Source organism: Coloeus monedula (assembly GCF_965178545.1).
Source record: "Coloeus monedula genome assembly, chromosome: 3".
NCBI lineage: Eukaryota > Metazoa > Chordata > Aves > Passeriformes > Corvidae > Coloeus > Coloeus monedula.
In genome coordinates, this window is record NC_138783.1 from 10,859,499 (window position 1) to 10,931,587 (window position 72,089).

Below are 72,089 nucleotides of genomic sequence, written 5' to 3' on the forward strand. Positions count from 1 at the left end.
TTGTGTCACAAAATTTCCTCATTCTTTTTCTCAGAACAGTGTGAGAGAGAGGAAGTGTCTCAGTTTAAGATCTAATCTGCTCTGCCTTTGCAGGAAGTTACAAAAGTCTCAAACAAGCTTTCAGTTGATATATTTTTCTAAATAAGAAGCCCTGTGGACAAAGCCCTACTGATTAGAGACTGGAGGTGTTACAGCTCATGCCCTTCATTCCCAACTACTTAACTTTACATCAGTCCCATAGGCAGAGTTTAATTCCTGTAAAACAAAGCACCTGTTGGGTATTTTGCTCAGCTTTGCCTGTCTCACTGCAACTAGCTAGGGAGGCCTATTTTCATTTGCAAACCTCTGCAAATTAACATTTCTCAGAGTATTTATATCATGGTACGGCTCTGGTCTCTGTGGTTGTTAGTCCTTGACCCAGCTGATTTAGCTGCTTCTTGACAGTCACAATTATATTTAAGCTCACCTCAACATACTTTTACAGGTTCAACCATTTTGTAGATGTCTAGGTAGAACCTGAAGACTAAGTGCCTCTGCCACAAAGGCCAAAAGATAAGGCCCTCTCAGAGGAATTCAGGCTGCATTTAGTCCTTCTCTTGAATGAGGAGATGATAGAAGCCAGTCCAAATCCATTACTTCAGAAGTCATATTAAGTAATGTCAGTACTGCATGTCATGACACACTACTGGCTGGAAAAGCATTATGAAACAAATATAGCTGCTTGAAACAAGTTCTCACATCCTTCATCCCGCCAAGTGTTCTGCATCCCCACCACGCCTGGCAGTATGGGGTCATTGCTGCTATATGATGACATTTGTTGCTGGTATGAAAAGTACATTAAAACCAGAAACAAATCATAGTAGCTCCCTTTCTGGTTTATTTTTCTAAACACCGTTTATTTACTCCAAATCTTTGAAACCTTACTAATGCAATTTTCTAAAATTGCAATGTTTATACTACAGCCTTCAAAGCAGATCTGTGTATTAAGAGTCTGACAGCAGTAGTCATTTGAGAAGTCATGAAAAGTACAGAAAACACACTGGGGAAAAGAAAAAGAAAACCAAAGGGAGAAAAGCTTTCCATTTGTTTATAGCTTCTTCAGAAATACTCTTTTCAGGGTGGAACTTTCTGTGTTTCATCTCTTCTGAAGGTGATTTTCTTTCAAGCTGTCAGCAATATGTGGAAACTTTTTAACATAAATGGAAAATGCCTTAAATTATGAAAATTGTGTGGCTAATGAGTGAGCAAAAAGTCTCTCTATTGATTTGATACACAGATTATTATGCATGCTAAAAATGCTCAGTGGAGTTGCCATTTACTGTGTTAGTCTTAGAAGAGAGCAGGCTTTGAAATGTAATGACCACATTAAAAATCAAGTAGTTTTTAAACGGCTTAAACACATGATTTTGTTTATTATTGAAGGAAGTACTCTAAAAGAAGATAGGCAGTTAAAATGTGTATTCCAGTGTGAAATATAATGGGAAAAGACAATAAAATCTGATATGAAAGACAATCATGCACAATAACCATGTTAGCTTCCAAGTTTTTGTATACAAACAAATACTCTATTAACAAACTTCACACCACACACAAAAGGCAACATCTTCACAAAAAGTTATCATAAAAGCATATCACTGATCCTGATTTTTTTTTTCTCTGAGCTTGCATTCTCTGTATAATGCTTGGGACAAATGAGAATAGGTGTGAAAAGAACCATTAAAAAAAATTGCCACTGCATAGGCCATTCGGATGGCTCTGTTCATCCACAAGATAAGGAACACAGAGAGCTGAATTCAGATTCACCCTGCAGTTCTCTCATGCTTCCAGGCAAAAGTACAGGAAATGACAGTCTACTTTGGAGCTTGTTTTGGAGAAAAGTGGTGTGAAACAGCTTCAATATTATAGAGAACTGGCTTGGTACTTTTCAAAGTCGGGTGTGACTGTATCCACCTTTTTGTTATGATGATATAGCAGTGAAAATACATTCTGTATATAAATCAGCAAAACAGCTGAAAATAGAGACAGTGTGATTAATCCATATATTTTTAAAATAAATATGTACAATATTTACATTTTGGACAGTTCCAGAAATAACATCTCCAGATTATGAACACTACCTAAAAAAATTCTTTATTATTATAGAAAATGCATTTGCTGTACAAATATTTATAAATACTTTTGTATAAACTTTTTCAGGGAAATACCTGTGGATTCATTGAAAAGAAAAACATGAAAAATTCTTATTATCAGTTAACATTGAGCTATCAAGTCTCCACATATTAAACAGTTTAGAGCATCATGAATCAGACAAAAGTAGATTTTCAGTGTTGAGAATATTTTGTGTCCTGCTTCTGTGCCGCCATACTGACAAATGTGATTGTTTTTTCCGAAAATCTGCAGAAAAGCAGCAGGACCAAATCAGTTTGACTCACTGATTGTTACTGACTGCACCATGTCAGACAGGGCTTCTGGGTCTGCTTCTTCTTTACCATTATCTGAATTTTCTGATGAGATGTAACAGCCGGAATCTCTTGGACAGTCATTTAACTGTGATTTGTCAAAGCTCTCGTGAGGGCTTAAGTTCTGTGTCTCCTCACCACCCTCACTTATCTGCTGCTGGTCAACTAGAAAGAACAGAAAAAGAAAGAAAAAATTGCCAAAATAAGTACCTTGGGAAAGAGTTGAGATAGCAGCATGACTAATCTTGAAGAACTTTGGAAACAGAGCTGGTAATCTACACATGACTACATCAATATCTTTTGTCCATCAGAAACAGAAACCTCAGCATGAGAGAACTAAAAATATGATTACACGAGTGTAACATCTGAGTTGACATTGAGGTTGGTCTTCTTCCTTCTAGGTGTTTCTCAGAGATGAATGCTGGAGGCTTTGGCCTGATCCTTTATGCTGAGGTCCTTCAGGCTGCGCACAGGTGCAACAGTCACCGTGCGTGGTCACCGTGCCCACAGCAGAGACAGAACCTTTCCGCCTCCCACGCTCATATATCCCAGAGCCTGCTGTCTGAATTAATCATGGAGCCCACTGTGCCTTGTTTATAACACACTGCACTATAGATCTGTGTCTTTTGAATGCAACCCCCAACAGCTCATGTGCTCTCTGCAGGGAGAGAGAATGCGCTGGCCTTCAGAAGTGCTTGGCACCAAGATGTGGTAACGAGCTTTTCTAAAGCACTGAGCTTTTCAGCAGGAGTGGGTGGCTGATGGAAACTTCCTAAGCTTAGCTTGATATCCAGAAGGTTATTTTCCAAAACACAGAGACCTCAGAGGAACCTAAGATGCCTAATTTCTGCTATACAGTTTCTGAACTCTGTTCCAAAACTAAGTAGAAGCAAATTATCTTGCACATAATTTGTCCTTGTTTAGCCATGGTACGACTAATCTGTTCAAATTCAAAAATCTGCAACTCAGTGACAGTATCAACAGACCTCTCAAGAAAAGCTCAGCAAGACAGGACATACCTGTATATCATGACTAATATGTACTGGTTTAAAATTTCCTCTTCCTGTTTTCTGGCTGTGAAGTACATGTTTACTCACAGTAAATTTCTTAAGAAAATGAACTTTAAAATACAAATCTTTCCCTTTCCAACTTCTTTTCTTGTGCTGTTATCAACCTCCTGTAGTTGTAGTTTTACTTCAAACTGTGTCTGGCTTTCCAAACAAAGTATAGGGAACACATCTCAGAGGAAACAGATGGTTTTGCTCCAGATTTTCAGCCCTTCAGAAAAATGGTACCTTTTTGCTTTTGCAAAGAAAGTTCCCTTCTTTCACTTGATTTGTTACTCCATGGTTAAACAGTCAGCTTTGGATCTTTAGTCATATTTAAACTGTCTCAATTCAAGTTCAGGCAGAATGGAAGTCCTAAGATATTAAGGATTTAGTGCTGTGTCAAAATCTAAATCTATTTTAGTTCCTAGAGTTTTAAGATTTCCACAAAGAACATTCATGCCAACTTTTGTTTCAGTTTTTGAAAATTATAACATCTGGTAAAATGGGAAAGATTTTAAATTTGATTTTTTAATCTTGTACTGAATAAGAAAGAATAAATTAGAAATGAAAACCTGAAATATTTCACTCTTTTAGAGCAAAATGGAACAGCTGGAGAGTTTCTTCTAGACTTCTTTCATTGTGTGAGATATCAACAAACTTATTTCACAAAGCATTCTGATACACTGAGAAACAGTTTGAGGTCTTGAGGGAAGTCTTGTACATTTGTTTGGCCTGATTAAATCTGCTTAATATTTTCTAACTTCCAATTGCCTAAATAAATTGAAAAACTAAGGCGATATTTGAAGAAAAGAATCCAAAGCCTCAACTTCATTATTTTTTAATAAAGTCTGAGGGTATAGGCATAACCAGATGTATTTAGAAGAATAATAAAAAAATATTACTTTAAGTATTTTCCAAGGAATAGCAGTTCCACCTTGTTCCCAAATAAATTAATGGTTAATTGCACTTGTGTGGAAGAGTACACGTTGGAGCAAATTTAATTGATATCTCTAACTGTTTGATCTTCTTCTCACTTTACAGAACACAGTTTGTCATGTCAAGTGTTATCTCTCTCTTTGCAGGGAAAATATTTGATCATGTAGGGTCCAATTGATTTCTGATTGAAGTCAGGAAGGAATTACAAAGGCATCACACTGGTGAAGGTATTCCCGCTGCTACTGGCAGCACAGAAGTAGTTCAGCACAAATAACAGTGATGCCCCAGTAAAGCCTTGTCCTGAGTGTGTCTTTAGCAACACCGTCCCACCAGGGCAAAGGGAACCAGGTCTTGTGCAGCACTGGGAGCCCTCCTGCTCTGCCGCCTCCCCCTAATCCCCTCAGCCGCCTAATGCCGCTTGCTGCCTTTTCATCTGCTGCTCCAGCATCATCTGCTGCCCTGGCAAGCACTGACCTAAAAAGTGCTAATCCTGTTTACATTTTCAAGGTCAGAGAGGAGCCTCCATCCACTTTGTTTGTTTTACAATGGAAAGAAGACCAAGTAACCAGTGGATTAAAAGGAAAATGCAGTCTCAGTCACTGTATTAGTGCCTTGTAACTGGTTGTCTAGATAATCTGAGAAGTTCCTACATGAACAACAGATCCTAAATTTTCTTTTAATCAGTGTCTCCCTAGTGTGTTTCAGGGAAAAATGCACAGACAAGACTAGAACTGAGATTTCTTTTTTTTTAATCTGAATTTAGGTCAGTTAGGAAAACAAGAAATTTCTATTTAGAAAACATACATATATGTAAAACTTCCTGTAAAACTAGTTGAATTTTCTTACATGAAAAACTGAAAACTGAAACTATTCAGGTGTTTGAGACAGTAAAAATGTTGTATTTTCTATTTTTCATTCTAAGCAGAAAAAGTTGGAAGAACACCCCTCCCCCTCCATTTTTATGAAGAAAAGACTGAAAGCAAATTTTGGTGCCTTTTTTTCTCTTTAAAGCAGCCTGAAATATTATGCAGTAACTACTAAACCACTTGAACAGGATGCTGAGTATTATAAATATACATAGCATGCAATTTTAGATATCGCTTCATGAGAAAAGCAAAGCAACTTTTGCTCTTTTTCTTTTTTTTTTTTTTTAAGCTTTTGGCTCTTCTATTCTACTTAAGTCCTTTCTCTAACACATACATGCTCAAGTTCCACATTAGGAAAGGTAGGTTTGCTGCCTTAATCTTTGGACATCAGAAGAAAGCTACGCTGCACAGAAACCAGGAATTGATAAAATTGAACTGCCGTTAGATGTTGCGGAATCATCAGAAATAACTATCTTATCAACAAATGGAAGTCCTATCATTTTTCTACTGTAAAGCAGTTTCACATAAGATAAATGGCTCTCAGTCACTGTTGTCTATGATATGACCAGAAGAGCCCAAGATATGCATCATTTTGACACATATATTCCAGTACTCCTTTAGATGGTAGGATTATATTCAGACTTCTGAAAAAAATGTGAGGCCTTTCGCCTTGGTAAGAGGTGTGTGATGCATCTCTTATCTTCCTCACTATTTGGACCTTTAAAATGAGTTTTTGTTATTCAGTGACTTAGATATGCGCAACATGTGCAAGGATAGGTTTCTTTTTTCCTTCACCAGCACCTTTCCCCTTTCTAATGAGGTTAAAGTCCTGATTAGGGAAGCACTTTAAGCTTGGGTTTAAGGGAATTCAACTCAAGAATGCACAGAGGTCACACTGACTCCTGTGCGGTTATGTCAGTTTAAACCAGATGAATGGCAGGAGGCTTACATCTTGTCTTGGACAAAAAGAAGGTCACCCAAGAGCAAACCAAACTTCACGAGTGTGCCCTCTGAGAGTTTGCCTTTGTGAGTTTTGTCCAGAAGAACTGGGCTAGGAGCACTGTGCTTTAGGCTGAGTCACTTGTCTGCCCTCCTGGGAGGTGCAGCGGTGCTGTACTGAGCAGAACCTCTCAATAACTAAAGAGAATCACAAAATCACAGAACCACAGGATAGTTGGAACAGACCTCTGGAGGTCATCTGGTCCAACTCCCCTGCCAAGGTAGAGTCACCTGAATCAGGTGATGCAGGAATGTGTCCAGATGGCTTTGGAACGAGAGAGGGAGACTCCATGCCCTCCCTGGGCAGCTGCTCCACTGCTCTGCCACCCTCAGTGTAAAGAAGTTCTTCCAAGTTGAGCTGAAACTTCTGTTTTAGTTTATGGCCACTGCTCCTTGCCTGGTCGCTGGGCCCCACTAAACAAAGTGAGTCTTGAAGGATGAAGCCAGACCTCCTTTGTATGTACACAGGCCATGTATCACCTGTACCAGTTAGACCATCTAAGTGTGAAACTGAGATGAGAACTCACAAAGCATCAAACTCAGAAAAGAACATTTTGAACTAGTTAAGGGCGATAATTCTTGAAAAAGACACAGAGAAACCTGAAGTGGTTTGTGCAATGCTTTGGGCATTGAAAAGACTAAATATTTGTGGATATTTACAGACATGCAACTTAAAATGCTGCATTCACTGAAATCAGTGGCATAGCTTTTGTGGGAGGGAAAAGTTACTGAACTGATGTGAGAACTTGTGGTGAAAACAGAAATGAGAAGCTTCTTTTTTAATCTAAAATCTGGAAACAAACAGATGTGCCTGAAAAAAAGGTGAAAAATACTAATATTCATGCAAGGATGAGCTTCCTTGGGAAATCTGGCAGTATTATGTCCAGGCCAATGAGTTGTACCACAGTACAGAAAGGGAGACTGTCTTTGAGCACTGTTTGACCTTGACACAACACTGTGTGATCCCATGTATTGAAAGGGACTGTCCAGTGTAAAATGACACTCTTCATGCCTGATTCTCACATAAGGAATGTGACTGAGAACTGAAAGTCGAGTCCTTATCTATCTCCTATCTTGCTGTCCACGTACGATAAATAAAGAACAAACCTTATCTGGTATTAGTAGTGGAATTTAGAGTATGATCTGCACTTAAATATGAAAAGTAAGCTAAGGAAATGGATTAGGGGAAACAAGTGTAAAATAGTATCCCCCAAATTGCACATATTCACCTTTTGGGTTTTTTTCCATAAAATGAACTGTATGCACATATCCAATGAAGTCTCATTTTTCTTTAGTTCTGAATAGCTTCGAACTAGTGTCACCCACTGGACTTCAGGGATGAACCTCTTGATTTAAATCATCTATGTGAGAAGGAATCAAGCCTATTTTGCACACACAAAAACATGTGTCCTGGGAAGCGGTCAAGAAAAGAAGTTCCAAACTTCTTTTATTACTTTATTCATTAACTATCCAGCAACTGCTTCACTTTAAAAATAGCATCCTACAAAAGCACAGACATCCATCTCCTGTCTGGAAGCCATCTGGGAGAAGAATGGAAAGTTATTAAGAAATACTTTATGAAAAAGCCTTTTTTCTTTTTTTTTCTCACAGACATGAATTAATGGAAACCAAGAATTTTGCCCCAAATATATAGGTCTGACCAACTTCTAGAAAATCTAAAAAGATACCTGAGAAGGGGGGAAAGGTCATGAGGAGCTTACAAGTCCTTGTAGTTCTAGGGTAGCCTTGCTGCATGAAGTACTTGAAGATGATGAATTTGGGCCTGGACTCCCAGGAAAGTTAGAAAGAAGATAGAGCAATACTAGGAAGGAAAATTCTGCTTAAAAAACACTATGTGGTAGCATTTGCTAGATAAAAATTACTTTTTAAAATTCATGGTATAAGATGGGTAAAATTTTTTCTTTCAAATTCATTCACTCTAAATCACATGTAAGATTAAAAAAATGGCACTGCCAGAAATCCTGTATTTTGCATGGTTGTAGGTAGCACATAATGTGGAAACTACTGCTGAAGGTCTTTTGGTTTGAAAACTCAATAAATGTTTATTCTGCAAAATGAATTATACACCACAAGTATGTGTTATGAAGAAATTACTTAGTATAACATACAATAAATATCAAGAAAAAGCCAAGAAATGAAAAATAAATTTAAAGCCCTGTAAAAACCTCTGGACATCTCACAAGATCAGATTTCATATGAAAGAAATATGAAATCTTGTTTTACTACATTTATAGGAGGATCTAGTAAAATGAGGCTGTGTTCCAGCACACTTGGCTGTTCTGAATAATAGCAGAGTCACAAAAACTCAGAAACCCTTGTATTTCAACTCTGGGCCATACTTGACACTCCATCCATTAATCGAACACGTGCTTCATGGAAGCATGAATGGATTGCAGAGACATGGAACTCTTCCAAGCTCTGTGAGAAAGACGGGCTTAGAACAGTAAACACAGTCTATGGCCTTAGCTTATTTTTTCATAAAGCAAGAAAGTGAACTTTTTGCCCAGAAAGTGCTGAAATTCTATCTAGAATGCTCTTGGCCAGTAAACAGATTACTTTGTAGCTGTGGGTAATTATGCAGCTCACTTCTAAGCAGTGCACAAAATCAATTTTAATTAAAAAATCATTTATGCTGGGCTGAGCCATGCCCATTTAGGAAAAAAAAAATATATATTGACCCAGGAAAGTTCAGTCCAGATGCAGAATTCACTTTCACAGTAGCACCCAGCTCTTTCAACCCAATTTTCCAATCTGATTGACAGAAGGACAAAGAGGTCAAATGATTCGTACGACGCATGTGGAGCTTATCCCCAAGATCATCTTGACGCTCTGTCTTTCTTTATAACAACTTAACAGATAGCTTCTATCCATTTTGGTCTTTAGTATCCTCCTTTCTAGAACAGGTTGTTCAATTCTGCCCTTACCAGTCATGCGACAAATGCTCTGATCCTTTTGCAACCAGACAAGGCAAGGATTCAAGAATCAAACTAGGACAGTATTTACTCATGGCTTACCTTAAAGTATACACGAGTCTTACAAAACTCAGCTAGACTTAAATGAATGCTTATAGCTGGTATGACACAAAAAGATGTTGTGGTTCTGGTCACTGTGAGCATTCATAAATTCTGGGAAAGTTATTTGATTGAATTTGAGTACTGGAAAGATTTGCTATACCTATCTAAAGTGCATGTGAAACAAATATTCATTTCATCTCTTGAAATAAGGCTACAGTGCCATCACTGATTTTGAAGCATGGACCACTTTATAAGATTTAATGTTATTATTCCCAGAACTGTTACAAGATTTTGAACTATTAGACTACCATGCAGATAACATCAGGGACACTGTTTTGCCTGGAGAAGTGACTTAATCGTATGCTGCCAATGTAAGAAGAACCTGATTTGGATAATAAAGGTAAATTTATTCATTTTCAGTGTATGGGACATGTAAGGACCTTGTTAGGTTTGGTCCTTGCACAGATGTATGTAGAATATTAAGTGTTAAGACACTTTCAGAAGAAAGGTTCAGTACTGAAAGCTGCTTGCTCTGCTTTTTGTTACCCAGCAAATATAAACAGCAAACCATATTCTCACCACTACAGAATAGTTTGGCTCTCGTGTGGTCTGTTAGAAACCACGGTGTTCCAGTCTGGCTTTCACACTCGTGCACAAGTGCAATCTTGCGTTTTTATTTTCTATATTTCTGGTTTTAAATATTTCAACATTCACAATAAAAGGTGCAGAAAGCACAGCAAGGCTGGTTTCCACAAAAAACACACTATACTCAGTATATACATTTTCAGAAGACTTCCAGGTTGATCGCTGCAATAAAACTCCTGCAAAATGTAACCCTTTTTTTTCTGGATTCACTCTTTCAATCATTGCTTCTACGTAGACAGCCCTTCAAGAGTTCTTTTCAAACCTGTCATCTCACAAAGCTATAGACCAGAAAGAACTTCTGAACCTGGAGGGCCAAGAAAACCTTTCTGATGCCACTCCAACATGTTTGCAAGAGCCCTACCTTCCCCTGGAAGCTGAATAAGAACAGGAACAACTGAATGTACAAATGGGGCCCAAAAAAGGCCCAAACATTCAGCAAAAAACCTGAAAGCTGGCTACATACTGAGGAGATAATAAGTGGATGCCTGACAAAAATTGCTATTAAAATATCTGAGGAAGGCATTGTTTTTGCTTCTCTCTCTTTCCTATCCTTCTCAACAGGAAGCACACATCTGATGACATGACTGCTCGGCATAGGGGGAGTATGCACAAATGTTAACGAAGACAAAACACCTCCTGTTTTAGCCGAGTGTCTAATTAAGTAGATGCCTAGCTGTAGTTTCTACAGAATTGACATCAATTATTTAAAATTCGAAGTCAGACTGGAAATACCATTAAAATATCATGAGAAAATGTTTTTTTCTGTTCTGTATCCTAGCTTTTCCACTCCCCACGAAAGGAACGAGTAAAGAAAACAAAATGGTGATCAATATACGTGCATATACACATCCTGTATGTTCAGCTTTTGGAAGTTCACCAGAAACACAAGTTAGATTAATTTTGAGAGAAGAATGCAAACCAGCTACAAGTGTGTATATATATATTTTTTTTTTATTATTTTTTTTTTTTTTTTACAACACTTTCCTACCAAAAAAGCTAATTTGGATAAGGATTTAAGTGTGGGATGAAGTGAGGGGAGAAAAAAATTTGTAATTATCTGCAGAATGTTGTGTAAAAAATTAAAGAAAATTCTTTACTGGAGCTGTTTGAAATAAGCTCTGTTTTGGTTGAAATACTAGTGCATATGACTTTTAACAAAGCTTAAACACTTACTGTCACAGTCCTGGAGATTTTCAATTGCTGATAACAATCTTGCCCTGTCATCTGGGTTCGAAATATTTAATTCAATCAGGTGGCTTTCCTGTAGATCCTTTAAGTCCTCTAGAGTTTCATAGCCATTTAGCAAGAGGGTTGATGCATACTCCTACAAAAAGAAACAAGCAAATTCTCTCATGGAAACAAGCACTATGTTTACTGGAGGAAAAGGCGCAATTTCACTTTTACTTTCTGGCCAGGATGAAATGGGCTCCGTTCTCCAGTCCAATTGACTCACCTTTGGCAGAGATGGAGAACAAGAGGGGACAGAGGCAGACACGCCTGGGAGTCCTCCTGGCCATGCCAGCATCTGTGCCTGAACTCCATAGCACAGTCCAGCAGCAAACAGGACCAGGGCAGTGCTCTATCAGAAATTATTTAATCTGCTGAGTGTCTGGACTTTTGTGGGTCACTCCATGAGTGTCTCCCACACTGAACCCAGGAGGGCCTCTGAGGAAAGGAGTGCTCTGCCCTTTGCACAGGAGGAGCCCCTTGATACAAGCAAGGGGAGAAGCTGAGGGAGCCCTTAGCCCTGCTGTGTCACACATGGTCCCCTTGAGCTGTGTGTCGACTCAGTACAAAGCTCTGTGCATGCTCCAGGGAAAGGAATGTTTGCATCAGCAGCAAAGCAATTACCCTTATTAAAAATGTTACTTGTAAATCATGACCTCATTACACTTTGACACTCAGTCAAGATCTAGGGTTGCAGAGAGGGAGAAAGGCACAACCTGAGCACAGTGCAAAAACATTATTGCTCCCTAAAGATCACAAGAAATTAAGAGCACAAATTCTCAATTTTGACACTGGAGTCAGACTTCAGCCTTGTCCCTGAAGTGTCCACAGCCACACATCTCCTATGCTTAGGGACACGAATGCAGTCAGGCTGACGTGACAAGTCACCAGTGTCCCTCTGAGTGGAGTCTCCTAGCTCAGCCACATGATAAGGAAAAATGCAGTTCTATAAGCCACTCACATCAGATAAAAGACAGACACGAGGTTGCTTTGCTTTGCTGACATCAAAACTGCTGAAACCTTCCTTTCTCCTCCTGCCTGTAAATGACATTCAAACCCGAGCGCACAGAAAGGGAATGTTTCAAGTAGAGCTGGGAAATGCGTTGGCTGACCTGCAGGTGGACACATTCCAGGAGCTCTTGCAATGTTTTAGGCTTGGTCCTTTTGCTTCTTCTGTGTGGGTTTATCTTTCTGGGTGCAGCTTCTTCTTCCAAGATAATATCCACGTAAATGAACTTGAAATTTCCTACTTTGTTGTTCAGCATGCCTGTCCATATGCCCATGGGAGTTTTGCAGATGATATCTATGATGTCTCCTTTCTAGAACAATAAAAAAAGCACACCACTTCTTGTAAGTCTGGTTTGTCATATGTAGCTTTTCCTCTATGGACCAAAACCAGCACTAATCAGTGAGAAGTAACTTCTTTTACTTACCTAGATTTAGTGCCTCTACTTTTATAAAATCCCAGGAAATACTTACAGAAAATGGAGCTATTTCTTATCTCTAAACCTTTGCAAAGGAGAGGTGAGCATAAGCAGCCCCTCTCACTATTTTTGTGCTCCACTTGGTCCCTGAAAAGGGATATGGTTTCACCAGCAATTAACTTCTGTCATGGCCAGTGGGCATAGATTTGGCAAAAAGCAAGGGATTACTGTAAGGTTATTTTCAAAATACGTGCCAAAGCATTTACAGAATAATCTTATTATCTAGCCTCTCAAGGGTTGTCAAAAACAGATAGCTGATCTATGTGAAAGGTGGACTCTTACCCATTTTACAGTAAAAAGCACTGGCTACATTTCTCAAAGGTAATAATGAACATTAACTCCCTTAACAAATATGAGTGCTAAAAAGGGTGACAACACAGCTGCTTCAAGAGGGTTTTTTGGTAAAAGTGTTCACAGCCACGCTGTGGGAACCAAGGTCTCAGCTCAGCAAAACGATCATTCTGAGTAATTCTCATAGTAAAAAGGCTCTTACAAAGTCATACACCCTACACAACTTGCTCCCAGGACCTCAAAAATGAGCCCTCTCTTCTTGGCACATACACAGAAAGATGTTGAAAGCCTTTAAAGAGTTATCCAACAAATGCCTACTTAATTTGGGATTCTGTTACAGTTAGAAATCAAACTCAGTTTGTTAAGATGTGTTCACAGCTCCAAGACTTAGATCTTTTCTGGCCTGGTCAAGGAACAGCAAGTCAAGTAGTCACCCTAGTTTTGGTACAAACCCAAGTACAAAATTGACTGTGAGCTGGTGACCCGTTTTAGTCAGAATATGGGGCTCAGAGCTGTGAGCACATTTGAAATGGAAACTAAAAAACATTTGTTTAAAGCTCTGTAAGCGCATGTTATTCTACAAACTCATTCAGGCTCAGGAGCTTCAGATGTGGATGCAGATCAGGATTAGGCAGTGGCTTTAAGCCAAGCTGAAGATACACTTTGAATTCAGACTCAGGGTACTGAAATTTTGTGTGATAAACATGGGGGATTTCAACCCTAAGTACTAGTTTATAATTCCGAAATACACTACCCTAGGGACTAAAACAGAAACCTACATGAGCCAGCAGATATTTGCCATTTCATGACCAGTTAAATAGTTGAAACAGTTAAACTGTATTAAAAGAAATGCCCTAGATGTGGGTGGAAGTGGAGGGCAAGTGTTGAAGACTGCAAGTACCAGCAGAACAACAGCTCTCATGTAGGCCAGAGAGGAGGGGAGCAAGTCTGTGTGAGATACAGGTGAGGATTTGGCAAAAAGAAGAAGCTGGGAAGAAGAAAGGAGTCTGAAGTGCAAATATAATCTGGATATGAAGGTACTTAAAAAGAGGGAAAAGAAGTCCAGATTACAGACATGAGTAGTCTGAAGGGCTGGGCTTTTTTTAGTAATGTTTAGCTGGGCCCCTGTTTGTTGCTCGTCTTCCTCACTCACACAGCCCAGACACCCCTGCCATGTCTGGGCTGAAGAAAGTTCACAGTTCAAAGGGAGGCTTAAAGAAAAGTTTAATGGAAAAGCAAGCTGTTTATATTAAATGCAATGGGTGCCACTGAGCTTTGGATATATCCTAACTGTGACTTAGAAAGCTGGGGAGACAACTTCACATCCCATGAGACTTTACTCTTTCTTGCTACAGACCTTGTATGTGGGAAGCAACATACAAGGTTGCTTCTGAGGAAAGCTGGGGTATGTAGATAGATACTATGAAGAGGTTCCTACCTGGAATCTTTGCCTTAAAAAGCCTTTAGCAAGCACTTGGCTTTGCAGTCTTGTGTGAACTAAGTCCTTACAGAAGCATTGTGAAACCAGATCGGCCTTACTTTTAGAGTGTTCCACATGCTTAAGCAGTTAAAAATTCATTATTAAATGTATTATTTACATGTTAAAAATGGTCCCTCTGGCATTGTTAGTGGGAAAGAAGGAATTCTGGTGGTTGTCTTACCTTGATTTTCAGTGAGTCAGTGTCATAAGGACTCGGTGTGAAGTCGGTGTGGACTTTGGCTCTGCCGCAGAAGGGCCCATTGTAGGGGACCTCATCGTCAAAGCGGAGGCTGTCCCTGTTGCTCGTGCCATCGGAGCAGCTGGTCACCCCACCTGGGAGAGAGGCAGCTTGAGAGACCCCTGCACCAAATGCCCAGACATGCAACTCTGCACAGCAGCCAAGAGGAAAGTGTTCAAAACCACAGAATCAGAGACAGAGCATATTCTGTGTGGGTTTGACACGTCCCAGGATAACTACATTCAATAAAAATCATGCTATAAGAGACAGAAGAAAATGGATAGGACATCTTTCATTAATATCTTCCCTACAGTAATCTTTTTCTGTTGATGATGCTAATAGACTACACATTTTACTTACAGACTTTTTGAAATATTACCTCTGCAGATTAATAAAATGTACCCTAAAAGTGCAATTTAGGGAATTAATTCTGCTGAACTTCTCCTGTTTATTCAGAGAAATGAAAACAAGTGTTGTAGAAGTTATTTTATTTCATTCCAGAGCTAGCTGAAACATCAAAGGAACCTGCATTGCAGAGGGAAATTTTAATCTTATCAACATTTCTGCCTGTCATTTTATCCAAGTTGAGCAATAAAATATCAGCAGAGTAATTCAAGCAAATTTGAGCAAGCTCTGCAATATCCCATCCAAATATGTTTTTAGATAAGAGCAGCAGTGTGTTGGAAGTAAACTCCCATATACGATTTTCACAAATCACGTCACAGAAAATGATCATAAAAATGGTTTTGTTTGAGGTGATTGCTTAAGTGCACAGTTCCATCTCAGGGCCAGATTAACTCTTAAGTGCAAATGGTCTGGACTGCAGCTCCAGTCTGCACTCAGGGCTCGGGTGGTGCCTGCAAGGTGGCACAGCAGTGTCACCAGGGATAGCTGTGGCCTGCCACCCAGCAGATGTCCACAGCAGAGCAACACAGAGAGAGGTGGAGGCACATTTCTCATCAGAGACTCCTCTGCCCTCCGGCCGAGACCACCCTGATGGGGGAGGGTTTTCAGTGGGTTTCTGGTGGGCTGTGTCTCTCTGCATCATGTCCCAAAGCTGCCAGGTCAGACCCACATCCTCCACCATCTCAGAGAGACTTTGTCTGCCTCACATCTCCAGGGCAAAGGATGAACTCACAGCCAGTCCACCAGGAGAGGATGCTTGAGTGGCTGCACACACTGATTGCAAACCCAGCACTATAGCAGTGATAACCCCACAAAAATTTATGGCATATATACCAGCAATATCCCCTATAATTTATGGGGTTTTTTTTTTTCAGTTAGTATTTCCACTCTTAAAAACACTCAAGTTATTTCTGGAGAGATGTATATCTACCTTAGCTGCTACCCATTTAACCAAATTACACTTTCGTCTGCCAGAACGAAGAGCTCTCTACCATCACATTTTTGATCACCAGCTCTGATTCCACAGACATAAGCAATAACTATATTGATCCAGTGACTCAATAAGAAGTATAGGTGTCTTGTACTTACTAGATGAGCTCTGGCCACTGTTCAGACTATAGAGACTTTCCAAAGAGTCACTGGTTTTCAGGGAGACCTTCTCAGTGTGCGTTCCACCACCAGGATCACTGTCATCTTTTCCCTCTTCATTCTTTAACACAAAAATAAAATGTTAACCCCCAAGAAACATATTTTAGAGAAATATTTTTTGTTTGTTTGTTTTAAAGCATCACTGGAGATTATCTCATCATTGCACTTCATTAAGAACTACTTCGTGAGAGAAAGCATTTTAAAAGTTGATGCCTGCTACTAACCATACCCAACAATCACCCCCAAGTATTTTATGATCTTGGAGAAATTCCCTGTCTTGTTTCTGTCCCACTCATTTCATCCCATCCTTGTTCAAACAGATAAGCTAGTAAGACTGCAACACACCATGGGAGCTGAAAGCTTATAACAGGAAATTAGTAGGCAGCCTGGTAAGATTTTGTCTGCTTGTCTCAGAGAAGGAAATATAAAGCTCATTTCTGAAAGCAGGTGGTGAAGAGCTGGCTGACACAGCTGTGTTTTACACTGAACTTCTGAAGATGGTGGTTACTTGGTGGCAGGCTGGGGACAGCATGCACACATGTAGGGCACTGGTACGTTCTAGCAGCGTGCTCACCACGCTACCCAACATACACCCTGGCCTCAAAATCCAGTGCATTTCAGAATTAACAGGTGCATGTTTCTCTCACAAAGTCTAATGGTGTATGAAATTGGCCCCTTGAGTTTATACCAATAAATCACACCTCAGGAATCACAGCCTATTCAAAGCAATAAGATCCATATTTCAGTCACATTTAAGTTAGAGATGATGTAACAGATAAATGAAATAGGGATGATCTTTTAAAGGGAGGGATTTTTCAACAGAATTCATCATATTGCCAGTGGGTGTGATATCCTGATGCAGCTGAAACTTCCTTCAGCACATTGTATTTGGGGAAAAATTAATTATTCACCAGTTAGATGATGAAGTGAAGCAAAGATAACAGTGCTTGCATGAAGCAGAGACCCACTTGGGTACACATCAGGCAGAGCACTGAAATGAAGAACTATACTGGTTTTCAACAAGAACTGTGCTTGTTACACCAGCCAGCAGCATAACCCACTGATTAATCAGGAGGCTGCTATTGATTGTCATCAACTCCTGCAGGAATGAAGATCATGCTATATGTGTGTCCAACCAGATAATCCATTGAATTTCTGTCATGGGGATTGTGGCTTTAAATGTGCAGAAAGTAAATATAAAAATATAACAAACATAAAGTTCATTGATTGCATTTTAGAGGAAAAAAAAAAGTAAACTAATGAAATAGGGATCCTTGTCTTGGACCTCCAAAAACTATTTAAGGGTATCCTGTGAAACATTATTTTCTACTTGTGAGGTTCCTCATTTATGTTCCTTACTTACTTGATATTGACACATGTGGGATAGGATGCAGACTAGCTAGATTTTTTTAGGATTGTTAAGTGTGGCAAGTTTTTTCCTTATGTTTTTAAAATTTGGAACTTACACAATGTACTGAGAAAACAGGGTTTTCAGTATGTGCAAGATTATGGTTTTTTATGTTTAATAAAGATGGTTTCACTAAGATTAGATAAGGTAGAAGGAGATAAGGCATATGAGTTGGAATTATCTAGGATGCTGGCTGACCTTTACAAAATGGACTTCAGAAATAATTCTTGTATTGGAAGATAAATTCTTCTAATGAAGCTTTTTGTAAACTGAGTATCAGATTGGTGATGAGGTTCAACCAATACTCCCTTGTGTCCACATGAGGAGGGTTTTTTTGTGCTCATACACACATGCTCATACAAATGTTCCTTGAGGAAAAAGCAAAATTAAATGATGTAAAACTCCTGTGACTCTCTTGGGCTCTTACTACGTGATTTGTGTGTACACTAAAATGCACATGAAGGAATAGGTACGTACCAAAAGCTGGCTTAATTCAGTATGTGTTGTTACCCTGGTTTTATGGTTTATCACAACTGAGGACAGTTGAAACATGAATAGAAAAAAATGCACATAACATGTTTACTTCACATGTGTTTTCAACAAACGCGAGGCTCTTAGGCTGTATTTACCATCTCCTCAGAGAGTGCCTTGATGTATTTTTTACCCATCTTTTTCTTCATGGTAAGTGAAATGGCTCTCATCTTCTTACTCAAACTTCCTCCATTGTTTGCTGCTTTGGTTGGTACTGCTTCCCCAATGTCACTTATTGTCTCCAGCTCAGATACCTGTTTTGAAAGCAAAAAGTAACCAATAACTTGCCACAAAAATAAAATGCAGGATATTGAAACAGGAATTACAGGGAAATATTAAGGACACTAACACAGTTAGCATGACAAAATTCAGTCACAGCCATTTGCCTTGGAAATTGTGTACCTAAACAGGTTGGCAGCACAATACTCTATGTGTGAATGACAGAAAGAAAATATATTTTATGGTAGGTAATGTTGTTACCCATTATTAATTGTCCCTAATGCAAATTAGAATTGAGGCAATTTTTGCAGAGGTCTTGAAAACAAAAGTGAGACATCTGTGGGTTACTTGTAAAGTGCTGGTTACTTGGGGCATGCACCAAATTGAAGTGCACTTCTTTGTGGTTTTTTTTTATAAATTGTTTCTAATTTTCACATCAAAGTGCCAAACTTTAGGTGTGAATCTCTTCTTCATTTTGGCAAGGCCTCAATCACTCAGACAGATCCAGGTACACAAGCAAAGTTCTCAGCATTGTAACATTTACACAATAGCTTCCCAGTGCTTTTGCATAACTGTCATGGGAAAGTGAACAGCAGAAATTTAAACTTTGTGTTCTACACACCTCAGCTGAATCATCTGTCTTTGATATCGAGTGATGCCTGAAACGGTCAAAGCTTCCAAAGCTGCTCGTGCGCTGTAAAAGAAGAGAAGACAAACCTTGACTCACTGGTGGTGTTTTGCTTTGTTCTGTTATTAAGAATTAAAACTGTCAAGCCACCTGTTGGTGTCAAAATCCCTCCCATATCAGTGGTCCACGAACTGTTACATCCAGCTAGAAACAAACTACGAGGTGACTGTAGGGGGAAAGAAATGGTGACTGCACAGCCAGAAGTAGAAAAATGAGTAAGAGAAACAATATTGCTTCAAATACTAATTAGGCAATGGATATGATTATGAGTTCTTCTACATCTGTTTCACATCACTTATGTAATAGGTATGTAAATAGCCATGCATTATTTGCAGGTAAGAAAGACTGTTGTTTATGAGTTTCGAGGAAAAGGTATTTTCATAAATATGATACAAGCGATAGACTTGGGTTTGGTGGTGTAAATTGTGGCAATTTGTACAATGTACTTTTTCAGCTGGGGAGGCAATTTATGGTTCTTTACCATCAGGAACCAGCAAGGACTGCTGAGGATTATGAATACATCTAGTCCAAAATGCACACAGAGGGAGTAAGTAACAGAATAATCAGGCAGGCCTCGTGCTTTTCTTCCCAATTTTCCAATTAGAAAGTCTGATTTTTAAACGTAAATGGGTACAATTTTCCGCTGTGCCATAGCTTTATTTTGCATAACAAAGCTGCATCACCTGAGCTGTGCATTAAGAGACAGCGAATGGATTGCTCTGACTTCCTTCTAGTTTTCACTCTTTCTGCATGTGGATAAATAACATGGGAAGCAGGGAAGTGGCACAGCAGATTTTGAGGAGTGAGGTCGTACAGAAATACCTGTCAGACATGCCCAGGCAGAGCTGCCTGACACTGCACTGCCCATGGTGGCAAAATGAATAAATTTGGCATTGATGACAAGTCAGGAGTCCCTTTAAGTGTGGCCCTAATAACAGCCAGAATTTGGACATCTATCCACTCTACAGCATCTTCAAGAGCTTATGTCTTCACCAATACTCACAGCTAAATCCAGAATGACTTGGGGTTTTTTAAGTACTTCCCTCTTCTATCCTAAATGAAAGCCTTTAATGCAGTATGAGAGTTCTTGAGCAGGGTTCACTATTTATATGAGGCAATATAATCTCAGACTATTTTTGAGTATTCAAAATCCCCTCTGGAGGAAAAAAGCACTGAACTAAAATAGCAAACCACAAAATAAATACATTCTGTCTGATTTAATAAGTAATTTCAGGCTATCTGGGCTACAGCTTTCCCTGTACTTATTCATCCTTTTACCTTGCCTATGTGATTTCAGCCAAACTAGTTCCTTGTTCCATTGATTTCTTCCCCCACCCCCAGCCACATGAGTCATCTTTTCATCTCCTCCAGGTTTCTAAAGCACCCACTGTGCACTCTTCACCTGGCATCTCCAGCTCCCTCCTTTTGCTGTCCATCCAGGAATTTCACAAGCCTCAAAAGGCTTGTGAGCTCCCAGCTTTCCAATCTTCTCCACCAGGCAAGAATTGTCAGAAGGAACAGAGGTAGATCATCCTTTGGGCAACAAAAGAGGAGCAAAGGACTGTTTTGGGAGCCAGTCCCTTTGCCTGCCTTCACACTGCAGGCACACTTAATGGACCTGCTTCCAGAGAAGTTAAGGAGAAATTCCTCTTTGATATATTTCCCTGTTTTCCCAAACTTATTTATTAAGCAACTCTGCCACCTCTCCCAAAAAATGAATGTGCACATAGCAGTGGGAGAGGCCTGAGGACAGTCAGATGAAAGAGGAAAGTGTACCGATATTTTTGCTCTCTATTCTAAGCAGTGTAGCTTAAAAGAAAAATAACATCCTTTTTCTTTTTCTTTTTTTTTTTCCCTCCTATATTTCTGGGCATATCTAACCTGAAAAATATTTCCAGCCAAAGGTTATTTGAAGAAACTGACCCAGATTTGTGAATATTTTTGGATAACTAGAGTGACATTTACTATTCACTGAGGGAAGAGGAAAAAAAAAGACAAAAATCACACAGCTTTCCTCTTAATTGTTTGTAAAATCTCTGTTGGCTAAATATTGTGGTTTATTGGTTTGTTTTTACATTGTGAAATTGAAAATTACAATCTGAACTGTACACTTAATTTTATCTAAAATCCCCATAAAGAACTTTGCTATTAAGTAGATGAAGAGCATCCTGTGACAAGGGGTTAGCTCAATAGTATGATATAAAAACACAGCCCTGAGGATTATGGTTCTATTAGACAGGATTAACACCTTTCACTAGCTTGTCAACCCAGCCAAATGTGCCCTGCAGCACAGAGCATGAGGGAGAAGGGAGCCTGGGATTCACAGCAATATTGGGAAAGTATAAGATTGTCTCAGCAATCTCTAAACATACACTGACCTTTCTGTTGCATTCCATCACTTCAATATGTCTAGTAGGAATAAGTGTATATTAAAGTGCATATGTGCTGGAAATAGTTTAAAAGGAACAAGAGGGAAAACATTGTTTAGTGTTGGTCTTACCTATAAACAGCTTGAGCACAGGGAAATCAGTTATTCTTTTTTGACCCTCGAAACAACCTTATATCCTACATGAGCAGGAGCCTTGGGCTATTTTGTAGTGTACTTCAATGTTGCTTCATCCGTATTAAATATTAATAAGGGTTACAGGATGATTTCCACTGTTCTAGATAATGGTCTTGCTGCACTGGAGAGCACTGAATAGGGCTGCTTCAGCAGTTCTCTACTAACTTTTTCCATTAAGTAATCAATAGGCACCACCTTTTAAAAATGTATCCAACCCCATTATACTGATAACGAAAAGCAGATTTAGGAGCTCCTGGCTGCAAAGGGAATGGGACTATTACTTCCTATAGTGTCAGTCACTGCATTAGTGTCAGGGAACACCTACTTTGTGAAGATATGGACAGGCCTTATTTCCAGGTGAAGGGAAGCTTTTAAAGTAAATGCAAAGCTACTATAGGAAAATTCACTGTTGACTTTTGATAACAGGATTCAGCATCCTATAAAGTTAGGTGGTTTTTCTGGCTCAATTCATGCAAGAGCTACTCAGGGATATGTTAAGCAAATACGAATTTGCTCAGTAAAATCTAATGGAGGCATGGGCAGAGAGAGAAACAACTGTGTTTTCTCAGACAGGGACTGATCAAATAATTTCTATAAATCAATGCATTGACTTCCATCTCTTCCCGTTCAGTATTCCAAACTAACATAATAGAAAATATCAAAGATACATTTAAGTATTTGAAAACCTTCTTCCATTTTCTCCTATATCATTTATTCCCTGAAATTTAGGAACTTTAAATAATCCTTTTAAAGGGATAAGTGCTATGTAATTGTTGTTTATTTTAATTTGGACAGTCTTCAGTTGATTGTCTGGTTTGTTGGTAAATAGCCTATAATTTTCCCTAGAAAATAATATGCTATGTATGCAAATAGTAAGACAACAACAACAGGTTCTGCAATCCATGTCTTTCTGTTACAAAACATCCTTCCCTTGTAGGACATATCATAGGAGAAGTAAGTTCTTGTCCGTGAAAAATTAGTCAGAGCTTCCCTGTGTCTAAAGACAACCCTTGAGCCAAAACTGACTGCAGTTATCCTGCTAAATAATCATTATGGGAGATATTCGTCCCATATTTTTCTTTGGACAATTCACACTGCTCAGCAATCTGGTTCCCTGCTGTCAGAAATTCCGGCCCATTATATTTTGCTTCAAGTCCTATTCAAAATATCTTTCAAGTCCTGCATGTTGCAAAGGCTTTGTACTGACCCTCTCACACAAGTAAATCTCTTCAAATTCCTCCATGCATTTTAATTTTTAGCTTCCATTCATCCTTAGACTACCCAGACCATGTAAGCTGTATAGGGGCAAACGTGGTCACTGGAAGTCATAAAAAGGGAACTCAGCATATTGCTCAATTTCCTTGACTGCCACAGACACTTGTCTTCTTCCCTGTTTTTTGAAAGCAGCCACAGCAGCTCTCAAGAGAACAGCCTGTTCTTGCTGCTCTGATTGATGGAGATAAGTGGAGATCAGGATTTGATTCATTTCTTCTATTCTCTGATGGTTCTACTCCCTTCAGAAGGAGGAGACCACTCTGAGAATGAAAGAGTTACCAAGTAGGGATGAGTATTTCCACTCTGCTATCTTATCTTCTTGCATAGATAATCAAAAGAATTGTCTCCTACTTTCCCAGATGGCAAGATAGCAATTTATAGCTTTTGGGATGTTCTGTGGAAAAGAAAAACCCTCAAACCAAACACCACCAAAAAAATCCTCACTTCTGTATGAAGAATGAGAATTTGCATAAAAGATTAAGCAGCTCTCTGAAGGGTAAAGGAAGCAATGAAAGAGAAGACATCATGACCTCTCTACTACAGGGAATTTTTCCTATTTACACATTAGTTACACATATAGAACTTCTGACCACTAACCAACACATTAATATAACTTTATAGCCCACATGAAACACGGCCTAAACCTTGCACTTCACCAGTCAAAAGCAATAAAAAAGATACAGCTTGTTCCTGCTAACTCAAATAGATCAATCTACTGAAATGGCATTTTTAACTGGCTTAAAAACGACTCTATAAAAGACTGGTTGTTATTGTGGCCTGGTGTTCAGTAGCTTCATGGAGGTGGGGAAAGAGGGGAGCAAAGTGGACTTTGAACAGAACTGCTGCCATGAACACCCTAATTTTAACAGTGAAAAAGGACTGGAAAAGAAAAGCTGAATTAAAAAATGAGTTAATCATAACTAACACTCCTCCAGGTGAACAAACCGTGCTCTCCAAAGTAAACACTGAGCAGCTGTTTTATCAGTTCCTCTATGTGGTACCAGCCTCGGTACCTACTGACACAAGGCACGTAGTTCCCAATAACCCAGTCATGCTTTCCAGGGGCACCTTGCACTGGGCAGGTGCTGGGGCAGCTGAGAGCAAGGGCAGAGCTGCTGCTCCTGCAGCTAAACGAGGGTGGGATCGTTTGCAAGGTCTGTAAGTATTCCTCTGGAAGGGGGCAGCCATGTAGGACATCTGAGCAATGAGGCAACTTCGTCTGGCAAAAAATGGGCTGTGTTGATTAAACAACTTTGTGAGGGACTAAATAAGGAAGCAATTTAGGAAACGCCAATCTTAACACTCGGAAAGTTTTGTGCAAGTGAGTGTTGCAAAATGTGCAAGGGGGGGAAGGGATCTGACTCCACTTTCTTTAAATGCACATTGACCCTGAATTTTGAGCACTGTCGTTCCTGCCCAGTTGCTGCAGAGCACTCTCAGTTCCCAGTGAGAAAAGTCACTCCAAGTGCTCTTCTGGCTGTCCAATTCTGGGAGTGTGCACACAGGTATTTGCAGTAATTATGTAATTAAGACTTTATTATTTATATGACATTTAATTAAAAGTGACTTTCAGTGGCACACAAAACCATGAAAAGAAAATGACTTTAAAAGAAGGTTAAGGATGTGTGACAAACTCAGAGGAGCTATGAAAATGACAGTTAAGGATTTGGCATGATGTGCACTTCCACCTCCCTGCTATCCTTTTTTTACCCTTCATTTACACATGGGCCGAAACACCGAGGGATGAGCCTTGAAATCCACCCTCCACAAAACCGTCTCTGCAGTAGAGGGGAGCGCTGCCTGAGTTAAACACTACGTAAGCATTGCAGGCTTTGATCTTTAATCTCTTAAATACCAACTTCTTTCCTCTCCTGAAACTTCCTCCTCTTCAAAACAGCTGAATTCACAGACGAATTCTCACATTTTGAAACCATATCACCTAGCAGCTTCAATTAAAGTCCTTTCCCTGCTTACTTATACAGCATGATTTTAATAATGCTGTGTGTTACTAGGTCCTGACCTTGCAGGGTTTGGCTGGATTTCCTGTATAAGAGAAATTACTCACAAGCATGTTTGTTTTAAGTGAAGACAAAAATACATATGCCCAAAGAGGAGCTGAGAAGAATTCAGCCCCAAGGGCTCCATTTTACCCCCACGCCTGTCCAGCACACCCACAGTGGGGCAACCAGCATGCTCCGGCAGAGGAGGTGGGAATGTGGCTGTTCACTGGAAGGTGTTCCTTCGAATGACCTTCCAGGTGAAAACAAGATTGAAAAAATAACCTCTAAGTCACAGTCAAGTCTGACCGTCCCAAAAGCTTGTTTGGTTTTTTTTCTGAAGAGTAAGCAAACTTCAGAAAGCCCTTACACGAGTTTTACTGCCCTACTGCAGTCTTACCCTTGATAACAGGTAATGACCAACAATAAGCTAATTCAAAGAAACTTGGGGGAGGGGGGCAGAAAGAGAGTTAGTTTTTATTACTTTTAAATGAGTGTTTGATACATCATCTTGGTTCCCCTGATTAATGTTCTCAGAAAACTCAGCCATTGGAGTTGTAATGTTTCTGCAAGCTTCCCTACAGCAAAGCCTAGCCATTAATCCAGTGGCATATGTCAGCTCAGCAGAGCAAGGTCACTCTTCTCTTTCAAGGGGAACCTTTTTAGAAATAATAAAACTGACAGAAAGTTCTTTTTTGCATGCTTTATGTCACCTGAGGTTGAGTGCTGCAGTTAATATCACAGAGCTTATAAACATTCCCATCTTCAGCAGCCTCCAAACCCACTGGGCTCTTAGAACCTCAACATTTTTTTTTTTTTTTTAAGTAATGTAGTGACAGCTTTATGTGGGGCAGATATACAGTATGTAATCCTAAATGAGTAAAAAGTAAGTAAAAAATGAACAAACCTTTTCTTGGGCATTTTAGAGGAGAAATTTTGGAAGACGCTAAGGACTGCTGATACTGCAGGATGTTAGTGCTTAGAGAAAAAGATGTAGGATTAGGGACTTTATCTCCATGGATGCTTGCATCTTTGGATAAAGGGAGGAAATTTTAAAATGCACCGGTCCACCTCGTTTCACTGCTAACTGATAGTGCAGGCTGGAAATCTGTATAGGCATGTGATGTAAAGAGAACACAAAGCTAATTGATCTATTTATGGAATGATTTTGAATTTGCAAGTAAGGATGTCCTAGTCATCTGTTATGATAACTAATTGCAACTGGAACTTATTTGTCGGGGTACAAGTACTATGGAGCATGATAAACAAAATAACTAGTTGAGGAATAAGATCCAAACAATAGGCCATTTTTCCCCCTCATTATCTCCCTTCAGACATCCTGACTACACTTGATTAATGAATCCATAGTGAGATTAGCTGAAATTGCCTTAATGGAGATGCACTACAGTAGAGAAGCAAAATTCACTGCAGTATCTATCATCAGTCACTGTGAATTTGAGTGCTTCATCAGATCTATATGTCCATTTATTTAAATTATTTTTATCTTGGAAAACAAAGCAAAAAAAACCAACAAAGAAAATACTATGCTCATTAGAGTGGGTTAACTTTTGGCTCCTTTGAAATGTAGATCAGGGTCACCATTTTTTATCTTTCTCATGTCCTCCCTTGTCAAACAGCTGTGTTCCAACGTTGCCTTATTGTCATCCACAGGCCAACATTATCCTTATTGTCCAGTTGAAGAAAGCACATGTGGCACTTCATTGCAGCTTCTCAGGCTTCAAAAACTGCACATGCTCGCACAATTTATGCCTGGGAATCCTAAATATGCTCCTTGTAATTTTGAACTCATGAAATAAGTTCAGCAAGCTTTTGGTTTTGTATGGAAGCTGAAGGAAGGTTGCCAGCTCAGGGTTTCCTCAGGAATTGGGACTGCATGAAAATCCTTCTTAGTTTACAAGGTATAATGTATTAAATTCTATGCTTGCTTTGCAGTGTAAGCCCTCTAATTGCAATCCTAGGAAAAAAAAATCTAGGAATACGAAGATATCATCCTGATTCTGTTCAGGTCACTCCAGAAAAGGAATTAATACAATCAATAGCTCACTGGGGTACCAGTAAGGGCACATCAATTCCTTTCTCTCCATTTGATTATCTCTGTGGCATGAGTTGTTGTGATCACAGCTCAGTGGAAAACTACAGCTTCATTTCATGAAAAACAAATGTACCAGGTGCATGAAGTGTGTTTTCATTCTGACACATGAGAAAAGTGAGACTGCGCTTTTCCCGCCTTCCCTGCTCTCCCAACCTCCATGAAACGCACATGTAGCTGAGAGACGCTCACCAGTGAGATGCTGCTACTGAGGCAGCGACAGCAGCAAGGGCTTTGAGGTGTTCTTTGAACCCCAGATTTAAGGACATTCTCCAAATCCTGCTGAAATCAGCCCTATCACTGCAAAGGGGGCTGTGCCAACTACAAGATTTTAAGCTTTCATGAAGGGGTAGGAAGATGTTGCCTCTTCCCATTCCTTCAGATACTGGCTAAAATCCCAAACACAAATACATTTTCAAACATTTTACTACAATTACCAGCATATATTAGTCAAGCAAATATAAACTCCGTTACAGAGACAGGAAGAAAATAATGTAAACATGCCAATAGCCAACATGAGAAGAGCCCTGCCATGTGCTTGTGCTAGAGCTGAATGCCTGCTCTACCATCATCAGTCATTTCATGCACTCTCTCCACAGCTTCTTGAGCTGCTCATCCATCAGTGAACGATGTCCCCTTTCCAGCTTTTTGAAGCGGTTTTTGAACCTAACATCTGATCTTGAAGAAGGAGGCAGGAAGACAGAAGAGTAAGAGAAAAACAGCACAACTGTGGCAAGTGAAACAGTTCAAGAGTGATAGAGCCAAGCATCCCCTTTGCACAGGTGGAGGCAGCAGAGAAGCCGCGTGAGCTCACTCAGCTGTCTCGGCCACTGTGTCGTCTCCTCTTCCCACATCTGCTTTTGGCTGTGCTGTCGCTAAGTGAAGCTGATTTCTTTATCTCATAGCTGCAGCCTGTCAGTGACACAGCTCCATCTCTGCCTCAAACATAATGGTAGAGGGAAGACATGACACTGCACCATGTTTTCTGGTTGAGCAGAACTCCTCTAGTGTTTATCTTCTCCCTGAAGAAGCCACAAGGAACACTGCAGAAAAACCTAAAGCCAAGTACTCAAATATTCAGGGACTCATATCCCACTTTGTCCTTCAACATACCTGGAAGAACAGCAAACCTACCACACCTTCTAATACGGTCAGCATAGACAAGTAGAGGAACTTTCACTTCTTACAGTTCTCAAGGAAGTGACCATTCAGCACATCATGGAAATCAAGTACAGCAGTGTTAGGTTACGTGGTTGTTCTTGAGAAGATGATAAAAGAGATGAAGACATAGAAGGGGAGGAAAAGGACTAAAACTCCACCCAGAAGACATAATGGTGTAAAACACCAGATCACTGGAGCTTCTTCCCAGAGAAAACTTGTCAGGTTCAGTGATGGGTGATGATTAGAGATAGAAGACCCTTTGCTCTTGACATTCAGCTTTCCAGAAAGGGGCCAGAAGATGTTATGACTGGCAATTAAGCAGTCTGAAGACTTCATACAGGTGAAGTCATTATCCAGCTTTCTGTGTATCCACAGAATAAACCAAAGAAAGTATGGAGAGGAAAAGTGGCAGTAAGGTGTATATTATAGTCAAAGAAGTAACTTCCCTGAAGCAGTTTCCAAACTTTTCCCTAGGCTGAAATTTCACCCTCAAGTTTAAGAAGAAGAAAAATAGTAAGAACATGGTCGTGGGTGAACTGTAAGTGGAAGAAGATTTTAAAAAGCTACAAGGGTAAGAGTAAGCACAAATACAGAAGAGATTTCCCTTGGGAAAAAGGTGGTCATTCATCTTCCTGTGGAATAACAACAGACATACAACACACCTCTATCTGATTCATAAAACAAAGCCATTAGGATGGTTTAAAGGATATATTATTTGCTGAATATTCAGAGCATATGTAATCTGTAGCCTGGTGCCAAGCAGCAAATGTTGAGCAAAACCACTGACACTGCCAATTTGTGGAAGAGAGTATAACTGTTTCTAACAACTGGAGTAACTCTGCTGTCTTTGTTGCAGCCTTTCAGAACAGAAAACTTAAGGCATACTGTGATTACAGAGACCCAGAAGACTTTTTTTCCCTTTTCAGGAGTGGGTATTCCCTGCAGGTTCTGCCCACACAGCAAGGGGCTGGTTCTTCTAGCTGAAGTGTTTGTAGCCACCCTGAAAGTGCTTATACAGCTGCCAAGGGACGACTTTGTAACAGCTTTTGTCTGAATTTATGCTGTGACACAGATTACTAGAAGAATATTGAAGTACGGGAAGGATGTAGGCCACATCCTCTGCCAGTCCTGCCCATACATAGTTACTGCTTTTTCCCAGCAGTGACAGATATCCTGACCAATGTTTACTTTGGGGTATTTTGGTTTTCCTAGAAACACAGTACTGAAGTAAGTCAACTGCTCTTAAACATCTCTTAAAGGATTAGGAGGCAACTAATGCTGATTTATGTCACCTTGGTAGTTGTGCTACGTTATTTATCAGAGAGCACAGTTATAAATACTGTAGCTGATAGTCTTGTTTCTAAAAATGGCTGGATAAGGTGGTTCAGGCATACTCCTTGAAATGCCCCTACTTGCTTAAGAAAACAAACAAAAACCTGGATTTGTTACTCTAAGCAAAATGAATATTGATGTGTAAATATTCCCTTCAGCAGATTGCTCTCACTTGTTTTAAAATATTCTGCTCTTAAGGAATTAAGCCTGGCTAGTGAAGGAAACCAAGACAGGGAAGAAACAAGAAATTAAATGAGTATTGTGCAAAGTTGATGAAAATGTAAAAGATGTTGTAATCAAGGGAACACACAAAATCCATCAGTACTGGAACAAGCCACAGATAAAATTTTTACTTTGAAACAAATGCTAGCCATGAGTTGTGTGAGCCCTCAATGAGACGGTGTCTTGATGTGAGCATCAAAATGGAGAGTCTGGTCATCCTGATCACCTCCTGCCAAGAGGCAGGTGAGAGATGGCTGTTATTTCCTCACAAACACTCTGAACCTTTACTTTCTCCTGAGAAAACAAAATTCCTCAAATTTCAAGACCATTCTGGAAGAGATATGTTAACATATATGTTAAGACACAACTTTCTGAAAGTGCTCTTGAAAAGAAAGAATAATTAGCTGATGATTGAGAAGCATGATGATAATGTAAATTAAGAAAACATAGCAGAAGTAAGAGGAGCAGTAATATGCTTGTAGAACCGCCCACTCACACAAGGAAAATAACCCAAGGTTCACTCTAACCTTGTTCCAGTATTTTATGAAGCCTAGGGGAGACAGGAAACACCTTCTGAAGTGTCACCTGCAATCCCTCCTATCCCCATCTACACACACATGTTTTTTACAAGTATCATTATTCCTTCCTCTGAACATTCCCCTCCTCCCCCACCCCCATAAAGGCCCACAGGTATTTACACCATAAACCAGGTTCTTAAAAATACTTCCCAGATGTTGTCATCTGTTCCTGCTTATTTACCAGAGTTCAAATGGATTTTGACAAACAGTCTTTCTTCAAGAGGCAATGCAGTAAAGACCTTTAATGACAGAACTGTGTGTCATCTTTGCCTATAAGCATAAATTTGCACAGCGGGCAGTACGGTGAAAACAGCTTATCATCAACTCATCACCTCTCATCATTGTTAGAATGAAATGCAAATGGAAACGAACATCACTTCAGTCATGGTCGTGAAAATTAGCATCTGTGACATTAGCAGTGGCTCATTTATTATGCACTTGAAATTTCAGGGGGAAAGAAAAGAATATAAAACTTCAAAACTCCACCAGTCTTTACCTTTGAAATAAAATTAAAACCTTCAGCTTTCCCCACTCAAGGATAAATCCTAGTTAATATTCATTAACACTGAGCAATCTCTTCACTGCAGATCTTGTCCTACAGAAGATCTAATTATGTCTCGAATTATTTTTGGTGTTTAGGTTTGCTGTGCCTATTTTCTATTTTCTTTTCTTTAATAAGTATTCCCCATTGGAGAGGCACGAGCCACCGTCTGAGAAAAGTGCAGCACCAAAAAACTTGCTTATAGCATCTGTCTGCATTACAGGCTCCAAACACTTAGGCAAGCGATAAACTTTACTCAGATAATCCCACTGAAATCGATGGGATCGCAGCTAATTTATTCATTTAAGTCAGAATCAGGATCAGGCCTTCTGTGAAGAGTATATAAAAAGGTGAAATTCTGGCCTCAAGTCTATGGCAAAAATGTGCATTGATTTCTGCAATGTCAGGGTTTCATTTTAAGCTTATAAAAAGTAAAATTACTGGTATGAAATTGTACTAGGGAATAAATTTGAATATTAAAATGTTTCTTCCCATTGGATTTGCCACTCTTTTCTCATAATCCTGAAAACAAATAATGGTTACCTAAGTAAGCGAATATTGATTTAATTAGAAGCTTGGACGTATTTTTGCCTAAACAAAATGCAGAGGCATTGACCCTGAATTGTCTTACACACCAGAAGTAAGCTGAGTTTAAAGCACCAAGTGCATTCGGAAGCAGAATAAGGAAACAAAAACGTCTCAAACCTTTAGCATAAACATAGATCAACTGTCATGTAGAATAATCACACAAGACTTTCTTCAGTCAAGCCAGAAAAAATGGCACAAAGTCGTCTTTGCTTCATGTTGAAGTAAAGCCAACAATCATCAGGGAGTTCTCAAGTTTGCTGTGTCCGGAGGAATGGGAGAGAGAGAGACAGGAGTAGGTTCTGCCCAGCACATTACATCGTGTGAAGTGGGCAAGACAATGCAGGGATGTTTTACAGATTATTTGCACCTGGACAAATGTGTAAAACAGTGCAAAGTGGAACGCAGAATAGCTGTGAAGTGTTTGAATGGGATTTTATCTGTATGGTGCTGCCTGAAGAGTGTACCCAAGAGAAGACTAGAATCTGTATAATTTCTTAGAGTGTTTTCTCTTACCATTATTCTAAGTTGCTTCATTCCACTCCCCAGATGCAGTGACATCTCTAACATCATAAGGCTCAAAGAGGCTAAAATGCAGGTGATTTCAGGGCTCTTTCCTTCATCCTCCAAGTCAACTGCTCTCCTGCTCCCCAGCTTTCTGAGGGGTGGTGGGACAGACAGCACAAACCCATAGCTGAAACACATCTAGGACAAGCATCCTTTCCCCACTTGCTTTCCTGCTCTGCAGTGCTGCAGGAATGCAGGAGCCACACGCTGTCCCTGCAGTGAGCCACTCCAGCCATCAGCGTGACCATGGACCTCAGGGCTTTGTGCAAGACCTACTTTGTCTGACCTCACCTGCCCACAAATAATTCCTCAGCCCTGAACAGCTACACCATGTGAACCAAGCCATGTCTCATCTGGCAGAAATGAAAGGAGGGCAGGTAAGGACTCCCTAAAGGAAGGGTTGGGAGATGCACATGTTCTGCTGTGATAGAAAGTCATTTAAGGTCATGGATGGACAGATAGGTTAGATTAGATAGGCTTGAAATAGAGAGCTTAGCCCTTCAATGTGTTGAATTTCTTCAGCATTAAGCAGGGTATTTTTAACCTTTAGGAGTTTTCCTTTATAATTCAGCTACCTGAGCTCCTCAGATGATATACAAAGTATAAAAGTACACTAGTATGTACAGCTACAATGATAAAGATTTATAAAGGATCAGAATCCTTCCAGTATCTCTTTTGAATGCATTTCTCTCTCATTTCTCTCCCAGTTTTCTCTGGGATGACACTGGGTTTAGATGTCTTTTTGCCTAACAATGAATGTTTATTTCTATAAATGCATTCAGTAGTTGTATGCATATCCATGAATACACAAAAGCCACCAGACATTCAGAGAAGTTATTAGCAAGGCTGCAGCACTACTGAAATCTTGCTGCATGACACAAAAACCCTGCAACACTATTCTTTGATGGCATAGATGAACTTTTTCATAGTGTACACAGAATAGATTTTTGTCTATGCAGCATCTAACACATCTGCAGAAGTCCCTTAAGCACCACAATAATAAACAAGGTAAATGCATTGCACACAGTGAACAGTGAGATCCTGAACCTGTATTACTCTTGCATTGGTCATTGAATTGCCCATTGTCATGAGGGGTTTTCTACACAAACAGCAAATTGCCTTGACAAAGGCTTTAACACCAGCCTTGTGTGGTATTCATTCATCTTTATCAAAAGGCATCAATTCATGCCAATATTCTTCACATTAGAAAGTAATAAAACCAAAAGGGTTAAAAAGAAAATATTGGTGAAACACTCTAATTAATGCACAGAAATTTGTACAGTTGTGATAAAGACAAGTAGCCACCATGGTTAAGATTCAGCTACCAAAAAAGGTCTTTTTGGTGTCCTCTTTGAGGGCCTAAGGCTGCAAACCTAATTTTCATTTAAGATTAAAAACAGGCCTTATGGCTCTCGCACAGGCCTGTGTGGCTGTGTTGGAGACACTGGGATGTCTAAGTGGCCTAAAGGCAAGCTGAGGTAGCCCAAGACCTGCCCAGTGGCAATGGTACTGTGCCCTGTGAGCATGAGGAGGTACCAACTGTTGCTGGCACAGAGCAGGGGCAGCCAGGATGTGATCTACAGAGGTCACTTGTGAAATCCTGTAACTTGTCCAAGAGGTGAGGTCCTGTGTCCCATCTTACCCGACTCAGCATTAAGCAACTTGAGTATTTACGTTGCTTCCCTGGGACAACTTTCGAAACATGCTACAACAAACCAAGATTCCTATTCTATGCAACGTGGGGCTCTCTTCTCCCCTGCCCTGACTGTGAGCAGCACATTCAGAAAAGGTGTTCTCCTCAGGGAAATTTTACACAGTTCTGTGCAAAAGTGGGCCTTTAAAAATAAAAATCAGACTGTTGTTAAGGAATGCCTTATTCTGGAAGAAGAGAGTGGCCAAAACTGGTTTTTGAAGATATTTTACAGACAGGGAAACAAAGCCCATCCACAGAGTCTTTTGTGCTCATTTCTTGTTTAATCGATAATGTAATCAGATATTAATTATAATTCTTCCCTGCCATTAAAACACAGTATAATGGTTGAGCAGAAAAAAATGCATACCAAACCAACCAGTGCAATGCTTAAAAAAATACTAAAATGTGGGGGAAAATGGATTCAAAATCACTTCAAATCCATGAAAAAAACCTTTAATTTTAACTGTTAATGAGTCATAGTCTAAAATTGCAAGCACAATCCACAAAAGCCAATGCTGTGTAAAACCAGAAGGCATCCTTGCTGAAACAGTGTCTGCAGTAATCTCTTAGGACACAGAAGTAACTAAGGGAGGCGTATTCCCAAACAGTGAGAAAGTGGATCTGTAAATTGGGAGACACTGAGCTGTTGAGAGCAGAGAGATACTAAAAGGCTTTTCTAATCTCTTTGTTAAATTTTCAGCACGGATAAATTGAGGCAGAAATGGAGACTGAAGTGCTCAGGTCGAGCAGTAGCCGTTGCACTGCAGCTTTACAATACTCTACAACACTTGTACAATACAATGCACAGAGGTCATTTTGCACTCAGTCCAGGGACTGAAAATAAATTTCAAGCACTGGACACATCCTTATGCGTCTTGCAAAACTCTCACTTCCTTTCTTACAATTCCAGATTGTGGAAAGTGTCCAGTGTAGCACATAATCAATTTGTTAGAGTATTTCTTTCAGGCTGATATTTTAATGATTCCCAGAGAAATTAAGATGACGAACACTGATTGCCAAGTACCTCTTCTCCTGTGGTTATGGTGAAGAGGGTACAGCACCAGAATTCTTTAGCACAGCTACAGCAGTTTCACAATGATGATTCCTTGAATTTAATCTTTACTATTATAAAGTGAGTATATACAAACAGATTCCTGAGATTATAGCGCTGAGGTACTTGCAAGCACATCAGGAAATCCTGAAGCTAGGATTTAAGAGGAAACCCTCATACTAAAAGTTGTTAAGAATTCTTGTTATTATTAACTGATGACAAAAATGAGACATTCTTACCTTTGGCTTTTGACTTTTCTCCTTATCAGACACATTAGATGGTTTTCTCTTCAGCATGTTTAACTCACGTTAATCCACTGGATGTGCAACTGCTATGAATTTGCAACCAAACTAAGTGCAAGGGAGGGCAGTCCAGACGTGTACTTTGGTTATGCAGTTCCTTATTCTATCAGGATGTGACTTCACACGGCTGCCCTGTTGCATGGGGGGGTAAACTGAATTCTTCCTTTGGGGAGGGGGTGAGGAGGGAGGGGAGGAAGTGACGGGGGCAAGAAAGACAGAGGTGCACCAAGGAGATAAGCTGAAAATTAGGGCAGGCGTCAAAGTGAGAAATGCTTTAAAACTTATCTGCTGCTGGGTCACCATCAGGCCTCAGTAAGACTTTGGGCAACCTCAAGAAAATCATCCTCTTTTCCTCTCTCAACTTTTCCCTCTCAGCCTTATGGCACTAAGTGGACCTTTATTTCCGCCCGTTCTGGGACGTGTGTGTGAAGAAGGTGTTGATATTCAGAGAACCAAGAGATAATATTGGTATCAGATGTGAGCTGCCCTGTGGGTGTAACTGGCCCCTAACTCCTCCATTCCTCTTGGCTTTCCAGCAATGCAATAAAAGCAATGAGATTAAAGGTTGCTGTTTGGTAGAGAAGGGAATTATCTAAAGCCATCTTTTGCATGGTGGAATAATTTTTTTGCCATTCATCACAGAACTTGGACTCCCTGAAACAGCACTTTTCAGTCCTCCATTTTCCTTGATTTGCTGACAAAGTCACAGGGAGAAAAGGCAAGTCTTACAGAGACTTTAAACAAAGAGGCAGAGGGAAATGGCAGAGGTCCTCTACAAGCTCTTGAAAAACAGCCCAAAAGCTAAAAGAAAGTAGAGCTATTAAAATAGCTTGAATTCCTGCTTCATTTTGCTTGAAATTTTTTATCTTAGAGAAACAAACAACAGTCTTGAGCATCCTAAGTATAACTTATTTGCTGTAAATCATAGGTCACACACCCTGAAACTATGAAACATTCCCACCTTTATGCTGAGCGATGGAGGCAAATTCTCAGTTTCAAACCCCAAACTTTCATGCTCCTCACAGAGCTTCAATTAAATCTTAATTTATGATTACTACAAATGGAAAAGAAATATATTTCTTAGTAAGTTACAAGAAAAAGGTTCAGGAGTAACTGTCAAGAAAAAAACTTTGGTATTTTTTTTTTCAAAATTTTGATATTTTTTCAATTTTTTTTCCAAGCAAGTGTATTCTAAGCAGCCTTTACTGATAATCTTGGCATAAATAAAAGCTCTTTTAAAAATACTCCTCTTCCTCCCCTACCATATGAATACTCCAAGGCAAGATAATACATGCTCATCAGATGAATTCCCATTTTGCTTTGCTATTTGGACTTCTCTTTAAATGTTTAAGAGAAGTTTTGGAGGGTTTCTTAGATTCTGATGGATGGGCAACTGGATGGACTGAGACTGAATGATAAAGGAATAATTGTTACACACTAATGGTATCATGAGATTTTCTTTTCCAGGCTAAGAAGAGGCTTGATAAGAAGAGGAGAAGGAACAGGGGTTAAGGTACTGAAATTCTGTCAAATATAACCCAAAACTCTCTAGGCTAGTGGGTTGCAGTGGAGTTTGTTTTGAACCTCAACCCAAGATGCTTCTCTTCACATATTAATCAGGACAAAACTAATTTAAGCAAAAGCTGATTGTGGGGGTTTTATTATTGAAAATAGCATATCCATCAGAGTTCCTTATAATTGATATTATTAATAATAATTAATTAATAATAACGGTGAACTCAGAGATTTTTTTCCTGTATTTGGAAACACCACCTGAAACATCAGTGTAAGTTTCTAAGCAGAAGGAGGTTTTACCATGGATATTTAATCCGCCTTGGAGTTCAGTAGGGCCATAAGTTGTTACAAAAGCTGTATGTATGTTTAATAGTAATTAAACTTGATTATTATCTACATCGATTTACATTGCAGTATATTGGTTTTCTTTTTAATCTGATCCAAACGTGAGGATTAAATCAGCCTCTGCTGATCATTAGACTGTGATTTCCTGTCTCAGGCTGCTGTTAAAATCTTCATGATTAATAAAATGGGAACTCATCTGAAGTGTAATATATGAGCTTCCTTTCCGTAGAATATTTATTGTTAAACAGGAAGAAAGAGGCTATTTCAGGAGATATAGTGCCCACCCATATCTATTTCCTTTTCTCATTCACATATCAGAAAAATTATAGCAGCTTGAAGGCTGACCTGATTATGTTCTTGCCCTTGGAAGGTTGACCCACCAGTTTTAAAAAGTAACAAAGTGAAGAAAATCAAACATATATAACATTAAGTTCATTTAATTTAGTTAACCATTACATTTCAAAAGGAGGTCTTTTGAATTAAAAATTAATAAGCTTGGTGCTTATATCCTCTGTATTTAAAGCTAATTTTTCAAAGGGGAATGACTGCCTGTATAAAATTAAAAAAAAAAAAAATTCTTATACTTAGTTTTCTGTTGGACATGACTGCATGTAACTTATTCCATTTCCTTGCTGGACTTTGATCCAAATTCCAGTGAAATCAATAGAAGTTTTTCAGGTGAATTTTATGGGGCTTGGAGTGACTCCTCTATCCTGAAACAACCAGGCAATGTCACTCTTTTATATGGAAAGTCTTACGGGTAAAAAGGCTAGCCACTTAAAAATAATTAAGATGACCCCATGAGAATGATTCCCATTGTCATTATATTTATAAAAGGCAACATGCCTTATAGCTCATTATTACCATTACTCAGTTTTAATGAATGGACCGTGATGAATGGTCCTGGATGTTCAAGTGCTTTATGTGCCTCCCTCCCACCTGGTATCATATTCCCTCAGGGGCTCCATCCAGTTACCTTCTGAGAGGAGAGATCACTTCTAGACTAAACTACAAGAGTAAATTTGTCCTTTCAATATTTGATTACTTTGATAAAACTAGAAAGTAGGGTGTGAAATAGATTGACAGGTTTAGCACACTGGCCACCTGTCAAAAAGCAAATGAAAGGAGACTTTCTCTGTTTTAGCAGCTCGTTTTTCTTTGTCCATCAGACAAATCTGGTCCAAGTTTAACTGGAGACTCACAGATACCTCGGGGCTCTACATTACTTTCCCTAATGCTAAGCAAGCCCAGAGTGTCTTAGTCTGTTTATTTTAATTAAAAGAAGACATATTTTGAACAAGAAAGGAATCCTGCCTTCAGCCTGTGATTTTATGGCCATGGCTCTCCCTGTGCCATCTAACTCACTTAGATATTGCAGAAATCTCAGAATAGCAAGTGAAGCTGAGTGAATAATTTGCAGTGAATAATTTACTCAACAAATTTAATCTTTATTTCCTCAAGGAATGTTCGTGAGCAGAACACAATTTCCTCAAATGTATTAATTATGGGCCAGAATTTAGCTAGATACTTCCCTCTCCTGGTCTGATTTGAGCCAGCCACAGTTACATACAGTCTCTGCTAATCCTCAGCAGAGCTCTCTCCATGAACCACCACAGAAAAGACTCTTCAGAAACTAAAAAGAACAAGTGTGGAAAAGTGAAGTTAAGCCCTCCTTCCCCTGACAACATCCCATGAAAGAAGACAGAGGCTGCAGGCCGGGCTGTGTTTGTAACTATTTAAACAACACACTCTAATTTTAATGCCAAAGATCAAGGTTGTGATTTTCCACTGGGATGCTGGGGAATGGAACTGGAGACCCTCAATGTCCCACACTCTTTGGGATCTTTAAGACTCCAACACCCTCTGCAAACTCATCATCCAGAACTTAGCATTGAAAATTGGTCCAAAATACTTAGGGACTTCACGCAACAAGGTGTGTATGATTGCCTATTGAACAGGCTCCCCTGCGCCTTTCTCATCAGGAAGAGAAAATGGAGAAGTTACAGAAACTCAGTCTTAGAGAGACAGGACATGATTAAAGAATATTTTAATCTTACAGTTTCGATTTGTGGCTGTGTTGACCCTATATCAAGAAGACTCCTATCCCATACAAAGTATAATATTTATAAAACCTGGCTATGCAGCGAAGTGAATAACTAACACCTGAATTGTGCTTCAAAACCTTAAATTTTGCTAATTAATTTATATTGGGTGGATTTTTAATGACATAAATAAAGTGAAAAGGCATAAGGCACCACAAAGAGTGGGAGTCTAAGCTTGTTTAAGGAGCCGTCAGGGTGCTGAGAAGCAGGAAACCCTCATCATGCTTGGTCCCAGGAAATGTGATTTTGGCCTCTCAGACTCTTGGGCTTTGTTCTTTTCCTGAAAAAATGTTACTATGATTCTTCTTTCTTTTATGCTAATCCTTTGCCTGTAAGGTCAATGGAGTAATGAAGAATTATAGCAGGGACAGGCTATAGAACACCACTACCAGAGCTTAAAAAGGTGTCTGGTCCAAAAAAGTGGTTGCTACTCTGTGAGTAAGAAAAAGTGTCTCATTGCCAGGCCCTCAGACTGTGTCCTTGGCATGTTCCCAACACCACCTGGCCTAAAGGGAAATTGAAGTACCAGGAACTTATCTCAAGCTTTGATCTCAACACATTCTCTTGCATTAGCAGTAGATGAACAGATCAGTCATACCTACACTATGTCAGGTTAGCACTAACACTAATAAAAATCTATACCACTGTGACATAAGGATTCTCAAGGAGATTGGCTTTCACCTATTGAACAAATCCCTTTCTTATTAGCTTGCAGAGTGAGAGCCAAAGTTGTGTCTATATCTTCTAGGTATTCCTGTTGAGAAAACTCGGAGTCAGCAAGGTTGGTGGTGTCTTGTAAAGCAGAAGCCACAGTCTTATCCAGCATCTGTGTAATAATTTCCTCCAGAAACGTGCGTCACTGGTGGTTTTGTGTGCAATTCCTGTATTCTGCAGGCAGAGTACACTTTACAGTCTGTGATGAACAGCAGAAAGCAACTGGCAGGATGCTGCTGCTGTGAGTTCAGACGTGCAGGGGAACAGCCACACTGTTTCTCAGAGTGAATGTTAAAATCAAAGGTACACTGCAGTGGTCATACCTAGAACATCTCAGTGGATTCCATTAGTGAACACTGTGATTAATAAACAGCTACAAGGGCATTTTATCCCACGGAATTTGCAGGTTTGTATGACTTGCTTTATAGTCATCCAGCTGAAGCTCAGCCTCCCAGAAACGCATTTACAGATAAACAAGGACGGTTGCCTTGTACATCTATTAAAAAAGTTTAGATATGAGATTTTCAATAAAGGAAACTGATATAAAAATAAATTTAGGCTCTCTGTTTTAATCTCATACACAAAACATGACATGCTTCATTTGGTATTTAGAAGACCAGCTTAACACAGGAGCACTGACAGTGCAGCTGGGGATTTTTCAAGGTATGTACATCATGTCTGCCAGACTATCTCTGATTAGAATCAGGATCAACAGAAGTAAATTCTGATTAACTCTAATGCCAGCCTGCTATCAGTAAACTCTGCAGTTTGAACCATCACCAGTAAACATCTCCTGCTGAATTCTTCTCTGGTGTCAAGAGTGTCACATTGCTGAGCCATCACAGAGTTAGGACTGCTGTGCAAAGGCTAACAGGAAAAGGAATAACACAGCACACTGCATATTCATTTACTTGAAGGGCTTGGATTTCATACTGATTCTAGAGGAAAATGTTGTCCTCCCTTTCTCCTTTAATATGGTTTAAAGTAGGTGAAAATCATAATTTGGAAGTCACAGAGAGGGACAAGATGTCTTTATTTTTAACTGGTTTTAAAAATCTGTTTCTACCCATCTAAATGATGTGATTGATAGCCATCAGAAACACAAAGAGTCTTCATCATTGAGAAAAGGCAATCGTTTGCAACCTTAATCTTCCCTTCCCTCCTCTCCTCCCCACGCTCTGTACCAGACCTGTGGGCTTACTATAGCAAAACTTAATTCAGGTGCTAAAGTTAATGGCAATACCTTCAAAATCTGGCAGGATGTGGATCAAACTCCATCCACAGACCTGCCAAATCACACACACAGGGAATGAGACCTGAGAGGCTGATTTTCTCTCACTTCCAGGTCTGAACATCAGTGTAGGGTGGCCTGGCTCATGCTCTGTGCATGTCTGGCAGGTGCAGAAGGTTAACTGGATCCATCAGCCACTTGCTCCAGGGTATGAGTGAGGGAGGGTGGGCAAGCTGCAGCCATGTTGAGCTCCCTGATGAAGAAGAGGAGATGCTTTTCCTGCTGGATTTGGGCACCGAGGACTGGCAAGGTGATTGATGCACTCTGTGCTGCTCATGGCTCTGTGCCCCTCTTACCTCACTCAGGATTCCATGGGATGCTTCAGGCTGTGGCTGAATGGTCCCAACTGACTAAGCTGCCCCAGGTCAGCTGAGCCTCACTAGCAGGGTGGGGGGCTTGCTCTTAGCCCATCAACAAGATGAAGTGAAGTACAGTCACATAAGTTTATTTCATTAAGGGTTTAAGATAACATGCTTTATTCTCGGGCTGTAGGCTAAAAGCACTCACAGGGACAGTCACGGTGCTCAGTATGTTTAAGGTAATTACTAATGTGTCAGTAACTTGTCTTTGGGGAGACAAGAGAATGGAAACAGAAGGCTGTCTCCAAAACTGTGTGCTGTAGAAAGAGATTAATGCTTTGCCTCTTCACAAATATCCCACTTTTCTTCCATATTCCTTCCGCCAATCTTTACCTTTTTCCAATCTATTATCAAACTCCTTCCCCTCCCACTTCCCACAAAGTGTGAGCTTTTGACTCACACCTTGCATACCTCTTCTCTGGAGAATTTTTTTTACCATCTATTCTTATCTATATGATCCTTTTTTCTTCTGTCACATGTATTATTATGTGTGGTTTCTGTCTCCTTTGCCTTACTGCTGCCACAGAAAGCAGAGGCTGATGAAGAGGGAACAAACCTTTCCCCTCCAACAGCTCCATGATCTGCTAAAAGTTCTACTGAGCTACAGACAGCAAACTGGAGAGGATCCTCAGTCCAGGAGCAGCAAAACTCTGAAAGTTAGATTTAGGCCTCATAGTTTACAACAACTTTTGGGGTTTTTTTAATATATGTACAAACTGGTGGAGAGAAATATTAATATTATGCTGCTCTAGTTTGTGAGGGGAAAGTTCACAAGAATCTTTGAAATATCTTTGGGTTCAAACACCCCTAGAAGTGGAAAAAATAATACCTAAACCCCTAAAAAATCACCACCCTTATGTACCATACACACCCAAACTCATTAGATGAGGAAAACAAACTTTTGAAGCCAAGGGAAGGCAGAATTATTGCAATCTGTGATACCTGATTCTCACCCCTAAGCATGTGTGTTTCATGGTGCAGTTTTAATAAGACAGCTTTAATATTTACCACATTTTCTCTACTGAATGTCTGTCTAATGTAGTGCAAACAATGAACCTGAATGAAAGTGTCAGAGCCTGCAAATAAACTGTCTGAACTGCTGCCCTTCTGGGGCACAAGCTGGAATGTGTATCCTTGCTCGTGCAACAACCATCTGATGTGTACAAGAACACACTCTCCCCATTTTGCAAATGAAGCCTGAGGCAGACAATTGAAGTGATTTGTCTAATTTCACACAATAGGTCTGTAGTAGTGCAGGGAATTGAATCTGCATTATCTACATCCTTAATCACTGGATCATGATTCATGGGTTTAAAGAAGCTGCGCTGCTATAAGGAACTTGAATAAGGATTTATTTTGTCATTCTAGTTCAGGGGAGCACTAAGAAATTGTGTTAAAAGTTATTTACTTTGCAATTGATCATTGACTGCATGTAATTCTGAGGGTGTCACCCTGTGGTTAGATGTGCAGATAATTTGAGCAAATATAGCTGCAAGCAAAATTTGGGGAGTTTGATTTCAAGTTTTTCAGACTGGAAAATCTGAATAATATCCTGCCATAATTTTTAGGGGAATTATGTCAAAGCCTAAAAGTGAAGAAGGAAATCTAGGTATTAAAACACTTACACAGTCTAGAACTAAATATAGAAACCCTAAAGATAATCTGCAAAAGTTTCTGTCTCATGATCTTAAACTATCTGAACTCTTGATTTTCCTACTTCCCACACAGTTTGTCATCATTTCTTGTGCTGTGCTATCAAAGATAAGTTGTAAGTAGACGTGAACAAGAAGTTTCATGTCATTTAACCTAATTAATTTGGTCCTTTGGTGAAAATTATTCAGCCAGATTTCTTCGAATGGATTGGAGTGTAAGCACCTCCAGCATGAATTATGTTATGTTCAAGTTTCCAATTTGCTTTCCTTGTGTATTAGGGAAGGTGAACTTCTTCAATCAATTAAATTTCTACAGAAAAATGGTTCAGAAATTTCATCACCATAGGTGAATTCCTTTCAAAATAAAAGAGAATACGCAGATACAAATCACTGTCCAGTTCTTGCTGAAAAGCCCTGGTGTTTGTCTTTCATATACCTGTCCATATACCTGAAAGTATTTAAATAGCAGAATTATAGGTGTGTCCACTCTGTGTTCATTGCTTCATTTCCAGTCTTATTTTTCAGGCCCTATTCTTGTTCATTTCACCCACAAGTGTTTTTCCAAAGTTGGACGAACGCACAGTTTTCACATTAAATTTTCAGTTTCTAAAAACAGATTTGGAATTATGCAAGACATGCCCTGCTTTTGGAGAATGTCACAACAGAAGTGCTTCTTTTAAAGGACTTTGAAATACATTCATTACAGTAATGCTCCTGCCCTGGAAACCTTAGTACCTTTCTGGCACTGGAAATCCTCACTCTTCCATTTGTGCCATTGCCGAGCACTGATATCGTGTGACTTTCCCTTCACTTCTGTGTGAGGGAGATGAAAACAGAACTAATTTATTCTGATTTATGAAAGGCTTATTTCACAAATAGGCTTTAGGGAGCACTTTAAAGCATACAAAAGTGACTTACCAAAGAGAATAACAAGTTAATCTACACTCACAAAAGAAGCAAGCAAACATAACCAGGTTCTGAGCCAGCTCAGGACTTCCAGAAAATCGATGTCCCCAAAAGAAGAGCCATTTGAATCAGCTAAAGGAGAAGACAAGGAGTATCAGGCATTGGGGTATGCACTGCTAGCCACCACTTAGGTATTCCTGTAACTTAAGGTCAGTAAGGATCCTTGAGTCATCTTCAGTCGTGGTTTCCTTACCAAAGCCTCAAAATCCTTGTCTAATTAACCACATGGATAGCACTTTAATTTCAGCTTCATCAGGGACTCTGAGGAAATCTGAAGCTAAGCTTGCTCATTCTCCTGAATGAAGATGAGCACACACAAAGGGTGCACTGGGCTCATGCAAGCACAGTGAAGATTAAACATTTTGGCTACAAATGGGAAGCTTGTCACCAACTCAACAAGCACAAGGTCTAGAAAATGTTTGGGTTCCAAAAGTGAATCTACACAGAAGTAAAAATGAGTTTGTGTGAGGAGATAAATTGCACTTTAAAAGTTTTAAAAGTTGCCTGATGGCTTTATTGGTCAAGATGTCCCTGCCAGCATTAGCACAACACAGCATGAAAACATAGCCTCTGTTAGCTGATTCATTCAGCAGGAGCACCGCTCAAGCAGAGTAATGTGTAATTTTTTTTTTGTTTTTTGCTTTGTATGGTGTATGGGAAGAAATTATAGCCTTCAATAAATATAATTTTTTAAATTAAAAAAAACCAAAACAAAACAAAACCAAAAGTCTTTTATACTGGAGTGACAGCAGATCCACATAAGGATGATATTGCCACAAAGTACATAAAGCAGCAGACAGGCAATGCAATCTATTTCCTTCAGTATGCGAAAGTGCATCATTTTGGCAATTCTAAAGCAGGCTAACAGGAAGTCATCCTTTCACCAGGCAGTTTGTTACCAACAACTTCACTTAGCTTAATTATATTTTGACTCTTAATCATGTTTCATGAAACAGGTAGCATGCCTCTTTGTCTATTGAGAATTCATATGCCATTTACGAAGAATAAGTCTAAGAAATGCACAGTTTTCCCCGCAATTTCAACAATCATATTCCCCTTCATACTACATTCATGACAGTAATCCAAAATCTTTCATTTCTCTCTCTAGCTGTAGCTCTGCAGGGCCTAGGAGCTATGTCAGAAGCAAACCCATGAAATCTGCTGAGGTGAATTGCAAAGTTCTTCTGAAGTTGTCTGTAACGATATTAAAAATACTGTGGTATTCTGAAATATCTTTTAGTGCAAATAAATTCACTTCATGATCATTCTACCTCATGTATACTAGCAAGTACTAGCAATCCAAATTCACAGAACAGCCCAGAAGTTTGTGGCAGAAAAAGTTGGGGAAGCTTTTTGATAGAGTTAGGTATACATGCCTCTAAGATTAATGGAAAATATGATAACATTCCCTATATAGCTATGAAAATTCTAGTAAGGTATTAAAAATAAAAAATAGGACAAGAGTTACCATAGTGAAGAATAACAGCATCAGATTTTTCACATTTTTTAAAACCTGCTTTAAGACTGCATGGTCAAAGTCACCACAGATGAGGACACAAAATGTTTCACTATGCAGGAAATAGCAAAAATCACTGTAGGAAGAAGAATGGTAGTGGCAGATATTTGCTATCAGCACAGTGCAATGGTGCAGCTTTAGAGAGGCTGGACAAACTCCCAGGCTTCTCTTTTCCCAGCACAAAGCTTGAGACATGAAGCCTTGCACTTTAGGAGATGATTTTCTCTCACTTTTTGTATTTAACTGAAGCAAGCCCTATAATATTTACCAACTTGTTGCTCTAAGTGTTTCTTGAATAAAGGTCCCTGTGACAGGAGACAAAGTAAAACTCTACGGACTCTGAAGCATTAAGAAAATGAGTGTTCTTAAGTTCACTAGCATTTGTGTCTTTTTGTCTGAGTCCATATTTTTCTTGGTATTTCCAGGAGAAGTAAACACTGAAAATTTAGTCGTGGCTCTTGGCTTTTCACTAGTTTAAAAAACAAAGCCATTGAAATGTCACCAGCACTTTACTACAACAGATTTGCATAAATATATCTTAATCCCTACCCACTCACAAATCTTAAAATTCAAAATAAGTTTTCACGAGGTTCTGGAACAGGGTTTGAAAAGGGAAAAAATGAGTGCCTTTTTAGCACTGTTCCTTTTTGTCTATCAGTTCTTGTATATCTGTGATGTCTGCAGTCTGGGGAGCAGGGGGATGTTTCTAGCTGTCTCTTTACCTTGCAAGAGAGGTGCTAAATACAGAGGGAGAAAGGCTGAGCTGGTGGACTGATGGGGAGAGCAAGGGTAACAGCTGAAATTAGCTAGAATATTATAAAAAGTAACAGGAAACCTGTCAGCGGCCTTGTAAATGAAGATATGGCAAGATGAAAGAGAAGCAGCTGGGGACAGTTTCATATCTTAGAAAACAAATCCTGTTTTCGTGTCATAGCCACAGCTTGTCACCTGAACGTGCATATCATGGTCTTGATTGTTTTTGTTTATTGCCTTTCAGGTGCCCATTATCTCTTCCCTGGGCAAAAACTTTGGGCCTCAGCTTGGCTACAGCTGAGCAGGACTCTCTAACACCCGTAGAAAATAGATTTATACTTGGTGAGGATCTGGCTTCCTACCTTGTCACTGAAATAGGAACAAGAGCTATAGCTTTTAAAAGGACCACTTATTACTGACAGTGAAGCAGCCAGAGTGACCAGAGCAGCTGGAAATTGGTGTCTCAGAAAAGCAATTTGGGGATTTCCAGGCATTCTTTTTAGTGCTATATTTGTGCCAAATGAGGACTCAAAATGCAATTGAGAAAGCTCTTCTAAGGCACGTTGAGGTGTCTCAACAGAAACATTAGCTGAAGAAAGGAAAAACTGCAGAAAACAGCCAAATTGCTTAAGAAAATTGAGCAGTCAGATAGTCCATTAAAGCCCACAGCATTCTGGTGCACAGCAGAAACTTCTGGCTGAAGTGGAGCAGAAATCTTCCCATAGCAATTCTCTGGGCAGTGCAAATACAACTTTTGGCTTCAGAGCACATTTTGCTAGAGAAGAATACTCTGCCCTGTTTGCTCATTACTGGCTGTCAGTACCCTTCCTCCCCACTCCACTAATCCAGGGAGCAGCAATCAGTCACTGGTATCACAGATACCCAATGCCTGCATAAACCTCCAGGCAATATGCAGCACGTTTTGGAGAATCAAAAGGATAGGAGCAGCAGGGAAGGTGCAGAGGGCAGGGTAAGAGCAACCACAGCAAGGAAGCTAGGCTGTCATGGGGCAACCAAGAACCAGAACCTATTATGTATAATGTGTCAGGAAAAGTTGGGGTAAGAAAATGTCCAAAAGCAGGGTTGACAATTAGAGTGTTTCTGCAATGAAAAAAATTAGTGTCAAGCTAGACAGGTCTCCTATGGGTCAAAGGGAGATGCTGAGAAATAACTTGTCTGACTAGGAAGCAAGCCAGACCAGGAGGAAAGGGAAAAGCCACGATGTCACTGAAATGGAAGAGAACCATGGCCAGTAACAGCAGAGCAAGCATAATCATGATAAGACCATAACACTTTCCTGAGAGGAAGATGGAGGAAATGAACACAGGCATTGGCATAAAGTCTTTTGCAGTTTTCCCAAACTTTTTGTTAATTCCACCACAATGTAATACATCCATATCAGATAGAAACCAATCTTCCGAAGCCTTCTAATCTCCTCTTAACCTGAAAATGGGAGAGAAAATGTATCTTCCTCTGCAATATCTTTAGATTTTTTTCTTTCTCCTCATCAAAATCCCAGGTCTTTTTAGTCTTGGGAAATGTCCCTTGTATTTCATTCTCACTGAATGCCAGATACAGGTTACACCAGATAAATATTCTTATGGTATCAATGACTAAATCCTTCTTCTGTAAAACTTAACCATGATGTTAAGAGGTGTGAAGAAGAGAAACCCACTTCCAGTAACTCTCTGCTGATTTGTCTCCAATAGAGGATGTTGTCTCCTCTCTCTTTCCTGTAAAGGAAGCCTGTGTGATTCTACAAACACATCTTCCATATTTCACAGATATTGGGAGTGGATGGGTCAGCCAGTGATGTAGCATGTTAAAGTATTGAGGGAGAGGAGAAAGGGACTCATTTGCTTTTTTTCTCTTTGTCGTAGACTGTCCAGGATAGTCTGGGAACCCTTTTGTGAAGAGGGCCTCAGTTGTGACCTCACTGTGCTCCACTGTGCCTTTCAGGTCCATTCAAGCTTAGCAGGCTCCTGTCATTTACAGCCTTCTGACTGTAGATTTTTCCTGCCTCATGAGGTTGCAAAAGTCTCATGGGATTGCACAGATTGAGAATACTACTTTGTTAGGACAGTGAGGGTCTTAGCATACAAATGACAGATGGGCAGCTCTTAGTAAACACACACAAAAAAAGAGAAAACGTAGTCTGAGACAGACAGCTTAACTGTTTTCTGCAGGGCTAAGCCTGAGGAATAAAAAGAAGTATAAAAACCCAATAACCTTTCCTGTTGGGGTCAAGTGGTTGTTAAACTGGTGTCTGGACAATCTTTTCTTCCATCCTCTGCCTGCTTTTCAGCTGATTCATAACATCACAAGCATCAGCCCAGATATCCCCAATGTACTTCGTGGTAATAGAAAAATATGCAGCATAGTAGTTACTTTATCCAAGCATACAAGAATATTTTCTTTATTTTTTTTCTCCTCAAGTATCCTGTGTTTTTTAAAATACATACTTCCACTTTCTAAGGAAGAATTATTTATAAATTACATGTCTCTAGAAAGAGTACCAGTAACAATAATTTCACATGGCAAGCTTGACACACCAAAAAAACCAGTGTTCTATGTTGCCCTTAGCAAAAGTTTGACCAACCACTAATTATATTTTTAAAAGCTGAATGATAAAAAAAAAAAAAAATCTATATATATTAAGACCTGTGGCTAAGTTAACTGCACAAAGAATCTAATGGTGGCACCATGGCATGATGGGTGAAATGTGAGTGGTCTGCAATATCCCTGTGCCAGAGGCAGTCCAGCTAATGCAGGTGGTTATTGAGTGCTTAACTGGGGGAGACTGAAGGAAGAGTAGCTGGAGGAGCCTGTTGTAGCTGAAGATGGATATGGATTTTTGAGTCTGTTCTCACAGTCCTTTCCTAGATGACCTCTGCCAGCCTTTTTATTGGTTTTGGTCACAAAAAATGGCAACATAAAGCACCATAAGGGAGGCTGTGTAAAGTGCTGAGGCTGAAGAAAGGAAAAGGAAGAAAGGAGTCAAGGGAAGAAGTTGCAGGAAGGGAATTAGGATTACTCATGTTTTGTCTCTCTAAACAGCAATCTGTCATGAAGAGATCCATGTCTTTCCTTGTGATTACAGGAGAGCACTATTTAATTTACTATCTGCCATCCAAGCTTTAATAAAGGCCAGGCTCGATCAGCTTTGCGTGCGTTACCGAGATGCGTCTGGATAATATTTGTCTAATCTAGATATTTGTCTGTCCCCCAATCCAGATCAGCAGCAGTTTTCTGATGGAATAGCAGACTCTTGGATCTTTGTCTTGCATCTACCAGCTTAGCCTCAATTCAGGACATACCGACAAGCATTTTGGTAGCCCATCTCCAGCTATCTCCTCCACACCTTGCTGCAGCAGACACAGCAGAGGAGTTGCCAAGTCGAGAAAATCAAACCACACCTTCTTTCTCACAGGATAAGGAAGAGTAATATGGAATATATTGGTTTTACTCTAATAAGTAAAACACCAGAAAGAACATCTGCATCATCCCCTCTGTCTGATCCTCTCATAACAAAACCATCAGTGTCTGCTTTTTGATCCTTAAACAGCAAAACTGAAAATCCACTTTGAAAAAACTTTGTAATCTTCAATTGACAGTTGGTAGAACGCAGATGCAAAGAATGAGATGTCTTGCCATTGGCTGTAATCTAAATCTAAAGACACTAATCCCACAGAGATACATTAAAGTCAGAGAGCCCATCAGGAAGGCAGATGGCAAAATAAACAATTCCAAAAAAAAAAGCACTAAACCCCTTGCTGGCACCTAACAGTAACATGGGTAGGACAAATCTCACCAGGGTGGGGAATGTTAATAGCTGTCTGTGACAAAGTGAAATAGAATGATTCGAGTTAACACTTATGCTCCCATAAATCTGCCCAACACCTCTGTTACTGTTTTGACCTGGGACTTCAGCCTTTGCTTGGGATGCTGAAAGCTGCTTGCATTAAGGAGTCTGGCATGTGATGGAGCCCAGCATCCCTGACACAATTGACTTGAGACTCCTATTTCCTGGCAGGCAGGGGGACTCCCCTGACAGACTACAGCCTTTGTTCACAGCTCCCAGCCCATTTCTGCCAACTCTCTGCCCCACAGGTCTGTCTGCAGGTACTCTCCCTGGGCATGTGCAGGGCTGAGGCTGTCCAGGGTTTCATTGCTGCATCTCCCTCAGCTTTTTTGAGGGGTAGTTTCCTTTCTTTCTTTTTCTAATTATCCATCAATCAAAGTTTTAGACTCTGTTTTCTACGTCAAATCCCAGGAAAATCTGCAGCTAGATAAATCCCGTGTTTCAGGTCCTGCCTGATATGTCAGCTACTGTGTCATTGAAAAGGAACTGAATTGCCACCTCCAGGAATTCAGAACTATGGCTGCTACACAGACCCACATCTATTACCTTTCTAATGCTATATGGGCACACGTTGCAGAACATGCTGTTCTCATCAGGACACTCTCTGATCTAAGGTTGTTCTTGCTCAGGCCTCCATTTGAACACTCAGCTGGCCAGTTTCAGCAGGTGTCTCACCACCTGTGGTTTAGGTGTACTTTCCTGGGAGCTGGTCTTATTTCACAGTGAGAGACAGCTCTGTCCCTGGAGCACTGTAGAGGGAACAGGCATAAAGGGAAAAGTGTCTACTTTTTACTGCTTCTCTGATGTATTTCACTCAACCAGTCACCCTCCATGTGCTCACCACTATGTGGAGTGCCAGAAGACCTGCTGTGCCCAGTGAGGAGAGGGAGAAAAGCCTTGTTGCAGTGTCTATATTTTATATATCTCATCAAAATAAGTTTCTCTTGATTTTGTTCTTCTAGTTTTAAATATCCCTTTAAAAAACTGTCAGCAATTAAAATACTCCAGGGAGCTATCCAGGAAGATAATTTCAAACCAAGATTAAACTCTGCTTCTTTGTTTCTGTCCTTAAAATCTTCTTGCTGCCACAGGTAATGGCAAAAATAGACTCCACCAGCTAAGCTGATCAAGAAGGCAGAAACAGATACCTCTGCAACCTCTGACAATTGCCTAAGTAACTCTAGTGTCCTTTACTAGTATTGCAGTGACCTCTAGGAGCCTACTCCAAGTCCATTGGCTTCATTGTCCCTTACTGATTTATCCCAGACTTCCAGAAAGTTTCCTAAGCCTGAAAGGATGAGTACAGTACCAATGAAAAAATCGAAAAAACGTGAGTGTGCTGATGAGAAGCAGAATAGCCTAGAGCCCTCCATCTCTAAGCTGCTGATGTCTGCATGGTTAAAAATGGACTACCTAGGGCTATACGAACCCCTGGTGTTAGCCTGAACAATGCATTCACATCCATTTACCTGAAATCTAAATTTGGTTTATAGCATTTCATAACCACACAGAAGATGACAGCATTTCTTTAATGCTGAATCAGAGCAAAAAGTTTCCAATTTTTATGCATATCAGCACAAAAGAAACCACTTCCACTTACCCAGGAGTACTGTAGATCCATATCAGTTAGGGAATATGTAAGATGTGGCTGATGAGAAGAGCAAGTACAGTTTTCCCATTCTTCTATTTTTGAAATTAAGAAGTCACAAGGGCAGAGCTGGTTGTCAGGAAACGGCTTCCAGTCACTCCACAAGTGAAATTCTGTTTCGGAATGAATTGAAATAGTTCCTAAGTTATTAAGTCTGGAAGTGTATGAGCGGCCCAGAGATGCAGAAATAAAATCCGTCCTGGTCTCAGTCTCTTCTTTTCTCCTTGTGTTATCTTTCCATGTCTTCTTGTCCTGAGGTTTTGTCAGCTTCATGCAAGAAGTTAGCACTTCTTCATCCTCTTCAGAGAGATAAGCATCTTCTAAGGTATCTTTAAAAATGCAAATTCTTGTTATAGTATGTTGCAATTCATAGAGAAAGTAGCATGCTTTTTTTTTAAAATTCTTTACTTCACTCTATATAATGAAAAAGCCAAGGACTCTATTAAAAAAAGAAATTAAAAAACCAAAAAAGCTTCCACAAACAACCAACCCCCCAACAAACCCAAAAGCAAATAATTATGATAATTAGGGAGATGGAAAGGATTTTGTACTTGGTCGGGCATCTGAGCCAAAAGTGAGATTTATTCTCCATTTGGTACATTCATCTTGTTCCCTCAAAAGTGTAGAAAATTTTATTAGTTCTGCCCATGAAAATTTGCTAACTGAATGTCATATTTCTGATAGTTGCAGAGAGTATGAGTTCAGCTGGAAAAGTTCTGTAAGTTTTTTGGACTATTGCTCCCCCGCCCCTTGTATGTATGTTGTAGTCCCTATTCCCTCATGTATTTCAGCCCAAGCAGTGATTTGGCTAGAGCAGTAGTTCATCAGGTAGTTTAAACTCATTTTGCTAACACTGCTTTATAAATAATCATATAAACAAATGCACTGTACAACAAATGCATGCACTGTTAAAATAACATTGGCAAAACAAATTCAGAGGAAGAACTGTTGCACAGTCAGATCAGAGATCTACAGGAGACTCCAGAAAATCAGCTGAGGCCAGAATCAGTTCAGAATTCCTGGCTCTTATGGCCCTAGGCACTCAGGTATGATGACAGATGGACTCACTTGTCATACCTCAGACCTTCCTGCACTCGCAGATGCTACTGACTCATGGACTAGCGCTGGAAGTTATCTTCCCATTCGTGAATTTTGCCTTTCTGACCTGAAATGTGATACAAAACTAGGAAACCCAAAGTGTCCCCAGCACGGAGACCCCACTGTTATACAATTCTATTTATCTAGAACCTCCACTTGCGAGATGCACTGTTACAAAACTCCAGCTAGTGTGACAGGAAACAGGTTTTCACACTATGAGGAAGTCAGCGCTGGAGTGGTATCACGGTAACATCTCAGTTGGGGGTTGATAATCGTGGGTGGTGAATGACAGACCAGGACAGGATTGTTTACAGTTATGTTCAATCCAGTGTCATTTGCCAAATGTTGGAAAGAATGCTGATGTGATGCTGTACTTACTGAGAGGGACCAGAACGTGCTTGACATCTTCCAAGCTCTGTGTACTTGTTTTCTTTGTTCGGACCAATTTCTGCAATCGTTTTAATGTTCCTCTGGACTCGGCTTTATTGTCTGGTTCTGTACCCTGACCCAAAAAAAACCCCAAACCAAAAATAAAAACAAGAAAGACATAAAATTATTCAAACCCTACAAATGAAAACTAACGGTAACATGGTGTTTATCTTGAGAATGACAAAGTATTGGATTCAAAGAACTGATCATTGACACAATGCTTTAAAAGTTAGGCTCTTCCTTGCTTTGGACTAATAGGTAAAAAAGGGAAAAAGGCAACTCACAAGAGACATCAAGCTTAGGCCAGTATTCATATTGCTGTTTACATATTACTTTTCTTGAATACCTGAGTATTACTGAATACTTAATTCCAGAATTGTTCCAGAAAACATTTTAATATATGCATCCACTTACATTATCTAGAAGCATTTTAAGTGTGCACAGAAATCCCAGATGTGGAGAGTTACTGCATTTAAATGTGTATGGGAGCATGTTCTGAAGTACTGGTGTCTTTCTCCAAGACCTTATTTCATGTCCTGGATTAAATGACAATAATGTAAAGGCCAATTCAAATCTGCGATTGTACACACCAACAAAGTCCTACTGAGAAACTCCGGGTTTAGGTACTACAGTCCCCTGGAGCAGGAACTTGGTGAACATGCAGCCATCTCACATACTTTACATACTTACGTTAAACAAGCTGCCTGAAAATCACTCCAGAAACACTAAAGTTTCCTTCTAACCTGACTCTGAACTTCTCTTCGAGCTTCAGAGATAAATTTCATACTCTGACAGCAAGTAAGTTCTATTCCATAGTCATATGCTCTGTTTCATATAGGGTATGTGCTTTTCATTGAAATGAAACAAAGAAAAGCAAAAGTAGAAATGAGGAAGACCAAAATACACCAGTGGCTGCTTTTTGGAGCAATACTGTCTGGCTTCCCTGCATATTCAGATGTTTGATTTCAAACCTTGAAAGGGTTTGTACCAAATGATTTGCACAACCACTTCATCTTGCTCCAGCTATAAATTGGCATGTAGGTTTAATAGCTTACAGACTCTACTATATCCTCCTCATTTAAGAACAATGCACTAACACAATATTGGAAATTATCTTGAACCAAGCAGCACCTAGTGAAATAAACATATACCCACATGCCTAAAATTACACCCAAAAAGTCTGAAACTATTTTATTCTTTCCGGCACTGTTATGATAAAATACTCTTAGTTGCATAAAAACTTAGTAGTAGTAGTAGTAGTAATAGTAATCTGTGTCTAGATACACCTTTCAGGGTTTCCTTCATGGGTGATATAAATCACATTGATGCTGATGGAGCCTGTGCTGACATCTTTCCTTAAGGATAGGACCTTAGGGGTCCTCCTTCTTTAATCACAGTAATGCAGAAGTTCCCATAGTGGATGGCATTTGGGTTTAGACTCCCTCCTTCTCGGCAGCATGTTACATTCCTCGAAATCTGCAGTGTCCTGGAAACTGGGAACCAACTGCAGGGACAGAGCAGGAAGCCAGAGAGTTGACACCTTTTCATGTGTCCAGTGTCTCTTGTAAGTCGTGGCTCGATTCTTGTCTTAGTTTTGCAGTGAATTTCACAGCTCTCCCTGTAAGCTGCACTTCGCTCTCAAAGTGCCACAAACTGAACTCATCACAGATGAAATGAAAACAAAAGACACTTTCCAGAATTTCAGCTGATGAGCTCCAGCTTCTTCAAGATAGCAGGAGTGCATTTTTACTTTAGCTAACGAGAGAAGCTGAGGTGCAATTTTTCAGTCTCTCATTGTGAGATGTCTTTGCAAAATAAATCACAGTGGTTTAAAATGCTAATATTGCTCTCATATTAGATCTCTTGTAGCAATAATAATTTGTTCACTTATAAGTAACGACACGAAAGCAACATGATGACTTTGATTTATGATCTGGGATTTCCATCATGGAGACATCAAGATAAATGGAAGATAATCTATTCAGATAATTTCATTAATGGCAAACTCTAATCCTCTTTTCCTTAAAAGCACTCATTTCATAGAGGCTATTGTTAGGGAAAAGTCGTAAGTGCTTAAATAATAAATGCAGTAACCCCCTTTCATGGAGAAAAGAGCTCATGCAGTATCAGCTGGTGGTGAGACAGATTTTAAATTTAGAGTATTTTATTTTGGCTTACCTAAGCATTCAAATACGGAATTTTATCTGCCTAACCAAACATTCTTTGCTGTAGAAACCAGACAATCAGGTGAACTGTGCTTTTCCCCAATCTATAAGCAAAGCTATCTATAAGAAAAGTATTCCCACATGAACAAGAACCAAGAATATTATTGATTTCCCTACTTAATGGGTTTTAGTGATGAAAAATCATGTCACATCACAAATCAAAATGAATTGTGTAAAAAAATAAATCATAGGCTGCCCTTTAGTTGCAAATAATTTGCATGAAGTGTGCAGGAATACTTAAGCACAAAAATATACATTTGAAAAATGCACTTCTAAAATGCATTACAGAAGAAAGACCTAAATTGTGTCTGATAAACTGTTTCCAGTTTATCCGAAGGTATTTTAAATACCTTAGAAATCTTCGCACAGTGAGATGTTATGAGGATTAACCTGGTGACAGAAATACAGCAATTTGGGAGCTAAGTGTAAAACACTGCTGGTCAGATTCCAGGAATCTCAGTCCTGTTGAGTACTCTCTTTCCTGGGTGTAACTGCATTAATTTCAATAAAACTACTTGCACAGCATGTCACTTCTCAGCATAAAGAATTTAGTCATGGCACAGTCTAATCTCTGTGATTTTTCTTCAACGGCTTTGCCTTTCCCAAAGAAGTGCAATGATATAATCATGACTACAAATGCACTTAAATTCAGAGTACAGTGTAATACCGAGAAGACAAAAATTAGTGTGTGTTTACTGTGTCCACAGTGCTAATTGTTACGGTATCATAAAAATATTTGGAAAGTTTCAGTAATAACCTGGCTGCACATAATGAATATTAAAATAGTATATGATGATAGACAACTTTTTGCTTTGTTTAAAAGAGTTCTGTAAAATGCACTGAATTTGGATAAATCTTTTGTTAAAAAATGTCAGTAAAGCCATGGTCAACCAGTGTCTATACAAACTTCTTTCATGTGTTCCTGCCCATATATATCTGACCTTTAAATATTCCCATGATGCTGGTCTGGTACTCTATCTAGTTTTAAATGAGTGCAGAGTCAGACTAAGCAGCCTAGGATTATAGGCATATTCTGTCCTGGGAACCACAGCAATAACACAATATTCTATAAATGATAAAGAAATATCATGATTAGTAGCAGAGCAATAAAAGGTATTCTACAGAAGACAAAGTGATATCATGATTAATAACATGGATATGGAAAAAGATCTTTCAGCTTTTGGAGAAGGAACATATAGCACAGGAAAAACCAGCCTGTTGTTCTCACTGCTGGTGAAAAAAAATGAACAATTCTCATGGCAACTCACCATTTCACTGTTACCAGGCACACCTGGATTGTGAACTCGTGGTGGAATCCATTGCTCATAGTTTATCACCTAGACAGTAAGAAAAGTAAAATAAAAAAAACAAATCAAAACAAAAACCTTACATGAGATAAATAATCACAGTTAGTATCATGTAATTAAATGTAGATGAGAGCTCAGCCATTTTTCAACCTGGTACTGTGTGGATATGAAAGTAAAAGACTGACATACACCAGCTGATACCCACTGAAATCGTTTTGGTATTGAGCTCTCTTGATTTCCTCAGTTTTCTGGGACTCAGTAACGTCTTGGAGACGTTACAGTGAAAATGGTACCACGGCAGAGCTGCGCATTATAGTATGGGATCCTTGGATCTCATCCTAGATCATCTTCTCATCCCTAGAGGGAAGAGAAGACTTCCCTCAGCAGCAACCCCCAGCTGAGGAGCATCACTGATGCAGTTCTGAAAAGGCTCTTGCTTAGTTAACCTCATTTTTCCTGGGATGTTGAGCACCAGGGGTGTGAGTTTGAACTGGGTTAACAATGTGGAGAAAATGGGATGATCCTCGGAACTAAGACAAGACTATTCACACTCTCATCTCCTGCCCATAAGCCATTTGTTGGTCACAGCATCCTCAAGAGAGGAACACAATGGGAATACACCTTCCTTGGGGCACTGCTGCTAGTGGGCAAGCCTGAGAGTGCCTACAGCTTATCAGGAAAGTAATGAACACTGGCCTTTTTTCTTCATGAATATGAATGACATGTTGAAGGCTGAATGCAACCTAAGAATTTACGTGAGAAATGAGGCATGAAACATTTCTGAAAATGTATTAGCCCAAAGACTGCATTACTTGATATTTTATGTCCTTCCCAATATGCTACAAAGGCTTCGAGCCATCAAGAGAGCCCTGCTAGACATGAGTAAATAAGAATAAAGGTATGAAAAATAAATGCAGAAAGTAAAGGCACTTTTTATGGTAAGGTACAATTATTGCAGTGTTGCTCATGCTATATCCCTCAACCTGTACTTCTGTTTCAAGCCCCATTTTCCAGCACTTACAGAATGAATAGAATGAATGAATGTCAATTTAGGAAATGGAGAAGGATTAAAGCTTTTGTGAAGCACTCAGGGAAACTTATTTTCTTTCCCTTTTTTTTTTCCTTCAACAAGAGAAAAAAATCTAAGGTGTTCATCTGTGCTATTTACTCGTGCTTGTGAATTTGCCTTTTCCATGGCCCACAGAACCACATACTCCCACAGACCAGCTGAGGCAGGAATGCACTTCTGAGGATTGTCTAATGCAACCCCCTGCTCAGAACTGGTCACCAGAGCAAGTTGCATGGGTCTGTCTCCTGACAGGAGTGTCTCCAAAGATGAACTTCTCTAGAAAGCTTCACCAGTGTCTGCTAGAAAAGTGCTTTCTTTATGTTAAGTGAAATTTCCTGTGTCTCAGTTTGTGCCCATTGCTCCACCACATTCCTGCGAGTAGCCGCCTGTTAATTCTCTGGACTTTCTGGGATAGCTCAGTGGTGTGACCTATCCCACCCAGTTCTGTGATCCCGAGGCTGCAGTTGTGCAGCTGCATGCAGACTTCGAATTCCTCCTGTCTGTTCCCCATGCTGTGTGCATCAAAAGGTCACTTATTTGTGCTGATTTTGCAGAAAAAGCTTTCCCCACAATGCTGTTCTCTCAGCATTTCCTTGTTTGTGTGCATAATATAGTGCAGCAAATGAATACAGCTTTAATCAGACTATTTTGGAAGCTTAAAGGAGAATTATATCAATGGTACCTTGATGATAATGAAGGCAAGAGGTAACAATCACTAAAATTCAAAATAATGTCATTAAACTTGAAATTTTTAAAAAAGCAAGTGCAATAGGTCGTAAATTGATACCAAAGTTTGGAGGGATCTAAGGCCCTGTAGTTCATCATTCATGAACCCCAAAAAAGCATCTTCAAATGCTTTGAGAAATCAAAAATAGAACTTTGCTTCTAAAATGAGGCAAGTGGTTCATGGAGAAAAGTTTTAAGGGATTTTATGGGAACTCATACTTAAAGCAAACATAGGCCTTATTCCCTTTTTCCCTCCAGAGTCTGTCATGTCTGAGGAATGACCTCCGGGATCTTTAGCAGGAGCCAGTCCAAAAGCTGCCATGGTAGGATATGGGCAAAGCCAGAGATCCCTCACACTAAGGGAAGAACTATTGTAGGAAATCAAAGAATAAACTTTCTCCACAATACTTAGAAAATGGGAGGAAGAAATCAGAGAAAGAGAATGAGAGATGCAAAAGAAAAAGAGCTCTTTTCTCCTTTCCTTTCTCCTCAGCTCTTCTTTTGGCAGCTGGGAGAGGAGATAATCATGGGAGCAAACTAACAGTGTAGGGACAGATAAAACCCCGAGGGAAAGCAGGAGAAACCTGGGACACACTGACTTTCAAGGCACTGGTTTCCAATGCAGTTGTCTGTCCCCCGATATGCAGATAATTTGACTCTTTTTTTAACCCAGACCTTGACTTTGTCCCATGCTGGAGCTGAGCACTGCCTAAACATTGGGTCTTCACAGTCCTCTGTCTTATCTCAGATGCCTTCAGGGTGATGAATGTACATTTTTTTCTTGTTTTTAACCTAAACATCCAAAAGGGCTCCTGACATTGTATAGAAACAACAGAGGAAACTCAGCTCGGAGCCTTTTCTAAAGTTTAATGCTCGCCTTGAATTTAAAACTTTTCTGCAACGGAAAATGTAATAGATTTTTCAGCTTCTAAATAATTTTATGGTATTAATTCCTCATTTAGAACACACACATATATACAGGTGTGTTACACATTTTTAGTTCCAAACTGGGTAAACTGTTATGTCCTGTTATGTGACATCAGCAGAGCTAAGCTGGTTTGCCACAGACAGGAACTGAAGTAGCACATTATCAGAGCAAACATTGGACTGGAAGTAAAATAAAACCCAAACAGCAGTCATTCAAATTCCAGAGCTGCAAGTCTTTCTCCTCACCTCTGCTGTTCACCAGCTGATGGGTTGTTACCTACTTTTATGTTGTTGTTATGATTATGCAAACCCAAGGGTCAGAATTCATTAATTGCCCGTGCCAGTGGGATGACTAATACAGATTTAGGAAGAGGAGATATGGTATATGTTTACAGAAATTCAGAAAGCATTAGAAGACATACGCCAATATGGATCATGCAAGACAGATCTAAACACTTAGTACAGATCTCGCCAGACACAGTTCTAGCACATCAATTTAGCAGAAATGTATTCACTCAGGGAAGGAAAAGGTTTTCTAGACAATGAAATCCATATGGCCTGCATAAGAAAAATCATGAACAACTTTGGAAGTCAGCTGAGTCTTCTTTTAAAATCAGTTTCTACAATACAGAGGCACACTGAAGTATGAAGTTTAGGCTAGGTAAATGATGAATGGAAACAAGGAATGAAATTTTATTTGAAGGAAATTTTAGATTCTGAAAAAAAGAGTAGTTGTTTCACCTGACATGCTGTTTCCTCTATCTTCTTTCCTTGCAGCAAATGTATTCCATCAGCAATAATATTATCTTCTGTGAATTATGACCAAAAAAGAGAAAACATGCTTTAAAATGTCCTGCTTTGTTTTCATGAGGAATATAATTTGAATTGCACTTGATGTTTTGAGCTGACATTTTGACTCTCTGAAGTTAATCTTTTATCATTTAAGCATACATTTTATCTTAAACTGCTTTGAAGTGAGACTGCAGAACAAATTGGCAAACTGACTCGCAGAAAGAAAACTCATTCATGCTCATTTCTGCTTCTGTACTTACTCCCGTTTACTAACCCAGAACCCCAATGAGACTTTCCTCTTGCCCTGCTAATTTACAGCAGCAAAGTCTAGAATATTCATATAAAACTTAAGGGCAAAAATGATCTTTTAAACTGAGATCTGTTTACCTTAGATTAGATTAGAAATTGCTTTCAAAGGATGGACATCCTCCGATCTCTTGCAATGAAGGAATGTTTGTATGGGAAGAGTATTAACCTTCACTACAACAATGAGCAATAATAGGTCATGCAAGTCTGAAAAAATTATTTTAAGCAAGCCTACTTTGAAAGATCTACTTTTACTCCCAATCTTAAGGCAAAGCACCCACCACTGTACAACTGTAGGACAGCCCTAGTGATTAGATTCCATCAGAACAGATATCAGGATCACTCAGATATTTTGCAGGGAGAAAAAAACCATGAAGAAAAATATCTGCTAATCACACCACATTTTTGAAAGTCACTAGAAAACAGCAGGATTATGTTGCTTTGGTTTGGTTTTTTTTTCTCATTAATCCTAATTTGGCATCCGTATTGCTTCTGTGGAATACCTTACAGCATCAGTAGTTCTCCTGTTTGCAAAAGAACACCTTATTTAACATACAGATCCACAAAAACTAACTGTAGGCAGGCGAGACTGATTTCATTGTATTCTCTACAATTAACAGAAAAAGGGAGAGTAATTCAGTGAATAATTCTGAGTGATTTATATTCTTTGAATATCACATGGAAAAGTGTCTGAATGTGACCATTAAAATTTCTATTTAAAGAGGCACATAAGATCCTGTTCCAGATTTTGTCTTAAGCACCTACAAATCTCCCTGAAGTTACTGAGGGCTTGGAGTCTGACAATCTGGTTGTTTATTTCATTATATAGCTAGCTGGACTTCCAGGAGCACCATAACTCACGTTAAGCAGTGCTCATGCAACACCAGATTAATATAACTGGGTTCTTTCTGGTCCTCAGGATAACTTGTTTTCATCTCCTGCAGGCATCTCTGTACACTGCAGCCCCGTGCTCTGTGAGTGTACTCTGGAAGTTAAATCTTGCAGTGTTCAGCCTTTTGCCCAAAGTCCTCCTGCAGTCTAATCCAAAATACTATTGCTGAGTAGATGTGTGCAAATGAACCACAGAAAACTGTGGGGCAACATATATGTCCTTAACCTGAAAGACTACCCACAGTGACACTGCTTTGGACGGAATATTGTTTAAACACAAATTAGAACAGCAAATTATTAAAGCAAACCTTAGTGGTTCCCCTCAACCACTGTGTCTTTTGATAGCCATAGTAACCTGCACCCACAATGCTCTTACATCTGGCTTAGATCAGCTCTCCAGCCCACTGAATTATGGAATAAGGTATTTGTGTAAAAAAACAACCAAACAACAACAACAAAAAACCATGCAAAAGATATAGATGAACTACAAAGAGAGCTGCAGTGTTCTTGTCTTCCTAGTCTGGCCATGGGTACCAGTCACCCTCCTGTGGAACGAATTAGGAGCAGTGGAGAACTACATCCACTGGCTCTGAGAGGTGTCAGTTCCTTCCTGTTTGTCTCCATAATGTTTAATGGAAGCCCAATGACTGTGACTTCCACAGTCAGCTTTTCAACAATGATGCTTTTAGGCTGGCAGATCTCATGCTGATGATTTGCGTTTGGCCTTGTGAGCAAAGGCAGGTGCTCCCACTATTGTGTCTGTGGGATAGATACATTTTCACTGCATTTTCAGCCTAGAAAACTTGGGTTTGTAGATGTAATAATACACATGCTGTCATCAAGGGCTTCATCCAAAGGCTGCCAGTGTCTGTGGATGACTCTACATTGATTTCAGTGGGATTTGAGACGGGTCTGTCTGAAGTAAGCAGAGAAGTCTATGCCGACCACCACACGTGGCTTTTTAAATCTAACAGAAATTCATATTATGCAACAGACTTGCAGACCTTGAAGGATTATCTCTGCTAAGAGAAAAGTTTGATCAATAGTGACGAATTATCTTGATCGATAGTGATACACTGTAAATCTCCTTGCAAAGGTTTTCACCACTATGTGAAGGGGACTTCCCTTGAAATAATTTTACTGCAGTAGGGGAAAGGGAGATTTTTATTTAGCTGCCAGCTTTGCTTCCTGTTCCCTCTGGGCCCCTGCCCTTCAATTACAACACTTGTCAGCTTTTAAAATGTGCACTGCTTCTTTTGCATGCTTTGGATACTTAAAAGGGTAGAAAATGCCTGGAGTAGAAAAGACTTTGGAGGAAGGTCAAAAAGTTCTGCTTTCTCATTCAGCCTCTCCCCACTTCCAATCTGGTAACCTCTGGAGTATCATTTGAAGAACCATTCCAAAATGGTTTTGGTTAGAAGCAAGACTTGTGCAGAGAGAACTGCCTAATATTTCTTTCACCTATCATTAGAACCAGTTCCTTGCAAGCCACTGAGACCTACTGAAGGTCCCTTTTCCCCTCACTAGTTCAGCACAAGATCAGAATTCCTCTAAATCTTCCTGTCCTGTCTTATTTCTGGTTCTGGTTCAAGAAACCGAATTTGCCCATAGATGGGCAAATGCAATAGGTATTGAAATTTCAGATTTCCAAACATTTAAGAGTTTAACTTAAAGTGGTGAAGAAAATCCAGAAGGAAAGTTGGTACCCTGTCCTTTGCTTTCTTTGACATATCCAGGTAATTGTGGAATCTTCTATCAGTGGATGATCTCTAGGCTATTTGTGCAGGAGATATTTCCAGTTTTTTGGTTTAAGTTGAGAACAAAACATACATCCACTTTAATCTCACATATCTTGGTTTTTTGCTTCTGCTGAGCCTTGTCTGGTTTGGTCTGATTATGCAAGAGTAAGAGATCTACCTTAACTTTGAAAAGTACAAACATAAATGCCATTCCTGGAAGCAACATCAAGCAGATTATCAAAGCATTTTGATTTTTGAACTCCAGTTTGTGTTTAAATAGGCGAGATGACTGCTCACTTGTTAACACTCGATGTTATTTTAACGAATTTATATTGGTACTCTCTTAGTGTCATTAGCAACTTCCCATATATTAGCTGTAAGATTGTTTTAATAAAGTTGGTAAGAACAGGTTTAGAAAGAGAATTAAAGTACTTGCACCTAAAATTTTGCCAACTCTCCTTTGCACCTGCCACAAAAGATTTTCTTTTGAGAAAAGTTGCGCCCTTTCCCTGATGGATATCTGGAGCAGTGTAAAATATCCAGGAAACATGGATTACTACAGCTGGCAAGCCCTGTACAACACAGCTATGGCAATTCACTGTAGGGAAAGTCTCCTTTGGCCCATGGACTACAGAGTGAATTGGTCACAGAGTGTGTTCTTAGCTTCCCAGTTTTGAGATAAGCTTTATTTTAACTTTTTCCCCCCTTGAGGACAAAATAAATCTCTAAAACACCTGACAAATTATTTAGCTGGATTATTGGTGAAAAATGAGAAATTTTCCTAGGTGCCCTTTTAAATACTTTGTGGAAAATGCAAAATCAGCTGAAATATGTTTAGCAATTACCTTCAAGCTGACAGTGCCTTCTGATGTACGAATCATTCTCCGGCTTCTTGGAACCCTGCCAAAGTGTGCCATTCACATTTTTCCTGTCTAAAGCAAAAGCACAGAGAGCAGTCACCTGAATTCATAGCAAACCTGTGAAATAACAGGAAATTCCATAAAAATAGCATCAGAATGCAAATCAAACAAGCTTGCAGAACACTGGAGCATCTGCTCAGATATGGAAATGAACTGATGATTTTGCAATATAGGAATTTGGATGGATGCATGGATAATATTTATTATGGTCAGACTTCAGGTTGTATCATCTTTTGCTGTGGTCTAATACCTCATTTAGCACTGTTAACATATGATCAGAATGATTGTTATCTTAACCCTGGATTTAAGACCTATGATCCCACAGAACATCTGTGCCTTTGTTTTGCTTCCAGGAATTGTGTAATTATTATTATTTAAGTCTACCATTAATGAGCTAGAGTTTGCAAGGAATAGCATCAAAGATGCCCAGAGTGATGCCCCATGGACTCCAAGGCTTGGACTATCTCAGCCTGGATGGCAGAACTAGGCTGGCTTTGAGAAGGAGATGGCCATTCTCCTGCTCCCTCAGTGCTCATGCTTCACAACGTGTAGATCACTATTAGGGGTTTGTGCTTTCTGGGTTTGCTTGGTTTGGTTTTGTTGAGTTTTATTTAATGTTGGGTTTCAGTTTGACTATTATGTCAGAAAATCTTCTTTGTGAAATCTCTTGTTGATCCTGTCAGGTGCTGGGGATTCATTACAGCCTGTTTGCTGTAGACCAAATGATGCCATCCTGCATGAAAGTCTTCCCAGTGCAGGGCTGCAGAGTGAAGCCTTAACACAGGGGAGCTTTCATCTGCCTGAGACACATTGTGAAATAGAGCCACATCATTACAGGCACACACAATAACCTTTTTACTCAGCAAGGACTAGATACAACAACTCAACAAAAACTCCAAAGAATAAATGAAAGCATGATAACAGGAAGCTCTCACTGAAAAAAAAAAAATTTACTTTTAAGAACCTGATAATTATTTCCTATAGAGGATTTACAGAATAGAACCCATTGAAACACAAGTGTAGATGATAATACACAGTGTTTAACAAAACCCCTGAATTTCCTTCTTGGTGAATTTGTTTGTGAAAACTCTCACAAAGTAGTTTAAAACGGGAAAGGGCAGGGACCTGAATTTTCTTAGATCAGAGACATTTCAGGGTTTTATTGAAATGATTAAAAGAAACACTGGACATGCTGAGTATTTCTAGTGCTGTGCCATAACAGGTTCTTTATCTCAAAGTGGTTTCTGTGTTTAACAAGTTTGTTTTCAATATCTACCTACAAATGTGTGTGGAAAGCAGGGAAGAGGGGAGACTATATTGATAGCTTAATTCTATTTTTCCCTTTCCTTTGCATTTGCTCCAACAGCTGTAAAACAAATCAGACCCTTAATTAAAGTTGGCTCTCTGAGATTAGCAAGTAAACAGTAAATTATTTAAGCAGCTACTAACCAAATGCTTCATTTTCAGACATGGACTTCTGGATGGATCTAAAAGAATTAAAAGAATTTACCATTAGCTGAAAGTCAGAATGAAAAAATTAAAGCGTGTTTAATCAAATATGGGTATTTTCAAACTAATTCTTCAAAGCAGGGCACAGGGATTTAGCTGTGCTATTCCCACTGGCTTTAATTGGAGTTACTTCTCTCACTCACCCAATCATCTACTCCCACATGCCACACAAAGCTCTGAAATCATCTGAGGTTTCATTCTGCAGGAATATGTGACTCAAGTGTCTATTTGAAATTAAGAATTCATGCTGGAATCAGGGGAACCCATCAGGGAGAAAAGAAGAGATACTTTCCTTTAGATATGATCTGAAGTGTCCCACAATTTTTAGAATTATTGCCTGAACTTTGGTGACATGATAATGGATTGAAACAAAGAGCTACATATGAACATACCATTCCTAGGACCTTGAGTGACATTTTATTGCCCCAGTAAACCTTGAGCTTTTTGCACATTTACATCAAGGATTAGTCCTATTTCATGCTTCCACCTGTGGTCAGTAGTTTATAGAGGAAAACTTGAAGAATAGACTAACTTATCAGAGGGGGAAAAAAAATCTTTGGATAAAGCTTTATTTGTTTCACTTTATCCATTAAAAGCCCAATGGAGAGTAGTTTATGAGCAGTGGATGAAGCCAAAAGGTAATAGTAGATGAAAGCAGGGAATCTGTGACAATGATCAGCAGCAGGGAAAGAGCACAAAACCTTGGATCCCTCTCCCATCCTCAGTCATGTAGGTGCTGAAGGGTTTCCTGAGCAAGAGGGTGCAGCTGAACAGTTGTGGGTTTTTTAAGGAACTGGTCTGTACCCACTAGTTCATTTAAAAATCATTGGATTTTTTGATTCCAGAATTCCACAATTTAATTCTCATTGTCTAAACAAGGAATACGTCTGTTATTTCTGCTACTTTATATAATTTGGTGCTTCCTTGTTGCCCCATTGTAGGGAACAGAGAATGATCAATTCTTCACTCACTTCTTGCGTATCTACAAGGAATGTCAATGGGAAAACTTCTGCATTATCCCTGGGAGTGTCGTGCCAGGATAGTGATGCCTGGACACAATGAAATAGTTTTCATTACAAAATCTTTTCAGGTTGACTCAAACTATTTTCTTCCAGCTTGCTCTTTTTTTTTTTTTTTTTTTTGTTATTGATCAGTCAAATGATCTCAACAACCCTTCTAAATTCTGATAATTTGTTTAGAATAGGATTAGGTTGCAAACAGAATAATATTATTTACTTTGCAAAATTTGACATTTTAGTGATAGACTGCTATTTTTATTCCTGGGGCAGACCTAGTTCTGATCTAAGCAGGATATTTCTAGGCATCCAGGTGATTTCATCATATTTGATAGAGCTTGGTAAGGCCTACACAGTAGTTTGACTTCCTTTAAAGTGTAAAAGAATGATGAGAAATCCATGAGTAAGAGAGTTATGTCCATATCTTAATTAGTGAAATTTTGGGAGGAGTTTCACAGAACCCTGGTTGGTGACATACAGTTGAGATCTCACAGATGAGTGCACACATCTCTGTGTTTGCAGCTGATAAGTTACTAGTGTTTTTATCAGATGACCAGAAATAGATTAAAACTCTTGTTTAAAACAAAAGAGCTCTTCATTTTCCTAGAAATCTTTACCCATTTTGAGATTTTTTAGCAACAGACACAGATAACATTGATGTTCTGAATTTAGTGGGGCCCCACCTACAAATGAAGAAAACAAGAACCGACAAAAACTCCAGGGATTTTCATGTCTGTCACAGCAGACAGATAAGATCTGTCTGTATCATTCCATTAGGCAGGATTTCAGATTTCATCTGAAGGGGACCATTTCAGTAATGCAATAGCCTTCAACCTGAAGCAAAAAAAGAATTTTCAAAATGAATTCCTCTGCCTGCTAATAAATATTGATCATTAGCCCAAACCATAGCACTGTGTCCATGAATGGATTCAAAACATGCTGCTGTCACAAAAATGATTCATAAAATAGTGGCTGACCTGCTTTATCCAAATCATTTTGCAAACTATTTTTTTTTACTTGGATTAAAAACACAAACAAAATAAAAAAATGTCTTCAGGAGATTATCAGGTCAATGGTGCAAACATGCTAAAATAGGTTACCACTTCAATCTCTCAGAAAAGCAGACATATGGTTAAATCAAGCTCAGATTAACTGCATTTGATTTTAGCTGTCCTGGTTCAGATATTTTGGAAGAAGGCTTTGTGGATATGAAAAAGGCATGGCAAAAGAGCTTCAGTAAAGCATTACAAGCTTGTTACGTGCTCTTCAACTGCAACATTAATACATGTACTCTATGAGAATGAAAGCAACATTGGCAAACATTCATAAAACAACAAGGATGAAAGGTACACACAAATATAGTGACACTGTGTAGACCTTGAACTGGTCTCAACTTACTTTCTTTTTTTGGTCAGTGTGTTCTCAAAGTCAGGAAACTCCTTTTAAAAAGACAGAGAAAAAGGTCTATGTAAATCAAAAATGTTTAATCCAAATATATTACTTTTGTCACTGAGAAGAAAATGAATTATATAATTTTGATGTGTGATTTTTTAATATCCACCAACATTTCAGCCACAGCTGAAGCTGTGGAGGACACAGTGCAGCAGAGAATATATGTAGTTATGTGTCCTGATTTCAGGAGGCTTCAGTTATCCACGGCTCCCAGGAAGCTGACAACCATAACACCCCTGAAAAACCAGAGAACCATGATCATACCCCAAGAATGAATATCGTATTTCTTACATAATGTGATTCTTTTAGAACTTCATGGGGATTAAAATACCCACACGTTGCAAAGGGATGTGGTTTCCTGACAGACACAGGACACAGACTCTGTAAACCCAAACGTGCAGGGGAATGTGGAAGAGGAAGAGGAAACTGGAAATAAAATTGAAAGCTCTGAGGGGGAGCAAATCAGAATCAAACACTGGCCTGGAGGCAAGATCACACAGCCCCCAAGGCCCAGACAATAAATATTTATACCCTGACAAGGTGTGGGAAGGAGGTGAAGTTACGTAGCTGTTGAAAGAGAGAACAAAAAGGTGTCTTGCTGGGCAAATAATGCCAAAACATGTCAATGCATGTTTGCTGTGCAGTTAACCATGCACTTAAAGGTTAATTTTAACTGTAGGAAAACCTGAGATGTCACGCTAGGACAGAAGAGATCTCTGTCTCTATGTTATTGTGATATCTTCTGAGACAGGATATCAAAGCACTGTATCAGTTTTGCATTTATTTCTTCAGGCCTGGAAAGCAGGAACTCAAATAAAAGTGTCCGTGATGATACCACTTCAATCTGTTGTGCAACAAGAGGCACTAAAAAAAATAATATAACCATTCATTATTTTATAAATCTTAAAACTTAGTGTATCTGGGTCTATTTCACATAATATTATGTTTAATTTATTTCCTTCTTGTAACTCTAACTACATCTGCATGATTCTGGCCATAGTAAGTTTAAAATGTCATCCAGGTTGCATGATAAAAACCCAAAACCTGTACTACATAAAACCATGTAAGTGCATAATTGAGCATTTTATACTTCTCCCCTCTTCTCAGTAAAACCCATCATAGATTTTTTTAAGCTTTTTCAGGGAGTGCATTAAGAAAAGGCTGTTTTCCTGCACTGAGTTATTTTAGCTGAGCGTAGGAGGTCCTTTTAGCATGTATATTTGTGAATGTTAATAATTGTATGCAGTTTCCACATCTTTTTTCCTGCCTGTGTCAATTTGTTCACAGATGCAGATCAAAAGAGTATACAGAATTTGTACCTCTCTTTGAAATAATGTATGCAATGTAAGATAAGTTTCCTGCTGAAAAATTGTCAGCATTTTAGTCTTGGGACAAGTCTTTTTGACAACTCAAATGACTTGATGAGGTGCACAAACACAGAGAAGTTAAAAAATGTTTAATAAGTGATTTTAAGGCTTATTTTAAAGGATAGTTTCAAAATTTCATTGAAAAATACCAAATATTCGATTTCGAAGAGGTTTGTTAAAGGAAGCATTGTGCATGGAAGTCAGAGACCAAAGGATATTGTAACTTAAAATCTCTTAAAATGATCTAGAGAAAAAATTGGAGACAGCCCCCATTGTAGCCATACACCTAGAAAGACTCTATTCACATCTTCACATGCCAAACACCTGGTGGGGACCATGAAACAGGATTTAATCTTTTGCTCCACAACTTGAAACCCGAAATTCCTAAAGTCCAGCAAAGTTGCATTGATGACAGTACATCATATACTGAAGTGATGACTGATGTGAGTTCACAGGATATCATGGGATGCAGTGCCAAAATGAAATATGTGGTGGACTTAAATGACCGTTTAAAAATGGCACCTTTCATTCAACACACTCTTCCTGCTATTTCTGAATTGGGTGGCTAAACTGGGGTACAAGAATAACTAACTGTGGTTTGTAATTTTTAAAAGTATCTTTTCAGTATTGACTACATTTTAAATTGTATGTAACTTTAATATGAAACTAGTTTTTAAAAACGTATTTTATCTTAGGATGTAAATTAGGGTTCACCTAGACTCTACTCTCCACATTCTCCAAAGAGCATAATTACCTTGTTTATGGGAACAACTCTTTCCTTCCTTATCCTAGATGTGTTTCCTAGAAACAAACTCCACATGGGGAAACCCAGCATGACGAAATTATTGATAAAGTCCTTTTCTTCCTGATTTTGTCAAATAACCCTGAATTAAGGAATAGAATTAAACTCTCTGGTGTTTCCAAACCGGCTGAGAAAAGATAGAGCTCCTGTGCTGCAAACAGGGAAATGATCATTTCAGATAATCAGCCCTCTTCTTGCCCTCACAGGAATCAATATTAATTATATTAATATAATTATATTATAATTAATAATAATGCCAATTATAACATTTCAGATTAAGGCAGGTATCAAAACAGATTGTGATTTTCCTGGCAACAGCTTAGAACGACTGATAAATTTTTTGGCACTTTTCTGATACACAGGATAGTCAATCATATCATGGTCAGCAGTTCAAAAATATGTGGATCTTATGACATTTGGTGATTGCAGTCTGACAGGATATATATGAAAATGGTTCTAGTACTGAAGAGACTTTTCCTGAGAAGCTGGAGACAGCTCATGAGGTAGAAGACTGTAACACCAGGTGACAAGAGGTGGAAATTCATTTAATAGCATAGTTACAGGCAAAGAATACCCATATGATTCATTATGTGCTCATGGCTACCAGCTGTTTCTGAGAGAGGTCCAATTCAGATTTGCTATGCATGAAGTACAAAAACAACTCCATAAATCGAATTTTTTCTTTCTTTCTGAGAATATTACTGAAGCTGAGCAACGGGCAAAGTAACCACAAAGTTAACAGGCCAATTCCCCAAGAGGATTGAAATCAAAAGGCAGGTGTGCATAACCGGCCCAGGATACTACCACAGGAACCCAGAGTGGAAACATCCCTGGCAAATAATTCAGAATACTGAACAGTATTCAGAACAGCACATCTGGAGGTATGTGAAGGAGAAGAACAGTGTACATGAAAGACAGATTTTTCTTCATACAAGATGTGTCATTTGGGCAGATATTTGGCCAGGAGCAGAAAGAGCCATAGTCCAAAAAGGAGTGTCCAAAGAGTATGTTCAGTGAATGATGTCCTGCACAGCTCCAGTGACCACACTACCCTGCATTTCCCACATCTTCAGAAGAACTTCACAGCTCAGCTATGATTAGGACAAATCATAACAGACAAGTTCACTGCAAGAAAATCACTACCTTGTTGCAGTACAAGGAAGAATTTTCTGTAGCCCTGATCACCCTTTTTAAGTGTGAGGGGAGCTGATCCTGGATCCCTACCCTGTTGATTTTGAAGTTGCAGAGGAAAAAGGAAGGGGCAAAGCCTCCTGAGGAGGAAGCGTGCCGTGCCAGGCTGCTCCACCGTTTGGAGATTTAACAGCTCTGTGGAACCTGCCGCACTTCAGCCAACCATTTAAACATTCACTTGAGTCCATACCTACTTAGCAGTGCACTTACATCCGTGCATTACTGGATAATGATGGATGGCTAAATGGAGCCAATAATGTTCTGAATTTATCATGCTGAGGGGGCTGCCCCGCAGCCTGGAACCGAGTGACGGAATTAAAAATGGAGAGAAGTACAAATGGGCTCAGTTAATAAGCTTAACGGCTTCATCCAAGGTGTAGCTCTAATAACTCACATGCCAGAAATAGCAGATAACATTACACACAGGCCTCTGGCCTTAGTGATATTTTTCCATAGGTCTTACTGCCGACACGTCATCACTAATCTTGTTTTCCATTTCTAGAAAGTATTTTAT

The 72,089-nt window shown here is 39.3% G+C and overlaps 1 protein-coding gene across 1 annotated transcript; it reads right to left on the reverse strand.

Moving 5' to 3' along the window:
- Positions 1–2,330: 2,330 nt before the first annotated feature.
- On the reverse strand, positions 2,331–35,080 carry SAMSN1 (SAM domain, SH3 domain and nuclear localization signals 1; the record flags this gene model as incomplete). Its single annotated transcript, XM_082277639.1, has 8 exons — positions 2,331–2,624; positions 11,163–11,313; positions 12,329–12,535; positions 14,653–14,804; positions 16,204–16,324; positions 18,301–18,456; positions 19,044–19,115; positions 35,024–35,080. 8 exons carry the CDS (start codon positions 35,078–35,080, stop codon positions 2,419–2,421), a joined length of 1,122 nt encoding a protein of 373 aa, XP_082133765.1. The 3' UTR covers positions 2,331–2,418.
- Between the last annotated feature and the right edge of the window lie 37,009 nt (positions 35,081–72,089).